The 72,089-nt window shown below is 45.3% G+C and overlaps 2 protein-coding genes across 2 annotated transcripts in view; both read left to right on the top strand.

Annotated features, from left to right (window-relative positions):
* Positions 1-29,266: 29,266 nt before the first annotated feature.
* LOC146016118 (granzyme A-like) lies at positions 29,267-53,387 on the top strand. Its single transcript, XM_083151705.1, has 4 exons — positions 29,267-29,388; positions 38,429-38,570; positions 49,317-49,595; positions 53,162-53,387. The coding sequence occupies exons 1-4, from the start codon at positions 29,267-29,269 to the stop codon at positions 53,333-53,335; spliced, it is 717 nt and encodes a 238-aa protein (XP_083007831.1). The 3' UTR covers positions 53,336-53,387.
* A 12,961-nt stretch (positions 53,388-66,348) lies between these two features.
* ESM1 (endothelial cell specific molecule 1) overlaps positions 66,349-72,089 on the top strand; it is a 9,454-nt gene continuing 3,713 nt past the window's right edge. The window contains exons 1-2 of the mRNA XM_083153704.1: positions 66,349-66,933; positions 71,017-71,172. Coding sequence (XP_083009830.1) covers positions 66,633-66,933; positions 71,017-71,172 — 457 coding nt within the window. The 5' untranslated portion in view covers positions 66,349-66,632. The remainder of the gene's footprint in view (positions 66,934-71,016; positions 71,173-72,089) is intronic.

The following is a 72,089-nucleotide window of genomic DNA, read 5'->3' on the forward strand; positions in this document are numbered from 1 at the left end:
GTGGAAATTAATGTTAATGGCGTTAATAATACCATAGGAACAAAAAAAAAGCCAAAATTCTGTGAATTTAACTGTTTTAAGATAAAAAAAAGAATACAGATCCAAAACCCGCATGGGGTGGTTTTGGCAAAAGAAGACATAGATCCAAAACACAAAGGAGATTCAGATCCAAAACTAAAAGCCATAATGGAGGTTGGTGCACATTCCTAATAAGAACCTCTTATTATTTTATTTATTTATTAACAGTTACTTATATAGCGCACACATATTCCGCAGCGCTTTACAGAGTATAGTTGAACATTCACATCAGTCCCTGCCCCAGTGGAGCTTACAATCTATATTCCCTACCACATGCACACACAGACATTATAGGGTTAATCTTTGTTTGAATCCAATTAACCTACCAGTATATTTTTGGATTGTGGGAGGAAACGGGAGTACCCGGAGTAAACCCACGCAAGTACGGGGAGAATATACAAACTCCACACAGTTAGAGCCATGGTGGGAATCGAACCCATGACCTCAGCGCTGTGAGGCAGTAATGCTAACCAGTACACCATCTGTACTGCCTCTCTTGGACCATATACTCCATCTACGCCTTTTTCCATTTATCTTTTTCGTTGATTTCAACCCTATTTGTTCTTAGGTCTTTGTATACACATCCTTATGCCTATCCCAAGCATGTGTAAATTGATCTACTGTCACATTACTTACAATATACAGCCTACTGCTTTACATATCAGCATTTAATACGGAGATTTGTCCATCGGCTCCAATACATTACCTCCTATACACCAGGACGTTGGTTGGGAAACACAGCTTTGTGCTAGTTCCTTAGTTGCCTTTGGAAACATCCTTTTATTTGGAGACTGCTTCAAGTTGGGAACATTGGGCCTGGTTCAGGTTTGCTCAGTAAGCTGCAAACATAGCAGCTTACCGAGCACCAGAGGCGCCGCCCGGCTGAATACCCCCCTGATTTCCCTCGGCACTATGGGTGTAATGAAAACACATCCCCTCGCATGCCTCCGCTGCAGGAGAAATCACTAGATGGTGCCGACCATCAAATGTGTTCTGCTGCCTTCGCAAATATAAGTCAGTGAAAACTGATTTTTATTTGCCTGATGTCATCCAGTGACATCAACCACCTGCCCCTGCCAGGCATCAGCCTGCCCTTGTACCCATGGGAATGCCCAGCATTCTCATGGGGACGCTCATAAAACGCTAGACATTCCCATGGGCGGTCCAATCCCCGTCGCTCCCACCCCGCAATACGTGCTTGCGCATACGCAGACCCACAGCGGATTAGGCCCCGTCTAAATTAATTAGAATCAACCCAATAATTCAATTTAATACACTAGCTCTTTGCTTAATAGATAAGGATTTATAGAAGACAGTGTACCTATATTATACATTGTTACTTCATTGTGTTGTACGTTTGTGGCATATGAATTGTATGTGTTTTTGTTCAGATGACCACAAGGTTTTGATGAACTAAAGAATCATTTAATTAGTGGCTGTACTAACTGAACATGCAAATCCAAAATAAATATTTTATTTCAAAATCAAGGTATTTTTTCCCTTTTTGTATGGCTCCAATCATACACCAGTCGCCGTGATCTTTTCTTTCCATAAATACATGCGGCTCGTTGTTACAGTTTGGGTTTTATTTTAGGATAAAGTGAAGAACTACCCTGCTCGTCAGCCTCCTACGGTTGGCAATATTCCATTTTGATATTTTGGCAAATCCTGAACGTATGTATTTGGAGTAGGATGGATCTGCAGAGAGACTTAACGCTTGGTTTACCTTTTTTGGCTGTGGCCTCTTGTTTCAGTTACATTTACCGGCAGAGTTGACAGCTCTTAGGGCGTCGTTATTTAAAAGTGTCAAGTCTGACCAGTGTGATTCCAAGTAGGCATTTGTTTAAAATAAAAAATATGAGTCACCATCGTGGAATGAGTCATGTCAAGACACTCATAGCAAAGCTGAGGCTTTTGGTGACATCCCAAGTTATTTTAGGAAGAGGTGCCACACAGTGTGTGACTCACATGTATACATTTGTGGTAGGCTTTACTGCAAAAATAAATATTTAGGAGATAGAAATAACTGATACATTACGCCCCTAATTCTTATTTGGAGGTTAGTAGGTGGTGTAGCCAACGTACGTCAGACTCCGTGGAGGCTTGAAGGAGTGACCGCTAGCGGGGGTCTGTGGTGGGTGCCGGTGCCTGTCAGAGACAGGAAGTGTGTTATTGCGGAAAAACAGATAAGAGGAGGAGCAGACGATGTGACCCCCCTCTGATGCCTGCCATTCCCTCCTTGTAACATGGGCCACTGCTGCCCAGCGCACCCTCCTCGCTCCCCATCCTCCTCCAGGAGTTCTGCTGTCGCAGCCTCCATGCGACCTGCCACCTCAGCCTCCTCCAGGGGGACCTGCTGCCTCATCCTGCAGGCTCCATGTGACCCGCTGACTCAGATTCCTCCATGGGACCCGCTACCTCTTCCTCCAAGAGAGCCCCAGCCTCCAGGAGGAGACCCGCCGCAACTTCCTCCTCCACACGACCCTCCTTAGCCTCCTCCACGAGACCCGCTGCGGCCTGACCCTTTTTTTACATCAATATTTTTATTGAATCCAATTTTATGGAGGGGGGGGGGGGGGGGGGGGTTACAGAAAAAATAAATAGGGTGGTAGGGATAGGGGGTACAAATGGGGGGGGGGGGGGTTGATGTCTGCAAACATACAGAAAGATTATTCTAGACATAAAGTACAAAGCATGAAAGAAATAGGCAAAAACAGATAACTATCGGCATACGTGCCAAGTATGATAACCGGAGATTGCAGGCGTCATACATTTTTCATGTTGTGTGGGCAGGAGATCAGGCAGATAGAAAATGTGACATTGGGAGATTGTACATTGCTTGGAGGCATCTAAAGTCACTCATTGAGGCTAAATTGGTGGGGGGTCACAGAGGGATGGCTTAGGGAAATATTGTGAACCCTCTCCATCAGTGGCGTAGTCATGCCAATATGACCAGTGCACTAGTGGGGAGGAAGTTAAATAGGAATATGGGATGTATTCCATTTTCATAGTGTAATTGAAGTGGATTTTTTTAATGATCTTCACAAGTCGGGAGGTGTAGACTGTTTCAAGCATTGAGCCAGGGCCGAGCAGGCTGCAATGTAGTAGTAGTAGTTTGTTTATTTATAAGGCGCCACAAAGTGTCTGCAGCGCCGTACATACCAAACATAAAAAAAATTACAAGGTAACGTACAGGGTGTAACAAAAAAGAAAAAAAGAGGGAGCAGCGCTACAACTACAATGAATGAGAGGACTCCGTCAACAAATGTGTAATCCTTTTATATAGATTAAAAACACCTGAAATAACATTACATTCACATACATACACATAAAATGAACAATAACATTTAAGAGTTAATAAAAAGAGGGTATCTCACTTTCAAGATTACTGGATCCAAGAATGATGTTGGTTTTTGGTGGTATATCCCTTTAAAGGTAAGTGCACTTTACTTTTCCACGGTGCCACTGTAAGAATGGTATGTCCCAATATTGAAGAAAAGGGGGGGGGGGGTTACAGGTCCTCACTATTAGATACGGAATCTTGTATATTTACCGCTGGAGGACTGTAAGATTTTTCAAGGAAGTCTGATATATATAGCTGAGCCCTCTTGTGCCACGGGGCCCCGATGGCTGCTGGAGGATTAAATGGGTGGGCGACTTCAATGCTTTTGAATGGATATTCCCCTTTAGGCAGCTATATATCCTGGGACTCACTCGGATTCAAATGATGAGGTATCCCAAATGAGGATAAAGTCCTTGTAGGCCCTCTGGGAAATCCCCAGGGTTTTGTTGTCCTCAGGCAGGTGACTGAGATGGAAAGTTCACCTGGAGGTATTCGCCTGATGGTTATCCAAATGGATGGCCACAATGGATCATGTATGTCTTTGACGCGTTTCACCACTGGCTGCGGCTTTTTCAAAGGTGATTTGTGGTGTGACTATTAGGGGTATAAATATATCCATAGTAATGGATATCCAATTGGTGTTAAATCAATCAAACAATCAACAAACTCATTATCAATAGTAAGGCTAAGTCAGAGAATAGGAGACAAACGTATATAAAGAATAACAGTAATGCATCATATTTGTAAATATTCATAAAATAAGAGCTTTATTATGAAAAAATCTGTGTAACTACTATAACGTTACTTCCGGGTTCCGGGTCATGTGACCGGCTGCTATTTTAACCGAACTGGGTTTATAAACGGTAAAGACCGTTATATAATGCTGGGCTTGGTCCCAGGAAACTCAGGGGGACTCTGTTGTTTTCTGGTTTGAAAAAGCCGCCCTGAGTGTGGCGAAACGCGTTCCATAGGAGTGTTTCCATCACCCGGTGAATTTATCTCCACACAGCCAGAGCCGTATCGTTCCTCCCAGCGGCATTGCACAGCTACCCGGCAGACGCTGTGGCAGAGCGCCGCACGGAGCGTACAGCAACATCAAGCTGTGGCAAGGAGGCAGCTCAATCTGGAGCAATACAGCCGGCGGGAAACCACACAGAGGGTCAGTCGGGAGATACGGGACGGAGCAGGCACTGCGGTTAACCACACATTGCCTCAAACTGTGTGAGCCCTGCAGAGTGACAAGAGACACCTGCGCTTTTATTAGACGGACACTGCCGTTAAGTATATCACTCTGCCAAAAAGGAAACAATTCCCTTTATCTTAAGGGGTGCCTACGTAATACCATTTATACAGAGACATTGTGGTGCTGTCCGAATCTGACAGTGTGTATACTGATCACAAAATCGGATGGTCTATGGCAGTGGCGTAACTATAGCCCAACAGCCGGGGGCGCTGAGTAACTGTGGGCGCCGGTCTGCGCTGCGGGGCTATGTTACTATTCGCTGTGTGTGTGTGACAGTGTGTGACAGCACGGCCCCCCCCCTCCCTCCCCCTAGCCCTCCCATCCGCCCGCCCTCGTAGAGTTAATCACCCCCCTTACCCCTCCTCATGCCGCCGCATTCTCACAGCGCAGATCTACTCCAGGCTCCGGACCGTCTCCTCCTGTCGTAGAGTGCTATTGAAAACTGCCCCTCACAAAATGGCTGCCCCCATATAGCAGACAGTTTTTTATAGGGATGCTAGAGGAGGCGGCGGCCTCCTCTAGCATCCTTAAAACTGTCTGCTATTAGGGGGCAGCCATTTTGTGATGTAAAATTTCATTAGCACTGTACGTCAGGATGAGACGGTCCGGAGCCTGGAGGAGATTTGCGCAGAGGGAATGCGGCGGCGGCATGCGCCGGGGTAAGGGGGGGCTCGGGGAGGGGGGGTGTTTAACTGTGTTGGAAGGGCTAGGGGGAGGGGGCGGCGCCTCCTATAACGGCGGGGGGGGGGGGCGAAAAAAATCCTAGTTACGCCACTGGTCTATGGTCCAAAGGAAATCTGACCCACACTTAAGAATTAATTGAGCTTGAACTGGTCCAATAATAAGGTAATCCATTACAACTCCAAAGGATATAAGGTTACTATGTAGTAAAAGTCCACCATTTAACAACAGGCTCACTGTGTATATACTGTGTATATATACACACATTCATTGTATATGAATTCAATTTTAATTAATGTATTGTCATATTAAGTGTGTTTGTTTTTGTTTTTAATAAATTGTTTATTTCATCTTGTGCACCTTTGAGCGCCCCACTTTTTTTCTTTCTTGTTTCCCATTCCTACTAGTTCCTACTAGACTGTAAGCTCTTCAGAGCAGGGCCCTCTTCCCTCCTGTTGTCAAAGCTCTCATCTCTCCACATCTCACTCACAGCTCTCCCATACTCACACGCTCAGCCACCATCTTTGTCCACATTCTCATCTCTATCTTTGGCCACCAGCCCCTAGTAGCACATTGGTCAAGTCCTCACTACTTACATTTAAGCTGTAATGTGTATGGAATTGTGGCATTCATTTTACCTGTATCGATTTTTTTGTTATTTACTGTAATGTTGTTTGTCTCCCTGTATTGTTCCTTTGTACGGCGCTGCGAAACACTTGTGGTTTCCTATAAATAATACTAATAATAATAATAATAATAATAATAATGATGATGATAATGTCCTTCTGGACTGCACAAATCATCCATTCATCTAATATAATATAACCAAGTTTAAGATTTCTCATTATTCTCAGGAGAGACACATCTGAATAATACACAGTCACCACTTCCCATAAATGACACAAACACAATATGACTTTTGTGACTTGTGTTCCAGAGTTGTGGTAAACCACAGTACACAGAGACCACCAGGCTGCCTGCTGCTGTAGATGAGACCAGAGATGTGGTTGTTCGTGACAACGATTGGTATGGTCATACTGACTCAGAAGTGCCGACAGTACAAAAGGTCATACAGTAGCTGAATTGCTAGAGCAAGCTGATGACCTTAGTGTGGATTATGTCGGATGGGGGGCTGCAGGCAGGTGAGACTATCTCATTATGCCTGACAAATATTACAAACCAGCCACCATTCTTCTCATGAATTTTACATTTCTTAATATGTTATTGGCTAACGGTACACAAGCTCTGATTGGCTCAAAAGCTGGTGCAGCATTTTAATTGGACGCCTGCATCCTGCATTGAAGAAGCCTGTGCTTAGTTCAGTGCACCAAGCGCAGCACAGCGGTGGCAGTCAGGGAGGGATGCGGTGGGCAAAATGAGCTGCCTGGGCCCTTCCACCCACAGCATCCCCATATCGGCGGCCCTGCCTTTGAGCACTTGTCTTTCTGTTCCGATGTACTGGGCATTCCTGGAGGCTGGACACATGGAGATATACTGGCTTGCGGTGCTGAATTAGTTGGGAACTTAAGGGTAGATGTATGAAGCAGTGATAAGGGAGGAGAAGTGATAACGTGCCTGGTACTTTATCACCGGCCAATCAGCTCCTGACTGTCCCTTGTTAAACCCAGCCTGTAACTTAACATTCTGTGATGATTGGCCGATGATTAAGTACCTGTACCTTCTCCCTTATCACTGCTCCATACATGTCATCTACCCCTCAGATACTTAACTGCTCACATAGAAGGTCATACTCTAATGGAGAATCTGCATATGACTAGTGCAAGTTTCCATGGTGCGACCGATCATTTAATCTAGACTTACCAAGCGTATTGTTGCATCTAAAGACACACAAAGTGGGAATGTTAATCCTTGCACAGTCAGATGCATGACTGTACACCAGGAGATGGGCTGGTGCTAGCATTAGCACAAAGGGGGTTATTTAGACCAGATCGGTTCTCTGCTAAGCCTTGTGATCAGGTATACACAGCCAGAGGGCAATCCCACACTGTGCAAACCTTTGATCGGCCTGCAAAAATTGAGCAGGCCTGCGTTTAGCTGCAAATCCATAGGTAAGCCGCTCACCATTGAATCATTTTCCCAGTGTGTGCGTAGCAGAGGACTTACGATAGAAACAGGCTGATCAGGTCCAGAACTAATGTCACGCGAATATCCTTCAACGTCTGGGCAGGTCTGCATTTTCCCTGACACTCCCAGAAAACGGCCGTTGCCATCTCTAAATGTCGACTCTCTGTCAATACGCAGCATTGACAGCCAGTGATCAAAAACACAGCAGGATTTTATATCAGAAAGGCCTAGCGCATGCTTACTATGAGCGGTATGCATACACAGTCTATCGGATATCACTCGGTCTGCAAAATTGCAGCTTTGCGATCAGGTCTGAATAACCCCCAAATTTGCAGATGTGGCTAAAAGACACTAAAGTGGTCACAGTAGCAATGTGCTACTCTTATGGTCAATATTGTCAAGCATAGATTGTTTAGCCTAGATTGACTGTGCAGGCAAGGCAAATATGACTAGATCATAGAAAATCATTGCTTAGACAAAATCTCCAGTGCATCCAGCCAAAATCTCTCTCAAAATTGCTTAGTCAAAATTGTCCATTAGCCAATATCTCACCATGTGTACGGGGCCTTAATCAGACCCTGGAGCTTCTGATTACATTAGCTAGATAGTAACATGGTTAATTGTATTAGGATGTGACTTACTATAAGCATAGGTGTGTGCACCTTGAGCGATAGGTGTGCACAGGCACCCCCTAATGCTGGGCACACCCCCATTAAACACCTCACTGCCGGTACGGTGCTTCAGCTACAGGGCTTCCGGCAGCCCCCGGACCATCACTCCATTATGTGTTTTTTGCATTATTAATTGTACTAGGCCATTGTCATATCACTACATACCTGCATCATCCATATATGTTTTTGACTTTATTTGCATGTACTGTTACACAGAGTAATTAGAAGATGAAAACTGAAATAGGTAGGAGATTAGGGTGTGGCTGAGAGACGTTTTATATTGTAGTGAGTGCCAATAGCTGATGGTAGACACGTCTGATTTGCAGTGTTAGACCCCTCTGATGGTGCACCCCCGAATAAAATGTGCTGCGCACACCTATGACTATAAGCGTCACTGGCTTCCTATTAAGGTATAAGTAACAAGGTTGGTTGTCTGTGGGGCGCAGGATTTATAGATCTAATCAGTGGTGGATTCAGGGGGGCAGATTCAGGGGGGGGGGGGGCATCTGGGCATGTCCTCCCTGTCATTTTGTAGCTGATGACCACCGCTTTCCAACAAGCCCAGCCCCGTGTCTCTAGCCCACCGGGAACCGGAGATATCGCCTGGCAAAGCTGTAACGTTTTTTCCTAATAGGATAATATAGGATCCGTCAATTCCGACCCCCATCTGGTTCCGATGGCTGCCAGTTCCCCCCATGGCATCACAGAAGCTTGTGCTTGATCTTATTCCATTTGGCATCATGTGTAAGGGGCAAGTATATTGGTGTCTAGTATTTTGTTGCATAATGTGTAGAAGTTGTATATGGTGTTGTACACTACACTCAAGGACACGCCCCCTGTTGAGTGGCCACACCCCCTTTCCCGGAGCACGCCTTCGGCGTGCGCACAACTACATCCTTCACTTTTTTCGCCCTGGTTGGCCTGGGTACTTTAAATGCCAGGGTCTATTTTTAATCCCATTCCCACCCTCTCTCTGCCGCTCTCTTAGCATGTACATTGGCACCACTAACAACGCGCCTCCCCCACCTAAACTCTCCTTTATCATGGTGCTCCCCCCTGTCATTTTATCTTGGATCCGCCCCTGGATCTAATGCCAAACCTAATACTGTAAGAAATAAGCTAGCTTATAACTTCTTAATGGTTTTATATTTATACAGTTCACAGCAATGTCCCATACTAGACAGCTAGGGAGAAAGCAGTCTAAGCTTTTAGACAACGGAACCGTACTTCTACCACCTTGTTTTCTGAACCACAACCTTTTTCCATCTTCTTTCTCACGCCCATGGGAAATTCCACCTCATTTGACCTGTGTACCTAGTGTACCGGAGCCTGAGAAAGCCGTCATTCTTGGGTATGATTGCAACTTATTACCCTCCCCCAGGCCTCTTCGGGGGAGACTTTGGCCAGTCTGCTACTGTGTATCCTGAAACAATAGTTTATAAATGAAGTTACTCAACTAGCTTCCAGTATCTAATAACTGGATAGGACACAGGTGCACAAACAGATACCCCTTCAAACTGCATAATATCTAGATTTAATTTCTTGGAGAAGGGTGTGATGCAAAGGCACAGTTGGTAGGCTAGGCTTGCACACAGGGTCAGATAAATTAGCCGCGAGGTGTGGGGGGAGGAGATATGGCAGCTGATGTTGCCACCTTTATGGTCTCACCCTGAGGGTATAACCACTAGCTGACTACAAGTGCCTTCAGTTCTCTTTCTACTTATTCAAATATTTGACTTGGAAAGGTTTGATTTAATATTGCAATGTCCTAAGTGCATAGAAAAGTGTCTCCCTAGTTACATCCGTGCCCATTCTCTGCCTGCCTGCAAAGTCTATGTAAGCTTACTAAAAGCGCTGCAAATAAATGACCCCCTTTTTCTTTATATATATATATATATATATATATATATATAAAAGCAGAATTACTAACATTTAAATATCACTTTACCGTCCAATACCCCTTTCACATCGCACTTTTAAAACGGTATATTGCCGTTTTTTTTTCCATTTTAAAACATTTAAGGCTGCAATGTGAAAGTGCCAAAGTTGATTTACCAGTTAAAGTTAACCAGTATTTCAACACGGTTAAAAAGCAGAGTCCTACACGTTTTAAAGCCGTTTTTTTGGCAGTTTGAACAGCTCTATTTCAATAGCTTGAAACGTGTCCCTTGGGGATTAAACGGGTTGAATGTTTGAATGGTATTAAATGATTTTTAAAACGGTTTTCACCTGCAATGTGAAAGGTCTCAAGGCTCAGACCCGTTTTAAAGTCCCATTTAAGAATACCGTGTCATTACCCATTTCTGCAATGTGAAAGCAGTATAAGGCAGGTGTCTTCAACCTTTTTCAACTTGCGTCACACCAAAGAAGTTTTTATAAATTGGCAACACGCACAATGGCCCTCACAGGAAAAAAACAAACCCATTGGCCCCCACATAAACAAAATAAATCACAGAAACCACCACATAAAAAAAAACAATAATTCACACTGTCCCTTATAGAACACAAAAATAAAACAGCTGTACTGGCATCATGCGCACCGCTTCTAAACTAATGAGCGTTTGGCACATGCTGCAATTGCGCAGAAATGGATTTTACCTTATAAATGTAATTTTAAACTGCAACAATAGTGTATAACGCCACTCAACCTTGACGTAAAAAAATAGGGATGATCAGAGCGCAACGAATGTTAATACATTCCACGGTGCTTCAACATGCATTCAACTGAGCGATATAGACTAGGCAAATTGCCCTTGAGCTTCTCTGTGGCTAGATCACACATACACATGTAGGGAAGTGTGTATGGGCGATCTGTGCTAACCAGTGTCCTGGTTAGCACAGGCAGGCGAATTGACTAGATCTTGACTACATGTAGTCAAGATCTGAGCCAGCGATAGCAATACACGGGACTGTGCATCGCCATCGCTGTGGGCTATACACACAGAGCGATCCGTGCTTCATGGTGAAACGATCTAAGCAGATCGCTTAGAAAACAGGCAATTATCGCCCCGTGCGTATGCCCCTTTAGGTAGAGTACAGCATATGTGCCAGGCTTATCTGCTTGCGGAACACAGGAGAGGCCTTGTGCCAAAGCCTACTGTTTTCATTGTGGTGCCCCAGGGTGTAGAGTTATAGATGCATCACTGGTTATGACTGAACACTTGAGAACCGCTTACGGCACACTAGCGGGGCACGGTACAGTGGTGGGAAACCACTGGTCTAGGGTTATTTTCCATACAGTAAACCAGTCATTTAATCAGGACAGGTAAACATTTAACCCTCGAAGGGCAATAGAGGTACATCGTATCTGATATGATTTTTACTCAAAGGGTGACATGACAGACAGTTTAGTTTCATTGTCCCTTGGAGGGTGACGAGACAGGCAGGTCACCTGAAGCGTACCACAAACCACAAATGTGCAGCTCACATTTCTCAGAAGTGAAACCGCATCACTCTTTCAAAACGATATCTACATGAAATAAGAGTCTCCGTCCCCAAAGAACAAAGAGATCAGTAAGAATGAAGCACCTTGGCATCCTGTCTGTGTTATCCCTCCTCTTTCATATCCATGGATGTAAGTAATCAGGTAGATTTAGTGTCATCTATTGAAATGCTCTTTATGCTACTGTAGCTCTGTACAAATGATTTCATTGCACTTTTTTTGTATTCATATTTAAAAGAGTATATGGGCCAGATGTATCAAGCTTCAAAAAGTGATAAGGTGGAAGAATGATAAGCAACCAATCAGTTCCTGTCTGTTTTTGAACCCAGACTGTAACATGACGGTTAGGAGCTGATTGGCTGGTTATCACTGTCCATTTTACATTTTTTAAAGCTTGATACATCTGGCCCTATATGAGAATATTATTCTGCGCAGAGATTATAATTTGCATGTATTTGGGGTGAGTGGACAATGCTATAATAAATATTACAGGTCAAGAGCACATTTTTGCAATTGCGGCATCCAATCTAAGTAATGAACATAAATTATCCCTTATCTCTGCCAAATAACTTAGGAGGTTATTCTGATCGGAGCGGACAAACGTGCATACGTTCGCCATTACCGCACGCTAGCCGTACGCGGCCGTTAGGGTTAAGTCCACCCACAAATCAGCCGCTTACGTACGGGCAGAAATACCGTAGAAGGGGAGTGGCGTACAAATGAGCGTACGGGAACGTACGCGGACGGGCCAGCCCTTACACTCCGACAACAGGCGTACAACTGAGCGTACGGCGCCGTTTACGGACGTCTTTCGTCCGTCTTCCCAACGACGTCTTGCGGATATCTGAGCGTACGCCAGCTTGCACGGACGGGTCCCTATTGTTTTCAATGGAAAACTCAGCTTATGTCACCGCTCGTGAGAGTGAGCGTACGTCCGTGCACGCTGGCATACCCTTCACATATATGGACCTGCAAATCTTGCCTCTCAACTACTAATCTGACAATTGATTAATTAATCTATTTGTTATTCAATTATTGTTTTCTATTAACTCAATTGTCTACCTTAATAAAGACCTAATAAAACTACATTTGAACCCACATTACATGTATATTTGTTATGTTCTAATGTGGCATTTTAATCACTATCTATGTGTCCCCATATTGCTGTTACTTTTAAATCAAGTTATGTTGGTGTTTCTGTATATGTACTAAATTATGTCCGTAATTACTTTGTCCAAAATGTGTAACATGTATACCTACCCTGATGTTATGTGTGATGTTTTAATCGAACAACATTAAACATTCATGCATTTTCACTATGTGTTATTTTACTCAAAAACACACACATTCACACATCAATCATTACCCCTCACCTCAAATGACAAGTATAACTTACAGTACACATCTGTATGTACCTACCCTTACACGCCCTCTAACATATTTATTATTAAAAACACAGGCAATTTCGAACTGTAATCAAACTTTTATTTTATACAAAAATAAAAAGGGGGGGGGATAAATAAAAAATTAAAGGCGGGCCTCCAGAAGGCCAAAAAGGAGCTGGAGGTACACGAGGGTCAGCATGATCTCCCGTATTAGGGCTGCCACCTCCTCCTGCTGCTGTTCAGTGTCTGTAATGAAGGGATAAAACAAAAAATTAATATATAACATACACAAATGTTTGTTGTATTTGTACATAATAAAAAGTTCTGAGTTATGTGTGAAGGGCACATACATTTAGAAACTACATTGAAGATGGGTCTGCTGTAAACACAGTACTAAAAAATAATATGTTAACACACACATACTGTACATAGTAAATAACATTAATTCAATTACTCCTTCATCAATGAATGTATGCTGTATCCCAATTGTTACTTTGGTTTTGGGGGACTGTCCTCTAACCTCACAATTAGCCTGTGCTATTTAAGGGTTATGACATTGTTGTGGCTTAAGCACTCCTTAGTATTTTAAATTTAGGACATTGCTGTACAAATTATAGGCCTACAGCTATGTTTGTAAAGCATGCATCCGCATGGCCTCACACACTATTACCAAAACAATCTCTACATTTAAGTTGCACCAGTGGCAGATTAAGCCTTTGGGGGGCCCGGGGTACTTTAGAGCGGGGGGCCCCCTTGCACTTGTCATTACTGGCCGCACACTGCATGGGCGAATATTATACTGTCAAAACATAGAGTAAAGGCAGAATAAACTTGGTCAATGGTTACCTGCAGGGGATATATATATATATATATATATTTTGAAAAAGGGGGGTTCTATTGGAGTGCGCTGATTGGTGTACCACCTAGTTACTTCAATACAACATACAATATTAGTACAATTTTGTGTAATGACAGTTGATGTTTGTCCCTTTCCCGAATGAGACGTGCCAATCTGTTCAAGGTATAAAAAAGTTCTTTATTGAAACCCAACGCGTTTCGTCAGAACGACTTCATCAGGGGTAAAAGCAATAAGATTTTCAAATATGTGGTTTGGTCCACTTTTAGTACTTGTACAAAGTAAAATCCATATATGGGGTTTGGGCCAGTACACAGGCTTAGTGACAAATGTAGATCCGCGAATAACAAAAATGGAGATTTAAGTCCCTATTGAGGATGGTTCAGGGGGATTCCGTGTGGTTCGAAGATACTGGAGGCACTGGTTTATGAACCATTGGTGGGTGACTCCGTAGTAGGCACAGGATCTATTCAGTAGAAGATTTTAATGGTTTTCAAGAAGATTCGATTATAAGGTGCATTGACGTGCAGAATTCTTAAGGAAGAATATGGTCCTTTAATTATAGGATCACTCCATTCCAATGCATGTATTTAAGTGAAGGCTCCACCAGCCTTATATGGATAAAATATAACGATTGTCAAAGAGATAAAAACCCAATCGTATCAACGTAGATTAATTATTTCCCACCAGACAGAAGGAACACTTGTTTTCTCAAACAAATTCTCCACAATGTAGCACTTTCCAGAGGCTCCTTCACTGGCTGGTACCAGCCAGTGAAGGAGCCTCTGGAAAGTGCTACATTGTGGAGAATTTGTTTGAGAAAACAAGTGTTCCTTCTGTCTGGTGGGAAATAATTAATCTACGTTGATACGATTGGGTTTTTATCTCTTTGACAATCGTTATATTTTATCCATATAAGGCTGGTGGAGCCTTCACTTAAATACATGCATTGGAATGGAGTGATCCTATAATTAAAGGACCATATTCTTCCTTAAGAATTCTGCACGTCAATGCACCTTATAATCGAATCTTCTTGAAAACCATTAAAATCTTCTACTGAATAGATCCTGTGCCTACTACGGAGTCACCCACCAATGGTTCATAAACCAGTGCCTCCAGTATCTTCGAACCACACGGAATCCCCCTGAACCATCCTCAATAGGGACTTAAATCTCCATTTTTGTTATTCGCGGATCTACATTTGTCACTAAGCCTGTGTACTGGCCCAAACCCCATATATGGATTTTACTTTGTACAAGTACTAAAAGTGGACCAAACCACATATTTGAAAATCTTATTGCTTTTACCCCTGATGAAGTCGTTCTGACGAAACGCGTTGGGTTTCAATAAAGAACTTTTTTATACCTTGAACAGATTGGCACGTCTCATTCGGGAAAGGGACAAACATCAACTGTCATTACACAAAATTGTACTAATATTGTATGTTGTATTGAAGTAACTAGGTGGTACACCAATCAGCGCACTCCATTAGAACCCCCCTTTTTCAAAATCTCTTGTCTGACTCCCACTAACAGGGGAGTCCTATTGGAGTAGGAGCAGATTATTGTCAGCGCAAAGCGAGGTCCATACTGTATTTCTATATATATATATATATATATATATATATATATATATATATATATAGACAGGGGGTTGGCGGCACTCGGAATAATAATAGACCCCATATATATATATATACACACACCACATGAAAAGCCTGTGTTTGTCCCTCTGCCCCTTACTCTGGAGGAGACCTCACAGTCCTAGTGCTGCTTCTGATTAAAAACCCTCCTATGACTAAGCTGCTGCTGCTGTTCTCCATGGACCTGAGAAGCATGTAATGAGCTCCACCAATCAGAGCTCAGCACAAACTTCTCAGCCTCTGTCCTCTGGTGCAAAGTGTCATGGGACTTAGTCAACTCCCAGAAATGCACTGCACACTTGTGCAATCAGTGTGCCTTGGCTCCCGATGCTCAGCACCAGAAATCATGGTCACATTGGCAGATAGGTGAAGCTGCAGCACTACCCCACCCATGCACAAAACATTTAGCTAAAAAAAAAAAAACATAACTTAAACATTTTATTTTTAAAAAATACATGACAACCACAGGGGGCCCCTAGCTAGAGGGGGGCCCAGGGGCACTGACCCCTTGCGCCTCCATTATAATCCGGCCCTGTGTTGCACATCATGCTGGGAACTGGAGTTACCCAACACCTGGAGCCACATAACTACCACACCACTAATGTCGGATATCTCATTGGATGTACTGTTATGTCAATTATTCAAGGGGTGAGGCATGGCCACACTCAAAAAAACCACCAAGGGGAGCCTTGTTCCTGGAGAAGGACAGGACACACCTCATGGTCGGCCTGCAGTGATATGTTGCAACTAATGTTGATGTTGGATACACATATGTGGTTGTTGTGATTGTTTATGTGTAGAAATGTGTAGGTCAACATTAGACACATTATTTACTTACGGCTACTTGAGCCATCCTGGTTGCCGCTGGTTGGCTGTGCAGTGGTTGGGGGGGTCAGGAGCAAGGTGGATGGTCCTGGAGTTTGGCCCGAGGTAGTGGGTGTGAGTGGGGAGTGGAGAGGTTTGGGGGTGGGTGGTGGAGAGGTGTAGGGGGGTAGGAAATGGGGTGGGGAGGGGGGGGGGTGGGGGTTGTGGAGGGGGTGGGGGTTGTGGAGGGGGTGGGGGTTGTGGAGGGGGAAGGGGATGGGGAAATGATGTGGGTCCAAACTGCACCCATTGTCTCCAGTGTTGGGGAGGGGATGTGGGTTGGGGAGGGGGTTGTGGAGGGGGTGGGGGTTGTGGAGGGTGTGGGGGTTGTGGAGGGGGAAGGGGATGGGGAAATGGTGTGGGTCCAAACTGCACCCATTGTCTCCAGTGTTGGGGAGGGGGTGTGGGTTGGGGAGGGGGTTGTGGAGGGGGTGGGGGTTGTGGAGGGGGTGGGGGTTGTGGAGGGGGAAGGGGATGGGGAAATGGTGTGGGTCCAAACTGCACCCATTGTCTCCAGTGTTGGGGAGGGGGTGTGGGTTGGGGAGGGGGTTGTGGAGGGGGTGGGGGTTGTGGAGGGTGTGGGGGTTGTGGAGGGGGAAGGGGATGGGGAAATGGTGTGGGTCCAAACTGCACCCATTGTCTCCAGTGTTGGGGAGGGGGTGTGGGTTGGGGAGGGGGTTGTGGAGGGGGTGGGGGTTGTGGAGGGGGTGGGGGTTGTGGAGGGGGTGGGGGTTGTGGAGGGGGAAGGGGATGGGGAAATGGTGTGGGTCCAAACTGCACCCAGTGTCTCCTCTTCTTCCTCCTCCTCTTCTTCCTCCTCCTCTTCTTCCTCCTCCTCCTCCTCTTCCTCCTCCTCTTTCTTCTCCTCCTCCTCCTCCTCTTCCTCCTCCTCTTCTTCCTCCTCCTCTTCTTCCTCCTCCTCCTCTTCCTCCTCCAGGGCTGCCTGGTCCCGGGCTGCCTGGTCCCGGGCTGCCTGGTCCCGGGCTTCCATACGTGCCCTTGCCCGTGCTGAAATGTTCATGTTGATGGCATAGAAATCGAAGATTGGGTTTCATAAAAAAGGGGGAAAGAAAAATTCACATTAGTCATGCTCATAACCTTCAAAATTATCATTGCTGTGATATTTCAGACATTTATCATGCAAACTATTTGATATCCTACACCCAAAAACTGATCAACTACTTAAACCCCCCCTATACACCCCCTATACACCCATATACCCCCATATACCCCCATATACACCCATATACACCCCCATACACCCATATACACCCATATACACCCCCATACACCCATATACACCCATATACACCCCCATACACCCATATACACCCATATACACCCATATACACCCCCATATACACCCCATATACCCCCCATATACACCCCATATACCCCCCATATACACCCCAAATATCCCCCATATACCCCCATATACACCCCATATACCCCCCCATACACCCCCATACTCAGGAACATATTTATAAAAAGTACACAAAACATTGCTAAAAAACGCTGACATACTAGTAATCAAAACTTACATCGGGCAATATGGCGGCGAAGGCTGCTGAGAAGAACCGGCTGCCGCCGGCGCAGGTCTGACCAGCGCCGCTCAACCTGCCCCAGGCTTCTGCGGACGCCGGTCGTAGAGAAGATCAGGCGGCGGGCAGCAGTATACGCCCGCCGCTTGTCGGCATTGCTAACATATGGGCCCCTGGGCCCCAGGTGACGGTCCATAACGTCGACCAGGGCCAACAGCTCAGGGGTGGAAAATGGCCTAGCTCTGTTGGAAGTCATATTGGCAATGGCGCAGTTATTAATTGCAGGTACATATATCACTTTTGGTGCTTGCTGATTGGTGTAAAAAATTGTTTGTTTGGTATTAACTTTATTAATCCCTCTTACAGTAACAAACTGGATGCGAATAGAAACTTACGCGGACCGTTCCGATATACACACACCACAACCAACAGCATAAATTCAATGAAGAGAGAAGTACTGTATTTACAGTGTGCGGAAAATAATACACGCAACCCTCTACTTATAACTACGCTGCTTAAAGGGGGCACGATGCACCGATATGCATGGAGAGGAGTACTGTATAGACAGTAGGCGGAAAATAATACACGCAACCCTCTACTTATAACTACGCTGCTTAAAGGGGGCACGATGCACCGATATGCATGGAGAGGAGTACTGTATAGACAGTAGGCGGAAAATAATACACGCAACCCTCTACTTATAACTACGCTGCTTAAAGGGGGCACGATGCACCGATATGCATGGAGAGGAGTACTGTATAGACAGTAGGCGGAAAATAATACACGCAACCCTCTACTTATAACTACGCTGCTTAAAGGGGGCACGATGCACCGATATGCATGGAGAGGAGTACTGTATAGACAGTAGGCGGAAAATAATACACGCAACCCTCTACTTATAACTACGCTGCTTAAAGGGGGCACGATGCACCGATATGCATGGAGAGGAGTACTGTATAGACAGTAGGCGGAAAATAATGCACGCAACCCTCTACTTATAACTACGCTGCTTAAAGGGCCACAATGCAACATGTTGCTGTATGACAATTTCATACACATTACATATGTAAGGAAAGCATTATAACGTGATGTTTTGAAATGTGACTCACAAAGCATACACGAACTCCAACAGATACCAGCTGACAACACTCGTCATTGGAATGACAGGTGCCCACATTTCACGATGTAGCACAATGCTCCACAACCTGTGTATGTGCATATACAGGTGTTTGGTCAGGTGCGTTGAGACCTGCGTAATTTAAGCGGGAATTATCGCGGGAAATATCGGCGTAAATTTGCATCTATATTGCGTGGAAAAATATACGCCCCCTTGTTCATGGCGGGAAATTAACATATAAATATTCAGTCAGATGCAGGCCACAATTGCTGCAAACATGTCTGACTCTGACGATTCAGCAGCAGAGGACGCTCTGCAGAGAGCTACAGCACAATCCATGCTTGATGCACTGAACAAGAGGGAACAGGAGCGGAGAAGGAGGGCCCAAGAGAGGAGTAGCCTGCAAGATCAAGCGGGCCCCTCAGTAACAGGCCCTGGTGAACCTCCACCAGCTCCACAAGGGCCAAGCAACCAGCCAGAACAAGAGGTTGCATCTCTCCAAACAGGTGTGACCCAGCAGGTGCATGGTGAGAGAACTGGGGCCACCAGAAAACGTGCTGCAACATCGAGGGTGAGGACTGAGCAGTATACCACCACCAGAAAGAGAAACCCTGCATTTGTAGAGGCCGAAATGCGAATTCTAGTGCCCAGGGCACGCGAATGGATTGAATTGGCAACCAGGAAGCCGGGTGCCAGTGCAAGGAGAAACCTTTGGGAGAAGATCACAGAGGAAGTGAACCAGGTGGCACCAGTGGTCAGAACTTGGGACGCGGTGAAGAAAAGGTTAGTGTGTTTGTCAGGGCAATTTTTCAGCAGTCTCCAGCAGGAACTGAGGCCCTTATTCTAGTTCACTCTTTCTGGCCAAATATTTCTTAGATGGACCAAACCATGTGCACTGCAGGTGAGGCAGGTGTTACTTGTGCAGAGATAATCAGATTTGGGTGGGGTTTTACACCTGCCTCACCTGCAGTGCACATGGTTTTGTCCATCTAAGAAATATTTGGGCAGAAAGAGTGAACTAGAATAAGGGCCTCAGTTCCTGCTGGAGACTGCTGAAAAATTGCCCTGGTCTTTGTCCCCCTGATAATGTCATATGTGTGTACATATGTTACATGTTTGAGACTAATAGAAAGGTGTGTTTGTAGATAGTGCTACACTTCAATGTCACATGTGAACACAACCATGTCTAATAACCCACATTGATATATGAAACATGCACCATTGGTGTGATGTGAGGTTATGGGCACAGTTCTGCTCATGTGAAGTATGTGATGGGACAAGAGAAAGTGTGTTTTTGAAAGAGTTGTTGTAACATGTTCCATATGATGCTACTGAAACAAGAATGAGCAAACTGTGCACATGTAGCTGGTGAAAAACTACACATCCCAGTATGCCATTCCATAGTTAAATTACTCCATAATAACCACATTGTCAAGCTATGGTGAAATGTGTAGTTTCACACCAGGTGGAGGTGCCTAATTTGGCCATGGATGATGTCATTTCTGCATAGTGATGTATGTATGTGCATTTAGTGGCCTAATGAATGAGATGAGACACTGAAATGCCTCCTAATTGAGACATGAATGTGTGTGTGGGACACATATGGCAAAAAAACATAAGATCACCCACACTAGCAAATGTCACGTAGCTAGGGGTACCACATAGTCCCTTTAATTCCGGACACATATTAATTACACAGGTTCTGTGGCTGGCTGACTTCAAGACTCCACTTCACCTAATTTTAAACTGCCACAGAACCTGTGTAAGTAACATGTGTCCGGAATTAAAGGGACGAGGTGGTAACCCTACACGTAGCACAGTGGTGCACATATCTCATGGTGATATTTGTATTTTTAAACTTGTAGGTGGACTGACTTCAAAAGTGCACTGAAGAAGAAGATGACTGACCGGTACAACCACAGCATGTCCACCGGGAGAGGTCCTATGCCTGACCATTTGGAGTATACCCCCCTGGAGCTGGACTCCTGTGACGTGATTGATGTGGGGGAGATCAGGGGGATCTCCAATATGGACAGTGAGCTCCCGGCGGAGGTCTTTGCTGCTGCTTTTGATGGTAAGTCACAGTAATGCATTGTATTTAGAAAGATATTTTTTATTGCGTATGTGATGGTGACATTGTTTTCAATTCTTATCCTAGAAGAAGCAGAAACACAGTATGTACCGCCAGCATCTTCCTCTGCAGAGCCACAGGTGGAGCAAGTGGTCCAGCCTCCACCAACACGTCGCCCCCAGCCCCAGCCACAGGAAACATGGACTGAGAGCCTGTTGGTGACGCTGGACAGGATCGAGCAGCAAGGGGTGGATGCTGCGATCCGTCAGCAGCAGGTGGCGGATTTTCTGGCGGAGTGGAAGGCCACAAACCAGCTGCAGGTTGAGGCCTTGAACCGCATTAATGAAACTCTGGCGGCTGGCATGCTAAGCATTGGCCAACACCTCAGCCGCCAGAATGAACTTCTTGCGGAGCAGCTGTCCACCGCCAGGTCCCTAAGGGACAATCCCCCATCTGCTGCCCCACCCCAAGCTGCTCCCCAACCTTCCACCTCGGCTGACCCTCCTGTGTCGACTAGGGGAAGACGCCGAAAGCCAGCTGAGCCAAAGGCCCCTGTCCCCAAGGCCCCATCTAAAAGGGGCAAAAAAGGGCCCAAATGAGACCTGGTTCACTTCCTCTGTGGTTGGAGGCCAAAGGTTTAAATTGCACTGGACATCCGCTTCCTGAGTTGGCCATCGATCCATTTGCGTGCCATGGGCATGAAAGTTCGTATTTTGACCTCTACAAATGCAGGATATTTTTTTTTGGTGGTGTGTATCTTGCTTAGTATTCACCCTGGTTGTTGCAGTACGTATTCTGGTGTCCCCATTTCTTTCACCATTGCATTTGCAGGGTAACACATGTTTGGAGATATGCAACCTCTTGTTCTGGCTGTTTTATTATTTATGTGTCTATTTTATTTGTTTATTTGATTTCTCACATTAAAGTGTCAAGCTGTGATGCTGAACAGCAAATAAATTTATTTTACAAATTAAATCTAAATTGTGGTATGTGTCATTTCTTGTGTGAAACAAATACTAGATTTATGTGTACTTACTGACCAGGGTATTTTTGAACATTTGTTGAAGTGTGGTCGAAGTTTCCCATGTGTAACCCCCTCCATGGCCATTCCCATGTTCCTATCCAACTTTTCCCTGCTAATTAGTTTGTGTCAGCACATGTGCAGAGCAACTTAATAGGTGAGAAAGCAGTTTGTGTGCAGGTGAGGTAGCTCCTACAGTAGTAGGTAAAAGCAGGTCCAGAACAATGCTTTCCTCATGGAGTGGGTGAGGCAGACAAACAAGGGTGAAAAGGTACATTTGTGTAGGAATGCATATGTGTCCTCCCTAAAAAAAGATGTGTGAATGGGCCAAACATGATAAATTAGCTTGTGAACAAACATGCATAACTTTTTAAATATATATGATTTGACAGTGTCATAAGCAGATGTAGGAATCCTTTGTTAGAGAGATGAGAGTGCAATAATGTGATTGGTGGCATCTTACATCCAGAGTGTAGTCAAATCCAAATCATAGCAGATGAGATAGTGGTATAGGTCATTATTTTGGGTACTATACAAAGATTGTGTGGAAAATAGTGGTCATGGGCTTAAAACATTGCTGAAACATCCTTTGTAGGTGTTAGATGTGGTTTATGTTATTGTATCCTAAATACAAAACCTATGTTAGTATTAGAGTGAACACGTTGACACATGTCGACTTGTGTAGATTGAGTGTGCTACTGCGTAAAGTCTATGAAAGCACGTAGTGAATGTGTCTAACTGTTTAGCAAATACCTACCTTAGCGTATAAAAAGATTCTTACCTTAAATTAAACAAACCTTTAAATGTGGAGAAGTATAAAAACATAAGCTTCCAATGTGTTTGCGTGCTGTGTGTGTGGCTTGCAGGTAGTGAAATCATGCTTTGGACTTAATAGACTGCAGCATTGCTTATTACATTCAGGTGTATGTGTTTGAGTAGTAATCAGCGTTAATTAGCCAACTCAGGCGCACGCTGGCATGCGGTATCTGTAGGGGTGGTTTGAGCTGGCGGTTGGCGGCCGCCTGTTTGGTGTCCGAAATGAACGGTGCCTTAGTCGATCGTGCGGTAGTAGCACCGCTCATTTTTGGTGCACACCCCCGTGTACGCCCATATTTACGCCCATTTTCCCTCATTATTTCGGCCGCTCCCATCAACACGCCCCTATGCCGCCCCATTACCCGTACGCTCGCGTACAGGTTTTTTCGCACGTTGAGACACCGGCCATAAGCGTTGTGGAGTGTTCGCGCCGGCGCATTAGCGTATCTGCACATGCGCAGATCATGAAAAACCCCGGGACGTACGCGTACGGCCCGGCCGCTCCAACCAGAATAAGGCCCATAGATACATATTTCTGCCACATAACATATGTAACATATAACTGCTATAACATATATACTGTACAATATTAAACAAAATATGTGCACAAATCTTGTAGATTATTTTCCTTTGCAAAGGGAAGTGAGTCCATTCCTGTAAACAATACATAATGAATACATTAATTATTATTATTACTAGTAATAATAATAATAATAATAATAATAATAAAAACTATGTAATTCCGTTTGTAATGAGAGTCATACAACACAAATTATGTTTCTTAAAAAGCTCTGACAAGCAATCCCACCATAAAACATTATAAATGATACCCCTTTCACACCAGCCAAAATTCCCGGGTTGGCCCCTGAAACAACCCGGGACTAGCGCTGGTGTGAAGGGCTCATGGGACAAAATCCCGGACCAATATGCCAGGATTTTAACCCTGCTAGCTAGCAGGATTGCTCCCTGCATTTTCTGGTGTGAAAGGGGTATTAGTGACAAGGGGGCTATTTTTTGCAGTGAGGGGTCACTGGCTTGGGAGGCACACATGGGGGTGCCTTAGAGTTTTGTTTGTGTGAATAAGCCCACAGTATAACACAAGGGACTCCCACGTTGCCACGGAATAGCCAAAGGTTGCCTCCGAAAATCGGGTTACAGGCTGGCAAGTTGTAGAAAGGTTCTTCAGCCTGAAATACTTGGTGCTATAGATGAGGCAATTCTTAGAGCAGATCCTGCTACATTGTGAGCGCCGGATTACACAGTGTATCATGCTCTACATATGGGCCCTTATTCAGATCTCATCGCAGTACAAATTTGTTTTCAAAATGGGCAAAACCATGTGCACTGCAGGTGGGGAAGATGTAACATGTGCAGAGAGAGATAGATTTGTGTGAGTTATTTTGTTTCTGTGCAGGGTAAATACTGGCTGCATTATTTTTACACTGCAATTTAGATTTGAGTTTCAACACACCCCAACCAATTTTAACTCTCTCTGCACATGTTACATCTGCCCCACCTGCAGTGCACATGGTTTTGCCCATTTTCAGAACAAATTGGTACTGAAAAAGTGCCAATCTACAAACATGGTATAATTATGTAATTGCAACATCATTGTCAGGGCTGAGGTGGACAACACCATCAATACATTATGGGACTGGCACTTATTCTGTAGTACATACGCTAGTATTTGGAAGATATCAGGTTGCTAATTGTGATCTACCCGACATTATAAAGTAACATTCACAACCTACTTTAATCCGCAGATGAGTGTGTGGATATTATCGGAGGAAATGAGGTTTATCCACATTCCAGACCCTACATGGCTTTATTCAGAAAGGATCCAAAGGATCCAAAGTCATTGATATGCGGAGGAGCTCTCATCAAAGCAAACTGGGTGCTAACTGCCGCTCATTGCGATTTGTAAGTATGTTACACATCATTGTTCAGGTGTTTCTGCCGTACTCAGATGAGCTTTCAATCTAATATTAGGGTTGGGTACACAAGAAAATCAAATATTTTTACATGACTTTCTCATATCTATTGTCTGCAGAAAGGTAAATGTCATTGAAAGTAAAAAATGTGAATTTACGTAAATAGATATTGCCCGCCCAGGGGTGTGGTATAATATGTAAATAATGGTTACTATCAGGCTGTGTTCATCAATTATTCTCTATTTATAGATACTGTACATCCTCATACACTTTTGTTTTGTTAGCACCCTTGGTACCATTGGATGTGATAATATATTTTCTTACAGAAATAAACAGGAAAACCTGCGCTCTAAACAAAGGGTGCAGCCCTAACACAAAAGATAGTCACCACACTATCACAATGACAATACACAAAATATAAGACATTTAGGGAAGCCAATCCCGGGGCATTTTTCAATCTTGGAATTTGGAACTGAAAAGTGCCCAATCCCGTGATTGGCTTACCTAATTTAAAAAAAAAACACCAGAAGCCAGGCTGGTGGGCGGTAAAGCCGGGAACCAGGTGCGCAGTGAAGCCGGGTGGGTGGTGTCGGGAAGCCGGGCGATGCAGTCATGGCGGGCAGCGAGTCCAGGACGGGGCTGTGCGGCCTGCGCAGCATGACCTCTGACCTCGTCACACTGCGCAGAGCCGCACTGCTGGGACAGGGGGAGCCGGGCAGCATCTGAGCACGTACTCAGACGCTGCCTGGCATTACGCTGCGCATGTGCAGTCTAATCCCGAAATCCTGGGATTGAAATCCTGGCGTTTTAGGGGCCAAAATTGGCCACCCTAATTACATTGCAGATGTACCATGACATTTTGTACTTCTTTGTGCTACAAAGTTGCAAACCCAGGCAAAAAAGGTTCCGATATGAGCAGCCACACATATTCTCTCAGCCATATTTCATCATGCTTAATGTGGGACTTTACACACAGTTCTTACATAGGGGGTTATTCTGGTTCACTCGCAAATGCAAATTCACTCACAGAGGGACAAAACCATGTGCACTGCAGGTGGGGTAGATGTAACTTGTGCAGAGAGAATTAGATTTGGATGACTTATTTTGTTTCTGTGCAGGGTAAATACTGGCTGCTTTATTTTTGCCCTGCAATATAGATATCAGTTTGAAGTACAAACCCCAACCAAATGTAACTCCCTCTGCACATGTTACATCTGCCCCACCTGCAGTGCACAGGTGTTTTTCCACTCTGCCATGGGTTGCGATATTACATTTTATTGTGTCTTAAGGACTATACACACTGGGAGATTTTTCCCAGCGTGTATGGACAGCGATGATGTCAAAATCGCTGGGCTAAAAATTGCTCAGTGCATACACACTGTGTGATTTTTCCATTGGCCAGCGATTTTCACAGGGGGTGGAAGACGGTATGGGAAGCAGTCCACTCCGTTGCTCATCTGCTGGTAATACCGGGCGGCGATGATGCAGGAGCGCGCATCACTGCTTATCGGTGCCCCATACACACTGGGCGGCTTTTGAGCTGAAAGCAGCTCAAACAACAAAACTGAGCTGCTTTCAGCTTAAAATCACCACATGTGTATGGGCCTTTAGTGCTGCAATGGCTCCAGTGAGACCTGCATTCAGGGGCGGATCCAGGATAAAATGACAGGGGGGGCACCATGATAAAAGAGGGTTTAGGTGGGGGAGGGGCAGTGTTAGTGGTGCCAGTGTACATGCTAAGAGAGTAGCAGAGAGAGGGTGGGAATGGGATAAAAAATAGGCGCTGGCATTTAAAGTACGCAGGCCCATCATGGCAATAAAAGCGAAGGATGTAGTTGTACGCGCGCCGAAGGCGCGCTCCGAAAAAGGGGTGTGGTCACTCAACAGAGGTGTTTCATTGAGTGTAGTCTACAACACCATATACAACTTCTACACATTATGCAACAAAATACTAGACCCTTTATACTTCCCCCTTACACATGATGCCAAATGGAATGAAACTAAATTCACATAATTCCACATGGATTGAGCCAAAATTCAAATAATGCCACATGGATTGTGTCAAAATTCACATAATGCCACACGGATTGAGCCAAAATTTACATAATATCACACAGATTTAGCCAAAATTCACATAATGCCAAATGGATTGAGCCAAAATTCACATAATGCCACATGGATTGTGTCAAAATTCACATAATGCCACATGGATTGAGCCAAAATTCACATAATGCCACACGGATTGAGCCAAAATTCACATAATGCCACACGGATTGAGACAAAATTCACATAATGCCACACGGATTGAGCCAAAATTCCCATAATGCCACACGGATTGAGCCAAAATTCACATAATGCCACATGGATTGAGCCAGAATTCACATAATGCCACACAGATTAAGCCAACATTCACAATACGCTTCATAAACAGGGACATTGTCCACCAAAGGCACGCATTAAACATTTACACCATAATGTCCATTACACTATAAGTTACACGCCATTATGTCCATTATGTATTATGCCAAACACCATAATGCCTATTAAAAATTATGCTACATAAGTGCTGCTTATCTACATGCTCATTACCAAGGGTTCCATGCTCATTGCCAGAGGTTCCATGCTCGTTGCCATGTGGGATTACATGTTCATTGCCAAGGGGGAATACATGCTCGCGGTAAATGGGGGACAGACGCCGCCAGGCAGAAGTGATAGCCACTGACAGTGGCAGAGCCTGGCTGTATTCAGAGCACTGCAGGTACCGGCTATTTGAAATAATACCCCTTTCACACCAGAAAATGCATTCCCAGTTTGGTCCCTTTTACACCAGCCTAGTCCCTGCATTTTCTGGTGTGAGGGGGAGAGAAAACCACCCTCCCCCCCCCCCCCTTTAACCAGTTATCTCATTTGACCGGCTATATCTTCGGAAGCAACTGACCCATTTATATGAGTATCATATTGAAGAACTTTTGAGTAGGCTTTGAATGATTTTTGTTTAGTGAAACTGTAACGTTTGGTTCCAGAGTAATCTGCCCTCAAAGAATATGAACAGCCATGAAATTACATTTCAAAAATAAAAAAATCGGTTTACACGCAATATCTCTGGAACCGATTGACCGATATGGACCAGCCTGGTATCATATTGAAGGCCCAGCGATTTGGAATTGAATGAGATCAACCACAAGCTTCTGTGATGCCAGGGCGGGAACTGGCAGCCGTCGGAACCGGGTGGGGGTCGGAATTGACGGGTCCCATATTATCCTATGGGGAAAAAAACGTTACAGCTTTACCAGGCGATATCTCCGGTTCCTGGGGGGCTAGAGACATGGGGCTGGGCTCGTTGGAAAGCCCTGGTCCTCAGCTACAAAATGAAATGACAGGGGGGGCACGTGCCCGGGTGCCCCCCCCCTGAATCCGCCACTGCCTGCATTTGTTAGGGATCCAGAACATTTTCCAGCATCCTGCATCGTGTGTATAACAGTGAGTATGGCTTATTGGGGCAGATGTATTAAGCATGGCGAAGAGATAAACTGGAGATAAAGTTGAAATAAAGTGTAAGGAGATAATGCACCAGCCAATCAACTCCTAACTGTCATATTTCAAACTCAGCTGATTGGCTGGTGCATTATCTCCTTCCACTTTATCTCAACTTTATCTCTTCACCAGGCTTAATACATCTGCCCCAGTATCTTTAATAAAACCACTCCACTGGTTAAACAACTGGGCTGTTTGTAGTTGTAAGACCTCTCCATGTGTGTGTACATACACCTTGCTACATCCTCAAGGCTATGCACACATATTCCCAACAGGTTATGGCAGGGCCATAATGAGGCTTTAATGCACCTTGTGCCGGGCCACCACCTTTGTGCATGATGTCACGTATAGGGGACAGCTAGCACCCCACGTATAGCATTCAAAGGATGCTTTAGTTGGCACTGACGCATCTTAAAAGCTGCAGGGTGACAGTGTACCCTATTGGCCAGAACTAAGAGCTGTGGGCTTAGTTGCAGTGCTGGGTAATGGGCCCAGTCAGAATAGAGCCAAAGTGAGTAGGGACAGAGCCAGGGGAGGTGGGATAAATGGAGCAGAAGGATGAGGCTGGTGGCCAATGTCTAATTGGGCCTACACACGTAGCGATTTGGGCCAGCGATTTAGCATGGGCGATTTCCCTTGAGCTTCCCGGAATGTAGATCGCTCAGAAAGTGTCAGCGATGTGCATCAGCGATTGTACTAAGCGATTAAGCATAGGCGATTTCAGTTAAGCAAGGGAAAACGTAGAATGCTGATCGCTATCGCTCGTTTCACAAAACACAGGCGATGTGCAGTAATGCATGATCTACATCTCACAACAATAGCAAAATATAGGGCCTTACATAGCTATCGCTATGGCTATGGGCCCTACACACACGGCGATGTGTGCTTCATTTCTAAGCAATCTAGTCAAATCTAGTCAGATCGCTTAGAAAAAAGGCCTTTAAAATGAAGAATGCAACCCAGACAACATTCCTGGCCAGAGAAGGCACAAACTCCACTTGCTACGTCCTCACTATACCCCTGCCCAACCTCAGACTGAAGAACGGAATGACTGAAATAGGCATGTAGTGGGTTAAACATCCCAGGCTGAGATGACCTTAGGGAAGCATGTGACTCGGCATCCAATAAGGATGAAGGGATGGCCAAGTTAGCTGGGGATATGATCTGCAGGAAGAGGAGGAGTCTCCCCATTTTTCCTGAGTTTCCTGCCCTCCCTCCCCTTTATTTGGATGTGGGTGGGTGTTTCTTTGCATTGGCTGTTTGGCTGGAAAGAACGGCAGAAGAACGGCAGGTTAATTGATTTAAGGTCTTTGTGAAACGATGATTCCTTATTTATATTTGATTTCGGTGTGCTCACCTTCGTTGACTATAGGCCTTCATGGACAACCCGGTCGGGGACAGCGACACCGCCCGGACGGGTGGGCAGTCAATGTAGAATACTGAGCGGATACCGCTTGATGTTAGGATATTTGTTGATTAGTTGGGATAATTATGGGTGGAGCTTAAATAATTAGCCGTTCTTTCTTGGCCACCATTAATTAGTTACAATTAATTCAATTAGTTTAAAGTTTGTTAATAAATACAGCTAACATTTTCTGCCAAACGTAAGTCTCCGAGTCATTATTTCAGGTTTAAATTAAGTGTTAACTTACATGCAAACACTATGGGGGTTATTCTGGTTCACTCTTTCTGGCAAATTCCTTCTTAGATGGACAAAACCATGTGCACAGCAGGGGGGGGCAGATGTAAAATGTGCAGAGAGAATTAGATTTGGGTGAGTTATTTTGTTTCTGTGCAGGGTAAATACTGGCTGCTTTATTTTTATACTGCAATATAGATCTCACTTTGAAGTAAAACCCCACCCAAATCTAATTCTCTCTGCACAAGTAACATCTGCCCCACCTGCAGTGCACATGGTTTTGTCCATTTGAGAAGGAATTTGCCAGAAGGAGTGAACCAGAATAACCGCCAAGGTCACACATCAGTTCAGTTGCTAGGATGTTTAACACTCTAATTTGTGTGTTTGTGGCTCTTATAGACATTGCAGTGTCCAGGGCAGGTGACAGGGGGGAGGGTCAAAAGGGACACCTGTATTGGGCCCCAAGCTTGTGAGGGGCCCCAAGGTTCTGAGGGGCTCAGGGGCTGTACGCATGGCTGCGGCCATGCAGTGCCTAGCAATGGTTTATATAGGTACCCGCCTGGATTCCTGTAAGGGTACTTGCCTGGAACCCCCCTCCAGTATTAGTGAATATTAATTATGTTTCTTTATTAACGATAAAAAAACACGTTTAATATGCAGTGTACTAAAAGGGGCGGGGTACTGGGCATCTCAAATATATCAGTGTACCGGGCCCCAGGATTTCTGTTGCCAGCCCTGGCAGTGTCTGAGATGAGTTATAGCCTTTATACTGAATACAGTAGTCTCGCAGCATAGCAATCTCACCAGGGTCCATGCAACACATCATTGTTGCTAACTCTGAATGTACTGTTACAGCAATAGAGCTGTTTGACGCAAATATGGCTAATAGTAATGAAGAAGCAGCAGCAAGACAAATGTGATAGCTTAATTACATTCCTAATATAGGGGAGTGGAGGTGAACCGTGCACCATAGGCTCGAGCTTTAACCCCTTCCCGACATTTGACGTATATATACGTCATGGCCGGGATGTACTTCCCGACACATGACGTATATATACGTCATGACTTTAAACTGTCACCGCGTCTATAGACGCGGTGACATTTTAAACATGTCTGCTGTCCCTGACAGCAGACATGTCCCTGCATGCCCAGGGGGGGCGGCGATGCCTCCCCCCCGTCGGCGATCGCTGTGATTGGCTGTTCAATGTGAACAGCCAGTCGCAGCGTTTTCCTGTGTTACCGGCGAATCAGACGCTCGGTAACACAGGGATCAATCACCGCCAGGTGGGAGGGGGCTGTGATGACCACACCTCACCCCACCTGCCCCCAAGGCTGTGATTGGTCCGTCGGACCGACGGACCAATCACAGCCATGGCGCGTGATTTAAACTAACGGTGACTGCGCTGCAGACGCCATTCCGGTCTGGAATTGCGTGCAGAGCGGTCACCGTGCCAATCTGTCGTGATATACTGACCTGATCCTTGCCTGATACTTACCTGATCACCGCTGGTAGCGTGCTGCCAGCAGCTGGATGCTTCCTGGATCTTGTGACTTCCTGTGTGCTGCTGCTGCAGTGTCATAGAGTCACAGATAGTGAGAGATAGTGAGAGATAGTGAGAGATAGTGAGAGATAGTGACAGAGAGTGATAGAGACTGCTATATTTTGTGTCTGCTGCCCCCCCTTTTGTGCTGATCAGTATATCTGTGCTGATCAGCAACTTTTTGGGGGTGCAGGTTTTTTTTTTTTTTATATATATACCTGTCAGTTGCACCAAAGGTTGTGCTGCCTGTGCAACTGACTGCTGCCCCCCCTGCTGCCCCCCCTTTTGTGCTGATCAGTATAAACTAAGTGATCAGCACCTTTTTTGGGGTCCAGGTTTTTTTTTTTAAATATATACCCTGTCAGGTTGCACCCACAGTTGTGTGCCTGCTGCCCCTCACTGCTAATCAGTGTTGCATCACTGCATCACTGATCTGCAGTTGTTGTTTTTTGGAGAGTGCAGTGGGGTTTTGTTTTTACACCCACGTTGCTTTTGTGGGTGTCCTGTGGCCGCTGAGCGCTGATCAGTGACATACATCACTGAACAGCATTTTTGGCACAGGGTTGATATAATTTTTTTTCTGCAGTTTTTTTAAATTGTTTTTTTTTTGGAGAGTGCTGTGGTTTATTTTTTTTTAAATTGTTTTTACACTCACATTGCTTTTGTGGGTGTCCTGTGGCCACTGAGCGCTGATCAGTGACGTACATCACTGAACAGCATTTTTGGCACAGGGTTGATATAATTTTTTTTCTGCAGTTTTTTTTAATTGTTTTTTTTTTGGAGAGTGCTGTGGTTTATTTTTTTAAATTGTTTTTACACCCACGTCGCTTTTGTGGGTGTCCTGTGGCCGCTGAGCGCTGATCTGTGACGTACATCACTGAACAGCATTTTCGGCACAGGGTTGATATAATTTTTTTTTTTTTTTATTGGGATCAAATTCCTGTATAAAGTATTTTTTTTTCTGCACTACATACACACTACACACTACATACCCCCCGTGTTGAAATAAAGTTTGTACCCCCCCTACACTATACACGTGTTGAAACATTACACTTACAGAAACACAAAAATAAAAATGTCATCCCAAATGTCATCCCAAATGTCATCCCAGTCATCCAGAAGAATGTATTCAGCGGAGGAGGCATATGCCATGCTTGCCTCTGACTCTGACACAGCCAGTGATGCAAGCGGGGAATTTGAAGGATTCGTCTTAACCTCATCTTCCTCCTCTAGTGATGAGGGACCCCCTCAAAGACGCCCCCGTAGAGCAGCTGAGACCCCCCCCCAAATGATTGATCCCATATGGACCCCACCACCAGACAATTTAGAGCCCCAGGTTCCTGAGTTTTTGGCCATCCCAGGAATCCAATTTGATTCAACAGGTCTCAGAGAAATTGACTTTTTCAAATTATTTTTCTCTGATGATTTTATAAATTTAATGGTGGACCAAAGTAATTTATATGCCCAGCAGTTTATTGCTCAAAACCCCACGTCATCATTTGCTAGGTGGACCCCTGTAGATGCAGTAGAGATGATGACGTTTTGGGGTCTGGTGTTACATATGGGCATAGTAAAAAAGCCAGAAATTAGGCAATATTGGAGTACAGATGTTCTGTACAGCACCCCACTTTACCGTATGGCCATGACTCAGACTCGTTTTGAGACAATCCTTAAATTTTTACATTACACCGATAATGCACAGTGCCCAGAGATGATCCCACCTTTGACCGGCTATTCAAAGTCAGGCCGGTCATTGATCATTTCAGTGCCAAATTTGCAGAGTTGTACATCCCTGAAAAATTTATTTGGATCGACGAGTCCCTTATACATTTTAAAGGAAGGGTTAAATTCCGCCAGTACCTTCCCAGTAAGAGGGCAAGGTATGGCATAAAAATGTATAAACTGTGTGAAAGCACCTCAGGGTACACCCACAGGTTTAGGGTATATGAAGGGAAGGATTCAAGAATTGAACCGCCAGAATGCCCCCCCTCCCTCGTAGGTGTTAGTGGAAAAATTGTCTGGGATTTAGTGCACCCCTTCCTGGATAAAGGTTATCACCTCTATGTGGATAACTTTTACACTAGCATCCCCCTGTTTAAGGCCCTTGGTTCAAGAGGTACAGCAGCTTGCGGTACTGTGCGCAAGAACCAAAGAGGCCTCCCAAAAACGCACATTGCCCAAGTACTGAGAAGGGGTGAAAGCAGGGGAATATGCACCGAAAATATGTTGTTGGTCAAATATAAGGACAAGAGGGATGTCCTTATACTGACAACAATTCACGGAGACAGTACCACCTCCGTCCCTGTACGAGGTACCAGTACCCACACCTCAAAACCTAATTGTATCCTAGATTACAATAAGTACATGGGCGGAGTGGATCTTTCAGATCAGGTACTGAAGCCGTACAGTGCCCTGCGGAAAACAAAAATCTGGTACAAGAAGCTGGCCGTGTATATCATCCAGATGGCACTGTATAACGCTTACGTGCTATTCCGTTCTACCAGCCAGAGGGGGACATTTATGCACTTTCAAGAGGAAGTCATAAAGGGCCTAATATTTGGGAACCAGCAGGCAGAGGGCCCCAGTACTTCTAGTACTGGCCCCCGTATTGTACCAGGGCAGCATTTTCCTAACGAAATCCCCTCCACTGCAAAAAAGGGCAGGACACAAAAAAGGTGCAAAGTTTGCTATAAAAAGGGAATAAGAAAGGATACTATTTTCCACTGTAAAACTTGCCCCGACAAACCCGGCCTATGTATAAAGGAGTGTTTTAAAATATACCACACATCTATGGATTATTAGGTTCATCATTTCACCGTGCTTCGGGGGTCTTGCTAATGCCACATAGCACCCACCATTCATTCCACCAGAATCTGAGCTGCAAAATCCAAAAATCACTCCTTCCCTTCTGAGTCCTGCCATGCACCCAACTGGTATTTTTTGGCCACATATGAGGCATTGCCATACTCGGGAGAAATTGGGGCACAGATTTTGGGGTGCTTTGTCTCCTTCATTCCTTGTGAAAATGAAAATTTTTGAGCCAGAACTGCATTTTTATGTAAAAAATTTAATTTTTCATTTTCACTGCCCAGTTGTACCACAATTGGTGAAACCCCTGGGGGTTTGAAATGTACACTATAGCCCTAGATGAATTCCCTGAGGGGTGTAGTTTGCAAAATGGGGTCACTTGTGGGGGGGATCCACTGTATTGGTGCTTTGGGGGTCTTGCTAATGCGACATAGCACCCACCAACATTCCACCAGAATCTGTGCTGCAAAATCCAAATATCACTCCTTCCCTTCTGAGTCCTGCCATTTTTTGGTCACACATGAGGCATTGCCGTACTCGGGAGAAATTGGGGCACAGATTTTGGGGTGCTTTGTCTCCTTCATTCCTTGTGAAAATGAAAAATTTTGAGCCAGAACTGCATTTTTGTGTAAAAAATTTAATTTTTCATTTTCACTGCCCAGTTGTACCACAATTGGTGAAACCCCTGGGGGTTTGAAATGTACACTATAGCCCTAGATGAATTCCCTGAGGGGTGTAGTTTGCAAAATGGGGTCACTTGTGGGGGGGTTCCACTGTATTGGTGCTTTGGGGGTCTTGCTAATGCGACATAGCACCCACCAACATTCCACCAGAATCTGTGCTGCAAAATCCAAATATCACTCCTTCCCTTCTGAGTCCTGCCATTTTTTGGTCACACATGAGGCATTGCCGTACTCGGGAGAAATTGGGGCACAGATTTTGGGGTGCTTTGTCTCCTTCATTCCTTGTGAAAATGAAAAATTTTGAGCCAGAACTGCATTTTTGTGTAAAAAATTAAATTTTTCATTTTCACTGCCCAGTTGTACCACAATTGGTGAAACCCCTGGGGGTTTGAAATGTACACTATAGCCCTAGATGAATTCCCTGAGGGGTGTAGTTTGCAAAATGGGGTCACTTGTGGGGGGGTTCCACTGTATTGGTGCTTTGGGGGTCTTGCTAATGCGACATAGCACCCACCAACATTCCACCAGAATCTGTGCTGCAAAATCCAAATATCACTCCTTCCCTTCTGAGTCCTGCCATTTTTTGGTCACACATGAGGCATTGCCGTACTCGGGAGAAATTGGGGCACAGATTTTGGGGTGCTTTGTCTCCTTCATTCCTTGTGAAAATGAAAAATTTTGAGCCAGAACTGCATTTTTGTGTAAAAAATTTAATTTTTCATTTTCACTGCCCAGTTGTACCACAATTGGTGAAACCCCTGGGGGTTTGAAATGTACACTATAGCCCTAGATGAATTCCATGAGGGGTGTAGTTTGCAAAATGGGGTCACTTGTGGGGGGATTCCACTGTATTGGTGCTTCGGGGGTCTTGCTAATGCGACATAGCACCCACCAACATTCCACCAGAATCTGTGCTGCAAAATCCAAATATCACTCCTTCCCTTCTGAGTCCTGCCATGCACCCAAATGGTATTTTTTGGTCACATGTGAGGCATTGTCGTACTCGGGAGAAATTGGGGCACAGATTTTGGGGTGCTTTTTCTCCTTCATACCTTATGAAAATAAAAAATTTTGAGCCAGAACTGCATTTTTGTGTAAAAAAATGTAATTTTTAATTTGCACAGCCCAGTTGTATCAAAATTGGTGAAACCCCTGGGGGTTTGAAATGTACACTATACCCCTAGATGAATTCCCTGAGGGGTGTAGTTTGCAAAATGGGGTCACTTGTGGGGGGGTTCCACTGTATTGGTGCTTCGGGGGTCTTGCTAATGCGACATAGCACCCACCAACATTCCACCAGAATCTGTGCTGCAAAATCCAAATATCACTCCTTCCCTTCTGAGTCCTGCCATGCACCCAAATGGTATTTTTTGGTCACATGTGAGGCATTGCCGTACTCGGGAGAAATTGGGGCACAGATTTTGGGGTGCTTTGTCTCCTTCATTCCTTGTGAAAATGAAAATTTTTGAGCCAGAACTGCATTTTTGTGTAAAAAATTTAATTTTTCATTTTCACTGCCCAGTTGTACCACAATTGGTGAAACCCCTGGGGGTTTGAAATGTACACTATAGCCCTAGATGAATTCCCTGAGGGGTGTAGTTTGCAAAATGGGGTCACTTGTGGGAGGGTTCCTAACTTTTAGCATCTTATGGTGCCTAGAAACCTACTGTACATGGTGCCTAAAAAATATTCTCATAAAAAGGAGGCTCCAAAATCAAGTAGGTGCTCCTTCTTTTATGAAGCCTGTGGTTTGGTCAACGTGCACACTAGGGCCACATATAGGATATTTATGAAAACAAAAGAATTGGGGGAATCAATTTTAGTCACATTTCTCTAGTAAAATCTACTGTGTTCCTTAGAAAAATTTATTAAAATTGAAAATCTGCAAAAAAAATGAAATTTTGAAATTTCACCTACACTTTGTTTTAATTCCTGTGAAACACCTAAAGGGTTAACAAACTTTCAAAATGCTGTTTTGAATACTGTGAGGGGTGCAGTTTTTGAAATGGCATCATTTATGGGGGTGTCTCACATACAAGTCCCTCAAAGTCACATCAGAACTGAACTGGTCCCTAAAAAAATCAGTGTTTGAAATTTTCTTGAAAATTTGAGAATTTGCTATTCATATTTTAAGCCTCCTAGTGTCCAAAAAAATGAAAAGGAGGTTGTAATAATGATGGAAACATAAAGTAGACATATGGTCTATGTTAGGTATTAACTATTTTGAGTAGTATGATTATTTGTCTCACAAGCAGAAAATTTAACATTTTGAAAATTGCTAAATTTTCCATTTTTTACGACATTTTGGTATTTTTCACAAAAAAACACAGACTGTATCGACCCAAATTTACCACTAACTTGAAGTACAATGTGTCACGAGAAAACAATCTCAAAATCACTGGGATAAGTAAAAGCAAAAAAAAGTTATCCCCACTTAAGTGATACATGTCAGATTTGAAAAAAAGGGCTCTGTCAGGAAGGCAAAAACAGGCTGCGGCGGGAAGGGGTTAAAAGGACCATGGTCATGTGTCAAAGGGGCATTTTTCGCAACTTTGGATGTATGCCCTGTTCTCATCCATGCACTGTGCTGTGCAGATGTTGTGCGCACGTTATGAAGAGCAGCAATCATCCATTGTTCCATGACCCTCCCCCTGACGGGAGACTTGCAGAAGTTGTATGATGTGGGGCTTAAATAGATGACAAGGATGAACACACTCCATACACTCGCATATTCTCTCTGAGGAAGCCACCGACGCTGAAAGCAGACGGGGAAACTTCTTAGAAGCTATACAACTTATGCAGGCCACACACGCACCGATGCGGGCGGTGCGATGCTGTACGATGGGGTGCGCGCTCCCGCGGCACCTCATCGCACAGTACAAAAAGTATGTGCTGCACATACTTTTTGTACCGGCTTTTTCTAGCACAGCATCGCAACGCATGCACATCGTATGCACAAGGCATACGATGCGATGCTGTGTGTGCTAGTTAAGCCCACAACGCACGCTGGAATCGGTGCGTGTGTGGGCTGCATTACACCCAGCAGTTGAATTTAACATTCTCACCCGACCAGCAATAGATAGCTGCTACACTGGTCGCAGGCACCAGCAGCTGGGAGACATGGACAGCTGGTACCAACTGAAAGGTCTGTGTGATTATAACCTCCCACATCTTTCGTTGGTCACTGACCATCAAGAGATGTGGTGCATGCAGGCATACAGTATACAGTGACTCTCAGGTCATTTATATATGCCTGCGGGAGGAAATGGGCGGGCAGCTTACATCCGGCGATCTGGCGATTGCTTCTTCCCATTAATGAGTGATGTAGTCTTACATTCAAGTATAAACAATTTAAAACATATTAGTAGTGTCCATTTAAGTTTATATTACCCTTTATTTTCATTTAAACTGAACTGACAACATATTTGGTTTCCAGTGAGCTTAAAACGAAGGTTGTCCTGGGTGCCCACTCTCTGACCAAGGACACACAGCAGCAGCAGATATATGGGATCAAACGGATGATTAAGCACCCTTGTTTTGACTATTACAAGAAAATCCATGATCTTCAACTTGTACAGGTAACGATGATGGCATAATTAGTTATTATAAGAAAGTACCAACCTCATGGATTAAGTAATCTCCTGTATGTCACCACAGCTATTCATTGGAAGAGCTGACCTGCCAGTACTGTTTGGTGTTAATAACGGGCAGTATCCAGGTGATAAGAGTATATGGGCTACTTATTAAATCCTGCACCACCTTTTTGCTAAATATATTTATTTTGTGGTGAGGACATGAAGGGGGAAATGTAATAGGATGAGAGATTCGTAAAGTGAGAGATTTGGTAAGAAATTTCCAGGTTTTTTAAAGCGACAATCATTTAAATTGCAAAACCAGTTTGATTTTTAAGTGTAAATGATTGCCGCTTTAAGAAACCTGGAGATTTCTTACCAAATCTCTCACTTTCTGAATCTCTCATCCTATTACATTTCACCGATGACTTATGTTAGGAGGTCAGGGAATACATACACTTTGGCAGTGGTTGTGATACTGGCAGTCAGAAGGCCAACATCGGCAACTCAATGCAGAGGCTCCCTAACCCTCTCCCCTACCACCTAACCTTCACTGCAGCCAAACCCATACCCTTCCCCTTAGTGTCTAAGACTCCCCCCACAGCATAACCGTATCCCTCCCCCTTAGTGCCTAATTCTAACCCCCACTTTTTAATGTCTAACATCCAGGGCCAGAGCTACCACTAGGCAGCTTCAGACAGCTGCCTAGGGCGCCTGCCACTGGAGGGCGCCCTTGAGCTGCCACTTTTCTCTTAGCAGTTTTTTTTTTAAATATGTTTCTGTGGCATCAGCGCATTAATCAGGCAGCAGCCGCCCGCCCACCCCCTTCTCCACACTGTCAGTGTCAACATGGCAGGCATCAGTGAGTCTGAGGAGCACTTTGTGCTCTGGTGCTTCACGCGGCCCAGCGCCGTGCCCCGCCCCCCACTGGGGAGGCTGTCTCCAGTTATACAGCAGCTGCAGCAGAGAGAGCTCGAGGAGCACCGTGTGCTCTGGTGCTTCATGCGGCCGCGCTCCCTGTCCTATCCCGACTGGTGCATGGAGGCGGAGAAGCAGCAGCTCCATGGTGAGTCTGAGCACCGTGCTCAGCAGCGTGCCCGTCCCCCCGTCCCGCCTGGAGGCCGAAGTGGTGGAGAAGCAGCATCTCCCGGGTGCTTGTACAATGGCACCAGGAAACACCTGTGAGGTGGCGGGTGAGTGACCAAATAGCCATAGCGGGGGGGGGGAGGGGCACATGGAGCGGAGATCCAGGGAGAAGGAGAGGGTGTGGGGCCATGGATGTGGGGGGTGGAGGGTGCAGCAGGCTAGCTGTTCTGGCATTCCCTGTGGCTGGATGGGGGGGGGGGGAGTAGGCAGAAGTTTTGCCTAGGGTGCCAAGAACCCTTGCACCTGCCCTGCTAACATCCTCCCTGCAGCCTAACCCTACCCCCCCCCTTCCCCAACCGTAACCCTAACACCTAGTGCCTACACCTACAATTCTTGAGCATCTGTTTGTATATTTGTAGATATATTGTACTAGGGGTATGGGTAAAAACCAGACCAGGACAAGACGCCGGACCATCCTGTCCGGGGGTGTCCTGTCTACGGGGGGGGGGGCCTTCAAGTGACATATGTCACCAGAGGGAGGAGGAGGGACAGAATAAAGCCTCCCTGTATGGTCTGGGTATGTAGCAGAAACCGGAATGGTCCGGACATAGGCGTGCGCAGCACATTTTATTAGGGGGTGCACTGTCAAAGCGGTGTGCCTAGCACCACCTACTGGGCATGTCTAACACCGCCATTGGGTCTGTCTAACACCACTAAGCAGGCGTGTACTCACTACAATATAAAACGTCTCTCAGCCACACCATTATTGCCTGCTTATTTCAGCTTTAAACTTCTAATTACTCTGTGTAACAGTACATGTAAATAAAGTCAAAATAATATCTGGATGACACAGATATGTAGTGATATGACAATGGTGTAATACAATTAATAATGCAAAAAACACATAATTGATTGATAGGAGCTTATTTTAATGGAATACAGGTCTAAAAAGCAAAAGCCTTTGGTAAAAGGTATTGCTGGTATTACTTGCAGCAATAAGTGTTGGGGTGGGGGCACAGCATTAGGGGGTGCCTGTGCACACTTACCACTCAGTGTGCACACACCTATGGGTCCGGACAACACGCCTGGGAGGCTGTAATCTCCCCTTCCCATGTCCCTGGTGAAAGGTATTACAGGCATCCCCCGGATGGGAAACCCCCCAGACCGAACACTACAAGCTCCGGAATGCAGATTTTGATGTCCAGTCCGGCGGTCCGGGGTCTTGTCCGGGTCTGGTTTTTACATATTCCCTTGAACTAGCGCATGTATTTTCCCTGCATTGTGGCGTCTTATAATTCACAACACTTATTTGTTAATGTTACGCTATAGGTATTTTGATGGTATTGTCACTTATTGTGCCTAAGAGCAGTGCCTCCCTAAGTGGGTCTCCATGACAACGAGACGCTCATGTTACCCGCCCACCTCCAGAGCTATACTGCTGGCAGGGGAGTTTCCGCTGATGTCACATCCGCAAATGAATGCGGAAGTGGATGTATGCTGGGAACTACATGCCGGGAGTGAGCACAGACGTGCGGGGAGGAAAAGGAGCTGCATAATTTATACTTGCCTGCTTTTGAAAACTAGTTTCAGGGAGATTATAGTTGGAAATAGAATTTTGCAGAGTGCCCCATTGAGGGGGCATGTCATGCTCCACCCAAAGGGCGTGTCTAGTTCTATATATGGAGAGATTATGAAAAGAGATTGTGAACGTGGCACCTTGAAATGTGGCTGTGCACTGCTACATCTGAGTGGAATCTTTTAAAATGACTTATATCCAAATGTAGATGAGCCCCAAAACAGTTAGTAAGAGATAATATACTTGGTAAAGTACATTGGGGCAGATGTATTATAGTAGCGCTTATCGCGCCGCTATAATACTTCCTGCTTCGCCTCATTAGCGAGGCGAAGCAGGAGGGGAGCCCGACAAGATGTATTAACATCTTGTCTGCCGAAGCAGGGGAGCGCTAACTCCCCCCCTCCGGCAATGTCTCCTCCTGGAGATAGCGTATCAGTTTACACTGATGCGCTGTCTCCTGTCTCCCGGCCGGCCGCACTGGGCATGCGCGGGATCTCGCTACTCACGCGAGATCCCCAGCGCAGCCCACAGCTGACAGCAGGGACAGCGCTGTCCCTGCTGTTTAGATAGGGCTTCGCCAGCCTGATGAAGCTGACCGTTCATACATTCGGCCTGCTATCATTTAGATAGCAGCACCGATATGGACAGGGGCGCATAGCGCCTCTGTCCTGTACCGCACGCTGGCTGCTTCATACATGGGGGAGAAGCGGTATCAGTGCACATAACATGCACTGATACCCCTTCTCCCCCATAACGACCCTTCATACATCTGCCCCATTATCTGGGTAAAGTATATTATATTGCTGGGAAATGGTGCTGATGATTCAATGTAAATGTATCTATCTCTCATTTCTTTCCCCCCCAAAAAATGTGACAGTGTAATGTGGGCTAGGTGAAATGAGGGAGATTGCAGGACTAATGAGGGAGAGAGGGAGATTGCTGTTATTTCAGGGAGTCTCCAGCAGAATGCAGGAGGGTAGGCAACTATGGCATCATTTGTTACGGTATTTATATTCTTTGCTTGCACTTGTCGTGAGGCTTGAGAAAGGGGCACATACCCCGAATCGTTGCCAATAAAAACGTCACTTTTTTCACATTAACTCCATCTCTGAGTGCCGCCAGGAAAGAAGTGTCACTCCACGGCTTATTGGTAAGTATATTTTGTATTAAAGTAAGTCATGTAGACAATGGGGTCGACATTTCAGGACCCCTTGGTCCTTTTTCGCAAGACAGTACATGCTTCATGAGTATAAAAAATTTTGAGCAGAATTATTTATACTCATGAAGCATTTACTGTCTTGCGAAAACGTCTGTCTGTACCTGTCTCCTGAAACGTCAGCTCCATTGTCTACATGACTTACTCTAATTGCTTTAATACAAAATATACTTACCAACAAACTATATATAAATTATTATCACTGTCCAGGGGCAGATCTAGACTTTACATTTAGGGGGGGCACTGCACTGTCAGAGGGGCATGTCTATTACCACCCATTGGCATGCTGTAATGCCCAGTACACATTATACAACATGCTGTAATGACATTACATATCATACTACACACCATAATGGCCATTACACATTATACCACATGCCGTAATGCCCATTACACATTATGCCATACAACGTAATGCCCATTACATATTATACCACATGCCATTGCCTGAGGGAGTTTACATGTTCGTTGCCCAAGGTAGGGGGCGTACAAGCTAATTGCCTGTAAGTTTAAATGCTCATTGCCATGGGGTAGGTGCCACAGACACTGATTTCAGCATCGTAGAGGAACTACTGCGCATGCAATGGGTCAAAGAAAGAGCCGGCCCGCGCCTGCAGATGAATCCCAATTCCTGACTATCTCCGATTTCCTGGTGCCCGACGGTACAGCATCTAAGGAAGCCAGACTCAGTGTCTTCCAGTGGCCTTGCCACAGTAAAAAAATAATGTACAGCCAGATCCTTCCCTTTACTGTTACTGTCCTCTCTTCACAGCGTCTGCCCCCCCCCCCCCCCTCACCCTGGGCTGACTACAAAGACTTGCAAGATGATGACATTATCATCTTGCGAGAGTATCTGCAGCTGAGTGGACTGATTGCTTCTTTGACAAGTCTCTCCTCATGGTCCAACCCTGCGCTGGCAAACCGCAGTCGCATAACCATTGTTTAAATAAATAAAAGCAAATGACAAAAAAAGTGTGTGAGCTGCCCCCTTGACATGCCCAGGCCTGGGTAAATAAGAGGCTGGTTACAAAAATAGAGGATTTGGGACTAGGGGTTAAAATTTGTAGCTGGGTAAGAAACTGTCTGCACGATAGAAAGCAGAGGGTGGTGGTAAATGGTGCATTTTCAAGTTGGATACCAGTACTAGTGGAGTACAACAGGGTTTGTTGTTATGGCCTCTTCTATTTAATATAATAATTAATGATACAGAGGATGGAATAGTAAGCAAAGTCTCCATCTTTGCGGATGGCACAAAACTGTGTAGGATATTTATATCTCCATTCTACAGAGGGACTTAGATAAACTTGATGAATGGACTAAAAAATGGAAAAGGAGGTTCAATGTAGATAAATGTAAGGTTATATATCTTGGGAGACATAACCCGGGTGTGACTTAAACTAAACGGAGTAGAATTGGGCAAATCAGAATTTTAAAAGGATCTAGAAGTCCAAATTTACAAAAACTGGGGTGCAGTGCTCAGTGTCAAGGTGCAGCCACTAAGGTCAACAAGATACTAGCCTATATAAAAAGGGGCATGGTAACTACAGATGTAGCGCTTCTCTTCATTGCAGGGGCTGGTGGTGGATTCGCCATGCACCAGCCCCCGCCAGCGGCCGTAAAGGGGACGCGCACGCATTAGAGGCGCGTGCGTCCCCTTACAATGGGCTCCCCCCGGGTCCCCGCTGCGTTCCCCCACTCCCCCCCTAACCCTGCCTGTCTCCCTGAAGCGGACACGGGCATGGTTCCCGGCCCCCCACCGACGGGAAACTGGGACGCGCATGCGTGTGGGACGCTCGCGCGTCCCAGTCAGATGTAACGCCGCTCGCCAGTGGGGGAGTTCTGGCGAGCACCAGGGCTGGATGAGCGACACTACATCTGTAGGGAAGACAATGTAATTATGCCATTGTCCAAGGCACTGGTTAGACCTCCCCTAGAATTAAGAGTGCAATTTTGTGCCCCACAATACAAAAAGGACATTATGGAACTGGAAAAAGTCCAGAGAAGGGCAACCAAGCTAATAAAAGGGATGGAATATTTAAGCTACCAAGACAGACTAGTCAAATTAGGAATGTTTACACTAGCTAAAAGACATTTAAGGGGAGATATGATTAACCAGTACACAGGGACGGGTTAAGGTCTGTGGGGGCCCTGGACGACAAAAATTCTGGGAGCCCCCTTCTCTAACCCCCCCCCCTCCTCTAATCTCACCCCCTTCCCCCCGCAGCACTCACCGGATTAGTTATTCTTGCTGCCTATCGGAGTTGGAGCTGCTGCACAGGCACTGCCTCTTCAGGCACCTGGGACATGGGGTGATCAGGTGGGGAGAGCAGGGTAGGTCCCCCTGAAGACAGTATGACAAGAGAGCAGGGCAGCGGGGAGATGCAGGGCTGGCAGGTGAGTGGGAGCACACGGCATCTATACCCCAGCACTGCTGCAATGCTTCCCACGCTGCGGCAGATAGGCAGTGGTGGGGTCTCTGAGGCAGATGGGACCCCCTGCTCACCCAGCGCTGCCTGGACCCCAGGAACGCATTGCCTGGACCTCGCTGCCTGCCACCCACCTGTCGTGTGGGGCCCCCTGATGTGTGGGGGCCCCGGGGCGACCACCCCTAGTCGCCCCTTGGTAGATCCTCCACTGCATGTACAAATAAATCAGGGGCAATATCCTGAACTATCAGGCAACCGCTTTGCTTTGAGGTCAGAAACCTGGGCATCCTTTCCGACTAAAGGAGAGAAGATTCCGTACTCTTTGAAGGAAAGGTTTTTTATGGTGAGCAGGGCCGGTGCTAGGGTGTCTGGCGCCCTCCTGCAAACCATACATTTTGCGCCCTTTCACATTGCCATTGCAACAAGCTGCAGCCCGATTGTGGGAGTGTATGCAACATGCGATCCTATGGAGGATCTCGGGTGCATGTACATGTATGCATACACCATCTCAGTGCTGTGCCCGCAAAATGTTACAGGCACTAAAGGTGCCCATACACACGGCGAGAATCACATACATTATGGGCTAGATCGCATCGCACGGCATGCATGCAATGTGTGTGCGATGTGATCCAAAAGCAGTACAAAAAGTATGTGCAGCACATTATTTTTGTACTGTGCAATGCGATGTGATGCGATGTGATGCGATGCAATGCCCGCAGGAGCGCACATCACATCGTACGCTGCTATTGCAGTGTGTATGGCCACCTTTAGGCACATAACCCAGCCTATTATTTATAAAGTGTCTAAATTAATATTAAAAAAATCTACAATTATTAAACAATTTGTTATAAACATGTATAATAAAAAACTCACTGTTCTTTTACTGTTTAACTCTTGTGCAGTCCCTCCTCTTCTATCTGCGTAGGCAGGGGAAACGAATGGGAGAGAAGGAGGAGATGGAAGAAGAGGGGAGGAGATAGAGGGGGCGAAGTGTTGAGGACGGGCAGTGGCACTGGCACAGCACACTGAGAAGAGGGTAGGAAGGGGAGCCGGCGCTGCTGCCTGTTTGTCATTTGATTGACAGCTGACAGGCGCAGGGAGCAATGGGTAGGGGGCGGATCCGGACATGACATGTCATCCAGGCATTCACAGACAGCTCTACATGCCTCAGCGCAAGTGTCCGTGAGGAAGAGGGGACAGGTCACAGGAGGAGGACAGTGTGTGCGCTGTGCAGGGAGCTGCTCAGCCTCTCCATACTGCCACCCGCTGTCAGACAGGCGCTGCGGGTGGCGTGCAGGAGGCAGTGACAGTGAGGGCTGAGGCAGCTTTAGCAGAGCAGGGAGGGAGACAGCGCCTTTTCAGCATGGCGCCTCCCTGCTTTGCAGGAGCTGCTGAGTGGGTAGCGCCGGCCCTGTGGTCAGAGCAGTAAAGGTATGGAACTCTCTTCCAGTAAAAGTGGTGATGGCAGATATATATTGAATACATTTAAAATAAGGTTGAACAAACATTTTCTGTAAAACAACATTCAGGGCCCCCCAGTGGTCGGCAAGTATTAAAAACAAAACAACAAAATATATATAAATATAGCGCAATGGAACAAAGCGGCACTCGGAGACTGGCGAAGTGGTGAAAAATCAGGTATTACTTGTAATCCTTGTGCAGGAACACATAACGTTTCGGAGCTCGGAGACTCCGTCGTCAGACTAACAGTATGCACAACTCAATACATGGCAATGCACAGGTTAAATACATTTGTGAACACCATGCGTCACTCCCGGAAGCCGCCGGCAACGCTGCACAGGACCTGAGCGACGGGAGAAGGGGCGGGTAAGCCTTCACACGTTTGTGTTCACAAATGTATTTAACCTGTGCATTGCCATGTATTGAGTTGTGCATACTGTTAGTCTGACGACGGAGCCGCCGAGATCCGAAACGTTACGTGTTGCTGCACAAGGATTAATAGTAATCCCTGATTTTTTACCACTTCGCCAGTCTCCGAGTGCCGCTTTGTCCCATTGCACCATATTTGAGGTTTCCTCCTGAGGGCACCGGGGAAAGTTTTGCTTCCAGCATCCACCACAAGACCAGAGTGCCAGGCACTTCTGCATCTATCTATCTATCTATCTATCTATCTATCTATCTATCTATCTATCTATCTATATTTTTTTTAGCTAAAGGTTTTGTGCATGGGAGTGGGAAAGTGCTGCAGCTTCACCTATCTGCCAGTGTGACAATGATTAATGGTGCTGAGCATCGGGAGCCAAGGCACACTGACTGCACAAGTGTGCAGTGCATTACTGGGAGTTGACTAAGGGCCTTATTCAGATTGTATTGGTACTGCGCGCATTCGCACGCAGTACCGATGTTGTGCGTCTGCGCGTGCGCAGGCGTGTTTCTGCGCATGTGCAGGCGCATGGTGCGTGCACCCACGGCGACCTTTCGGGTCGCCGGGTGCACGCACCCATGGCAGCGAGGGGGGGCGGAGATGGGCGGGGAGCGCCGGGCTGCCCCATTACCATATGGGAACGCCCAGCGTTCCATGGGCGTTTCCATGAGAACGCTGGGCGTTCTCATGGTAATGAGGCAGTGACGCGGTGTGGGGGGCAGGTGGCTGACATCACCGGATGTCAGCTGCCCGGCCGTATCCACGCCAGAGCGCACGCATATATACGCAACTGAAAAGTCACTTATATATGTGTGCACGCTAAACATCATTCGATGGTCGGTGACCATCGAATGATGTGGGCGGACACCCCAGCAAAGCGAATGGATGTTTATGCAAAACATCCATTCGCTGCTGTGCGGGCGAAGCCGCACTTTGCTGGGGCGGCGGGGGGCGTGCGTTCGCCGGGCGGGGTTTGGTGGACTCGCAAGGCTGCGAATTCGCAGCCTTGCGAATCAACCTGAATAACCCCCTAAGTCCCATGAGACTGCACAAGAGGTCAGAGGCTGAGAGGCTTGTGCTGAGCTCTGATTGGTGGAGCTCATCACATGCTTCTCAGGCCCATGGAGGACAGCAGCCTTATCAAGGGATGGTTTTTAATTAGAGGCAGCACTGAGCCTGTGAGGTCTCCTACAGTGTAAGGTACAGAGGGACAAAAACATGCTTTTCATGTGGTATATATATTAATCCCCCCTCCCCCGCAGTTACTCATTGACCAAGTTTATACTGCCATTAATCTGTGTTTTGACAGTGTAATATTCTCCAGTGCAGTTTTTGGCCAGTAATGACAAGTGGGAGGGGGCCCCCCTGTCTAAAATGACCTTGGCCCCCCGATGGCTTAATCGGCTCAGAACTAATCACTATTTAGCCCAACAAAGGGTAAAATTTAAATGGGGACATCACCTCTAGTCTATACCAGGGTTGCCGACTTTTCAGCTGCCCTCTCCGGGAGAGGGCAGCCAGCTCAATCAAGTTGGGGGCGGGCCCGACAGGCATGATTCAACAGGGGGCGGATCCATGGGCGTGACTTACCTAATTAGATTGCGAGCGTTACTCACAGCTGCCGCTCCCCACTCTCCTCTCCCTGCTGCCAGTCTCTGCGGCGGCTGTCATCTAAGAGGACAGCGATGCCGGGCACATCACGAAATCGCGCTGGTCGCTGCTGGAACCTGCCCCCGGCACTTTGCGCATGCGCAGTCTAATTTTTCCGCAAGTAGGTTGAAAAACCGGGAGGATCCCGGGACCTTCCGGGGGACCAGGAGAAAGGGTCAAAATGCGGGAGACTCGCGCTAAAAGCGGGAGGGTAGGCAACTATGGTCTATACCCTCTAACGCACAGGTCTTCAACCTGTGGCCCTCCAGATGTTGTGGAACTACATGCCCCAGCATGCCCTGAGGTTTTTTGGCATGCTCTTATAGGAAAAAATGTGGCATTGCATGTTGGAACATGTAGTTTCACAACATCTGGAGGGCCACAGGTTGAAGACTCATGCTCTAACGGGTCCTGTTTAAGGTTGAACTTGATGGACATAAGTTTTTTTTCAACCTCAACTATTATGTTACTATGGGACCGATTCCGCCAAATCCGCTGGGCTGCGAATTATCGAATGGTCGTGTATGCGCACTGGGAGAGACATCCTTGTTGAACTTCATGCGAACGGCAGGTGTTGAACTTCTAAAACGCCACCTCCATACTTTCACGTGAGGTTTTGGAAAGTTGGTTTTTATGTGTGTGTGTTAGGGGCAATAAGCTGAAGTTTTGTCTAGGGTGCCGATAAATCTTGTACCGGCCGTGATGGTCTAGCCTGTATATTATACTTATAATACAGTATTTGCAATCCTGCTGATTGGCTGCTGTGGGCAACCTCACTACTGGGCCTCTTCACCACTCTTTTCACTGCTTGATTATGCTGGTCACTGATCTCATAGCTGATCTTTCCTGCTCAGATGTAGAGGTATAATACGTTTGTAGCCAATGAATTTACATATAGGTTTCTTTGTTGCAGCTAGAAAAACCTGCAAAGTTGAACAAAGATGTGGCACCTCTATCGCTTCCAAACAAGGAAGAGAATGTCAAGCCGGGAACAATATGCAGCACTTTCGGATGGGGTTGGACTGATTTTAAAAAGAAGACAATTTCAGATGTTCTTCGACAGGCTAATCTTACAGTTGTAGACAATGAAAAATGCAGGAAAATATATAGTAAACAAAAGGTCAAATCAGTAATAACCAGCAGCATGATATGTGCGGGGCCTCTTAAGGGACGTAAAGATGACACATGCAAGGTAAGGTTTAATGATTTTACACTTGATGATATCTCTCAAGTGCTGTATATTTAGCAAGCAACTATTCACTGAAGTCATTCAGGACAGAAAACAGAGAGTTGTAGTAAACGGAGTACAGTCAAAGGAGGGAAAGGTTACAAGTGGAGTACCCCAGGGATCTGTACTTGGACCAGTGCTTTTTAATATCTTTATTGGTGATATTGCAAATGGAATTGAGGGTAAAATGTGCCTCTTTCCAGATACATACCTCCCAACAGTCCCGATTTCAGCGGGACACTCCCGATTATCAGGGCCTGTCCCGCTGTCCCTCCCGCGGGCGGCAGTGTCCCGTGGTGAGGGGGGGCTGTTGGAAGTCCCCCCTGTCGGCTGCTAAACAGCGGGGAATAAACGCTGTGCGCATATTCCCGCAGCCAGGGGGCTGGGGGCATGGCTAGAGGCTCACAGAGCCTCTGGGTCATGCCCCCATAGCGGCAAAATGGGGGCGTGGCCTCGCGGGGAGCCACGCGTATAGGCCACGCCCCGAAATTAGGCCACACCCCAGAAATTTCCGACACGCCTCCGGCACGCAGGAGCTGCGTCCCACATCGAGGTCGACAAAAGTTGGGAGGTATGCAGATGACACAAAGGTATGCAACAGGGCAGACACACCAGGAGGGGTAAAACAAATGAGAGGGGGGGGGGCAGATGCTAGGTAGAGAGAGGGGGCTGGATGTGGAGAGAGGGGAACAGTTGCTGGGCAGAGGGGGCAGATGGTGGGGAGATGGGGGATAGATGCTGGGGAGATCGAGCACAGATTCTGGGCAGGAAGAGGGGGAAAGATGATGGGCAGGAAGAGGGGGAGACAGATGATGGGCAGAGAGAGAGAGAGAGAGGAGACAGATGGTGGACAGACAGTGAGGGAAGGGATGGTAAGGGAGATGGGGAAAGATACTGGGCAGGGAGAGGGGGACAGATGCTCCTCTTACAACTTTACCATAACCCTTATTGCCATTGATTGTGATTCTGCACCCAGCCATCGATAGTGGTACACTATTTGATGGATAACCATCGATAGCTATCAATGGTCATCCATTATATTTGACTAAATGGCCCGTGTGCCAATCAGAACTCGGGGGTGGGACTTCCTGGTGTCAGGGCGGAGCTATGCTCCGTGTCCCAGCACCTTGAAAAAAACACACACACAAACTAGCACAGGGGCGGAACTGCCGGAGACATTTGCTGCCCGGCTCCATGCTTTAAGCGGTCAACTGCTCCATTGTCCCCCAGCTGAGCATAGCACACACAGCAGGAAGAAATATCCACAGAGTGAGACAGTCATAGCAGTTCCTGCTAACCATCCCCATTAATCCTAACCCTAATATTATAATGGGCCTTTTTTATGTGGAGTCCCGGAGCTGGAGCTCCACCCACACCATTGTTGGCCTGGATGGGTACAGGTATCTTACAATGTGACATAATGTGCAGCCTGTACAAATGCTGGTCATTGCTGGGTTGACGGTACAGTTCAGAATTGGCCAACATAAAATATAGTCCAGCAATGGCAATCTTATTGTGCAGCCTAGTAATGACCAGCATCTTGTACAGCTTGACAAGAGCAAGTTCCAAGTCTGTATTAAGGCTTGTAAGGGCCCTGGGGCAACAAATTTGTGGGGCCGCCCAGGGGCGGATCCAGTAGAAAATGACAAGGGGGGCACCATGATAGGAAAGGGTTTGGGTGGGGGAGGGTGTTAGTGGTGCCAGTGTACATGCGGCGAGAGAAAGGAGAGCAGAGAGAGGGCGTGAATGGGTTTAAAAATAGGCCATGGCATTTAAAGTACACAGGCCCACCTTGGTGACAAAGGATGTCGTTGTGCGCGCACCGAAGGCGCGCTCCAGAAAAGGGGTTGTGGCCACTCAAAAGGGGGCATGTCCTTGAGTGTAGTGTACCACACAATATACAACTTCTGCACATTATGCAACAAAATACTAGACCCCATTATACTTGCTCCTTACACATGATGCCAAATTGATTGAGCTAAAATACACATAATGCCACATGGATTGTGTCAAAATTCACATAATGCCAGACAGATTGTGTCAAAATTCACATAATGCCACACGTTTTAAGCCAAAATTCACATAATTCCACACAGATTAAGCCAAAATTCACAATATGTTACATAAAAGGGACATTGTGCACGAAAGGATCGCATTAAATATTTACACCATAATGTCCATGTTAAGCTATGTTACATGTTAAGCCACACGCCATTATGTCCATTATGTATTATGCCAAACACCATAATGCCTATTAAAAATTATGCTACATAAGTGCTGCTCATTGCCAAGGGTACCATGCTCATTGCCAGGGGCTCTATGCTCATTGCCATGTGGGATTACATGCTCAATGCCCTGGTCATCAGTTCCAAAACGAGGTATGTGTGAAATTACATGCCCCGCCCCCCCCCCCCCCCCCCTGAATCCAATAAAACTGCCTCTGCTCCTGTCTGCATATAAACCACTCCAGAAGACCTCTCTCTCCCCTTTGTGGTGCAGAAGGGGTGGGGAGAAGGAGTCAGGTAAGGAGACACCACTTTCCTGTGTACAGTGCAGTGGGGGAATGGAAAGGGAGGGTGCAATGCTGCCACTGTCAGACCATGATAGTTGTGATGGGAGAGGATAGGATCTGTGGCCACCACCTCTCTCATAGGGGGTTATTCTGGTTCACTCCTTCTGGCAAATTCCTTCTTAAATGGACAAAACCATGTGCACTGCAGGAGGGCCGATGTAAAATGTGCAGAGAGAATTAGATTTGGGTGAGTTATTTTGTTTCTGGCAGGGAAAATACATTGCAATATAGATCTCACTTTGAAATAAAACCCCACCCAAATATAATTCTCTCTGCACAAGTTACATCTGCCCCACCTGCAGTGCACATGATATTGTCCATTTGAGAAGGAATTTGCCAGAAGGAGTGAACCATAATCACACATTCCAGTGAACATTTGGAAATGAGGTCCTCCTCTGTGCCATAGTAACAGTGGGAGGCATATGATAACTGCTACTGCTTCTTCTCATCATAAATAGGCAACTGCCGGAGCTATTAAACTCTTGGGGCCATATTCTCTAAGCTTCAAAAGTGATAAAATGAAGAGTGATAAACAGCCAGCCAATCAGCTCCTACCTGACATGTCACAGACTGTGTTTGAAAAATGTCAGGCAGGTGCTGATTGGCTGGCTGTTTATCACTCTTCATTTTATCACTTTTGAAGCTTAGAGAATCTGGCCCTTGGTGCCCCCCAGCTACCTGCACTTGGTAGCATGGTACTGAGCGGTAAGGGTTAGGGCATTTGTGGCAGTGTGGGGCCCCCTTATGTCTGGGGGCCCATGAGCGACTGCCCTGTCTGTCTTACCTATAATCTGACCCTGGCCAGAACACAATATAACTGGGTACAGTGCATCATTATTCATGAAAGCGTATTGAGCATTTTCCTGATTACACACAGGTGTTTATTGAAGCCACAGCTGACTATCTGATCCTTAGAGCAGCATGTACAATGTGTGAACTGTCATATGTTCTATTTCAGGGTGATTCCGGTGGTCCATTGATATGTAACAACAGATACACAGGTATCGTCTCGTTTGGGCCCTATAATTGTAGTAGTCCCGAAATACCAGGAGTCTATACATGGCTGACAAACAACTATCTCAAGTGGATAATGGATACAACTAGTGAAAATTCATGCAGGATTCTAGAGTGATGCTATCACCAATGTATTATGCAGACATCGGAACAAACATCGTATAAATAAATATATGTGACATCATCAGACTGTGAATTATTCACGGGAACAAATGTACTGAGAAGAGCTTAATCCGGGCACATATAACCTGATTTAATTTGTGTCAGGGTTGCCTACCCTCCCGGATACCAGACCCCCCCCTTCCTCCCTGTGGCAGCAGGGGAGATGGGGGGGCTGGTATCCAGGAGGAACGTGTCCTGCGAATGGTGGGCCGGCGTACCACCATTCGCAAGGCGGGGATAGGTTGACCCGCAAGGATGCAAAATACGCATCGAGCAAATCAACCGGAATAACCCCCAAGAACACTAGGTAACATAGCTTCTCTGCTGCCAACGTGCCTACGGTCTCTTGCACAATGAAGGTACCATTTCATCTAAGTAATTAAAAAAAAACTGTTGACATCAATAAATAGTGAATGAAAAATGTTATAGAACGGTCTAGGTTGCAAGAAGCTGAGTGTTCTCCAGGGACAACTTCCCTACTTGTCTGCTTTAGAAGTTTGATATGTGTCTTGTATATATGATTATGAACAATTTTTCATCATTTACCATCCACGTGAGCTACGATTGGAAACAGTAACCTGTCCGAAGCGTGGTGAGAGAAGCAAGCCATGGGAGGGGATGCGTTACATTAATTGGGGTCACCTGGTTTGAAATGGGAAACGGCACCTCAAAAAAATAGTGTTGACCTTTTCTATGTTAATCATTTCCATGTCAAACTTTTATACCTGTCAGCCTTTTCAGGATCTACCTTTTAAACATCAACCTCAGTAGCGCACGCAGGGGGGGTTTCTGAGTACCCTAAGTGCCATAGACTGAAAGCTGAGGGTCCCCTCTTTCCATAGGTACAAGAATTTTAAAAATCGGCCCTTGGAAACCGGAGATATCTGACTTCAAAGCAGTGGTCCCCATCCAAGCCTGTTAACTGCTCTTCCCAGTCAGATATTTCAGGTTCTGTCTGATTTAGAGGTTTTTCTGAGGGTATATTCCAAAAGCTGGGGCTCTCCACCTTTGATGGACACTAGTAGCTTGTCTCTACCGTTCCCAGAACCAGAGATATCAGCCTCCCAGCAGCTGGTTACTGCTCCAGCTCCACACACCTGGTATGTAGTTTTATATTCGCGTTGGCAGATTGCTCTGCCTCCTGAACTCTGATCCCCTAGTCCCCAATACCATTTGGTAGGTGGGATTTTCTAGTTTTTAATTCCATTAAAATCTAAGAATCTTTTTTCCCGGGAACTGGAGATATCTGCAGTCAAGCAAGCTGTCCTCCCACCAGAAAATTATGAATAATAAGCCCACTCCACTATACACCCCTCCTCTGCAAATTAAACATCCTCTACCACCCTGGAAGTTATGTATCAGGACCCCTTCATTCAGCCCAATGCCCCCTTCTCCCACCTCATCTCCCACCATCTGTGCAGTAAAGGGGTAATTAGTGGAAATTACTGATCCAGGCCCTACATGCTGAGCGGTTGATATAATACCCCATACCACCCGTGGGACATTAAAACTTCCCCCACCCCTACCGCTGGAGGATCGGTAGGGGCCCCAATACATTGCTATACCCAGGGGTCTACACTGCTGTTTATGACCCTGTATGTATATATGTACAGTATATATATTTTATTATTATTATTTAGATACATTTGGTCTATCTATAATACTTTAACTGACTGGGTCACCTAAGTGTCCATCTCTGTGCTTTGCTCCGCCCCTCTGGAAACCCCCTTCTGAAAATCCTGCGTTTGCCACTGAACCTATTGACCCTGTTGACAATTTGACCTTGTTGACCTCTTGCATGGCGGACATATTATGTAGACCAATTGACTGGTCCACATCTTTGTGAACCTCTGACAGACATCATTGTTTTTCTACACAATCCAACCTAGATTGGACTCAGGTGTTTGTGGTGGAGGTGGAGCTGTTAATCAAGAAATACAGGAGGCTAGTCGGCCCTCACAACAAAACCAAAGGATAAAAGGGAAAACTGGTAACAGCTTATATTAATAATGAAATTCAAGAAATGTTTAAAACACAATATTTTACCAATAACAAAGAAAACACATAAAGACACAATAAAATGCTATAATATATTAGGCAGGTTCCACACTTTCAGGGATATTAATGGATTCTCAGTCAATATAAATGGATTTTGGGAGAGTATTTGTGGGGGTAAGTGAGCTTTACCACATGGTACCACCGTTGGAGGTAAAGAGCTGGAGCTTACTGAATGGATCCAGTAAGTCCTCTCTAGATGATACGGCTGATGGAAGTAAGGCCGCTGGAGGAAGGTATCTGGAGCAGCATCACAGTGAGTCCAAAGAAGTGGAATCCTCTCTAGTATTGGTGGTGTAAGTAGCAGTAACAAAGCATGACCCAAAATGCTGAGAGAAGGTGAAACAATGTATCCGTTGAATGAGGGAGGAAGTCCTGGAAAGTGGGAGCCTGCAGCTCTGATGCATTTCGCTACTAGCCTGTAGCTTTATCAGTGGTGACTGACAGTGTGTCCAGAGCTGATATACCACTGGTAATGAGCATCAATCAATTAGTAAACATTCACTTGATCAATTACAAAAAAACATAATAAAAACACATATATCTAAACTATTGACTTTCTGCCCAGAGAGGAGACTGTCAGCGTGCTTCTGGAGGTGGGGGTCAGAGCCTCACGTCATCAAGCCCCGCCCCATCATTAGAACTGCTATGAGTTGCGGGTGTACGTGGAAGGGGCAGGGCTAAAATGAAGCAATTTGCATATTTGAGCCCCACCCCCCCTCCGTGTACATCTGTGAATGCTTATATTTAACTGGCAGGGTAGGAGGAGGTCAGGGGTTGGGGGGGGGGTCCAGGGACTTGCAGGAGAATGGCCCACTATTTTGGGGGGCCAGAAGGGGGCCCCAATTTTCGGGAGCCTCCTGGCCATTCCGGGAGGGTAGGCAAGCATGACCTATACATTTATGGTGTATTGGGACAATTCCCTGATCCCCTTACGGTTATGTGGGGGAATGGGGATTTTAAACATGTACAATAATTTAGATTCTTAAATCCCGGAGGGGGTTGGGAATTATTTTGCATGCCAAATTTCCCCAATCCCCTGAGGGATCCCAGTCAATATATGCTATTGCAGCATATTGACTATTAAGCATGGCTTTAGGGTGTGGGGGCAGCCATTTTTTTGTATTTATGTGACCAGTGAGCATGAGGTTAGGAGAAGAATTATCTCCTTCCAACCATAGCCATGGCAAGTGTCAGGAATACCTGAAGATATTCCACAGGCTCCTTGGAGCACATTAATTATGTGTATATTTCCTTTGTAGACATTGGTTTCCTATTCTGTTATTTTTGTTCTTTTATTATTAAGCAGATTATGTATTACATCCTGCAAAATGGTTCATGTTCCCAAATGAGTTATACACCGCAGCAGTCACTAGAGGGAGTGTTTACATCATTCATATTGAATGGAAAATTTGTAAAGTTCTGGCTAAAGCACACTAAAGCATATCAGTGACACACGCAGGCATCAGCATCTTTTCACAGAGATAGAGGGAAAGGGGGCATGGGCAGCAGCTCAAAGAGCGCTGTCCATGTCCCCACAGCAATGAAAACTGGGGGAGTGGATCGCGATCGTGGATTTTCTGCAAACATACCTCCCAACATTGAATAGAGGTAAAGGGGCACAGTGCACACGTCAAAGGTACGCAGCTGAAATTTTGGCGGTGTGACCTTGCAGCAAGGGGCATGACCTATACTTATGACTTCCCACAAGCCCGTTTTCGGGCCTGGGTGTACACTGTCTCCCCAATAATTGGGTGCTGTTACTGTCTGCCCTATATTTGGGTGCTGCCACTGTCTGCCCTATAATTGGGTGCTGCTACTGTCTGAAAAATATTTTTTGTGTTGCCACTATCTGCCCTATAATTGTATGCTGCCACTATGTGCCTTTTAACTGGGTGCTGTCACTGCCTGCCCAATAATTGGGTGCTGCCACTGTCTGCTTTTTAACTGGGTGCTGCCACTGCCTTCCCTATAAATGGGTGCTGCCACTGTCTGCCTTTTAACTGGGTGCTGCCACTGCCTGCTCTATAAATGGGTGCTGCCACCGTCTGCCTTTTATTTGGGTGCTGCCACTGCCTGCTCTATAAATGGGTGCTGACACTTTCTGCTCTATATTTGGGTGCTGCCACTGTCTTCCAAATAATTGGGGGTTTCCTGTCTGCCCAATAATTGGGTGCTCCCACTGTCTGCCCTATAACTAGGTGCTGCCACTGTGTGCCAAATAATTTTTGTGCTGCCACTGTCTGCCCTATAACTGGGTGCTGCCGCTGTCTGCCCTATAACTGGGTGCTGTCACTGTCTGCCCTATAATTGGGTTCTGCCATTGTCTGCCCTATAATTGGGTTCTGCCATTATCTGCCCTATAACTGGGTGCTGCCACTATCTGCCCTATAAGTGGGTGCTGCTACTGTCTGCAAAATAATTTTTGTGTTGCCACTATCTGCCCTATAATTGTATACTGCCACTATGTGCCTTTTAACTGGGTGCTGTCACTGCCTGCCCTATAAATGGGTGCTGCCACTGTCTGCTTTTTAACTGGGTGCTGCCACTGCCTTCCCTAGAAAATTGGTGCTGCCACTATCTGCCCTATAATTGGCTGCTGCCACTGTCTGCTTTTTAACTGGTTGCTGCAACTGCCTTCCCTATAAATGGGTGCTGCCACTGCCTTCCCTATAATTGGGTGCTGCCACTGCCTTCCCTATAAATGGGTGCTGCCACCGTCTGCCTTTTATTTGGGTGCTGCCACTGCCTGTCCTATAAATGGGTGCTGCCACTTTCTGCTCTATATTTGAGTGCTGCCACTGTCTGCCAAATAATTGGGTGTTTCCTTTCTGCCCAATAATTGGGTGCTGCCACTGTCTGCCCTATAACTAGGTGCTGCCACTGTGTGTCAAATAAGTTTTGTGCTGCCACTATGTGCCCTATAACTGTGTGCTGCCACTATCTGCCCTATAACTGGGTGCTGCCACTGTCACCCCTATAATTGGGTGCTGCCACTGTCTGCCCTATAAATGGGTGCTGCCACTGTCTTCTCTATAATTGAGTATTGCCACTATGTGCCCTATAACTGTGTGCTGCCACTGTCTGCCCTATAACTGGGTGCTGCCACTGTCTGCCCTATAACTGGGTGCTGCCACTGTCTTCTCTATAATTGATTATTGCCACTGTGTTCCCTATAACTGGGTGCTGCCACTGTCACCCCTATAATTGGGTGCTGCCACTGTCTGCCCTATAACTGGGTGCTGCCACTGTCTTCTCTATAATTGAGTATTGCCACTGTGTGCCCTATAACTGGGTGCTGCCACTGTCTGCCCTATAACTGGGTGCTGCCACTGTCACCCCTATAATTGGGCTCTGCCACTGTCTGCCCTATAACTGGGTGCTGCCACTGTCACCCCTATAATTGGGTGCTGCCACTGTCTGCCCTATAACTGGGTGCTGCCACTGTCTTCTCTATAATTGAGTATTGCTACTGTGTGCCCTATAACTGTGTGCTGCCACTGTCTGCCCTATAATTGGGTGCTGCCAATGTCTTCTCTATAATTGATTGATTGAGATTTTCACAAAATAATTCTTCAGACTGCCAGGAAGGGGGAAATATCCAATCTTGATCCTACAGTATGGTATAAACTAGATTATTTGCATCCCAGCATTAAAGCTAAGATTCCATGACAATGGTAAAGGGGGTACAAATTTTGAGGTTTTGGCCCCTAGTTTTAAAGTAAGGGCCTGATTCTGGTTGACTCGGTAAGCTGTAAGGTGCCTGGCCCACCGAACCCCCCCCCCCCCCCCCTCCGCCATATTCCCTTGCAACCATGCAACCTGTGCCCGCAGCAGGAGAATGATTTCTCCTGGGCTCGCAAATATGTCAGTGGAGACTGACTTATATTTGTGGGCTCCGGGATGAAGACAGGACAGGCAGCTAACATCCTGTGGCATCATACGCCCGCCCCCAGCACACTGCGGCACAGCCGCATTTAAGTGGGCATGGCCAGCATTTGCATGGGGACGCCCATGAAACCCTGGCCGTTCCCATGTCCCAGTGCCAGTTTTTTCAAACTGCCATCCTGTCTGCCCCTGCAGTGCCACTCCTAGATGGGCCAGGTGTTTGTGCCGCCCACTTGTGTCACTAGTCCCTACCTCGGTGCAACCTTTTGCCCTGAAAACAATATTGTGAGGTGTGAGGTGTTCAGAATAGACTGGAACTGAGTGTTATTGAGGCTAATAATTGCGATGGAACAAAAAAAAAAAAAATGTGTGATTTCAGTTGTTTTTATGATTTAAAAAATAATAATAATACAGATCCAAAACCTGAAAGGGTGGTTTTGATAAAATACAGATCCAAAACACAAAAGGAGATCCAGATCTGAAACCAAAACACAAAATCTGAAAAGTGTCGGGTGCACATATCTATTGTACTGTATACAAAGCCCTACTTCAGCCACTTGTGACATTCTATTGGGATTCTGTCATTCTACCCTGAGCTCAGGTTTAACTCTAATTCCCTAACATTGGTACAGGTAATCTTCTTAGTGCTATAGTAAGACACTCATCATCCGCAGGGCCGGATTAACAATGGGCCTGATGGAGCTACAGCTCCAGGCCCACTTTACAAATAGGCCCACTTTGTAGCTGAGAGCCAGGGCTTTCCAACGAGCCTGGCCCCGTGTCGCTAGCCCCCCGGGAACCGGAGATACTGCCAGGCAAAGCTGGAACGTTTTCCCCATAGGATAACATGGGACCTGCAAATTCCGACCCCCACCCAGTTCCAACAGCATCAAAGAAGCTCAAGGCTCAGTCTAACCCAAATTGATGGGCCTTCAATCTGATACCAAGCTGGTCAATATGGGTTCATTGGTTCTAGAGATATTGCGGGTAAATCAATTATTTAATTTCTGAAATGTAATTTCATGGCTGTTCATGTTGTTTGAGGACAGATTTCTCTGGGACCAAATGGCCCAGTTTCACAGGACCAAAATCATTTGAAAACCATTCGAAGCCCACATGTAAATGGGTCAGTTGGTTCTGAAGATATAGCTGGTTGTTTAAAAGGGGGGGGGGGGTAGTTTTCTCTCCTCCTCATACCAGAAAATGCAGGGACTAGGCTGGTGTAAAAGGGGCCAGCCCAGGTAAGTCCCTGCATTTTCTGGTGTGAAAGGGGTATTATTTCAAATAGTCGTGACCTGCATTGCTTTGCATACAGCCGGTCAGCCCCCTGCTCTCTGCCCGGCTGTCAATGGCTGTCATTTCTGCCCGGCGGCTGTCCCCCAGTTACCGCGAGCATGTATTCCCCCTTGGCATTGAGCATGCAATCCCACATGGCAATGATCATGGAACCCCAGGCAATGAGCATGGAACCCCTGGCAATGAGCATATAGGTAAGCAGCACTTATGTAGCATAATTTTTAATAGGCATTATGGTGTTTGGCATAATACGTAATGGACATTATGGTGTGTGGCTTAATATGTAATGGGCATTATGGTGTCATTTTTTATGCGCGCCTTTGGCACACAATGCCCCTCTTTATGAAGCATATTGTGCATTATTGCTCAATCTGTTTGGTATAGTGTGTAATTTGGCTCAACCCATGTGGCAAAATGTGACTTTTGCCTTAATCTGAGAGCCATAGTGTGTCGGTGTGACATAATGTGTAAGAGGCAAGTACAGTATAATGGGGTTACTGTGTTGCATGATTTGAGATTGTAAGCTTGCAGCAGGGCCCTCCTTCCTCCATGTTTGTCTGTTGTTACCCAGTTTGTTTTACCACGGTCTACTATTGTAAAGCGCAACAGAATCTGCTGCACTATATAAGAAACTGTAAATAAATAAATATAAGGGGTATATGGTGTGGTAAACTTAGGTGACCACATAAAAGGTGCTGAAATGTATTCAGTATTTTTTTTATGTGCCGCCTCACCCCGCAAGTATCTTAGGACATCGGCATCCTGCGGGTGCACCTTTGGAGGGCAGCATATATAATTAGTTGAAAGTATTTACACAAATAGAGACACACCCATGGGCAGACCACCCAAACAGAACACTGGTCACGCCCCCCCACATTATTGGGTGCTGGCCACAACCCCTATTATTGCGAATAATAGGCCCTTGATAATTTTCAGCTCCAGGCCCATTTAGACCTTAATCTGGCACTGATCATCCGCATGATTATATTGTAATATATTGGAAAGCTACCTATGTAGTGAGTGGACTATGTAACAGTAATATGTGTTATTATCTAAATCAGTGGTGGGGAACCTCAGGCCCTGGGGCCGTATGCGGCCCTCGTAGCCGGTCTGAGTGGCCCGCTCACCCACCCGGTGACTTCTCACGAGTCTTAATCAACAGCAGCCGGAGACTATCAGTCCTATTTTTCGGCAGCCGGCGGAGCGTGGGACGGCTACAGCAGGACAATTTGTAAGATACATTTTTACATATGGCCCCAAAGGATTTTTTCCCCATACAAAAGGCCCTTGGCACAAAAAAGGTTCCCCACCCCTGATCTAAATTGTTTTCAAAGTAACAGATACAGTATGTTTTTGCCTAATACTGTAGTATTTCAAAGTGGCGTTAACTACTATTGTTGAAGTAATTGCTAAAAGGGATTATTACTGAACCTTGATGTTCTGCAAAAGTATCATCAGGGGCGAATTTAGGGGTCAGGCCGCCCCTAGGCACAACATTGTTGGCCACCCCTTAGACACACCGTGCCAGCTAGAGCCCAGCTACCGCCAATCATTTAAATCACAACCAAAATTAAAGATAAAGAGGACAAATGATCATAGTAATGCTTGTAATGGCCACATTACTCACTTATGGAAAAACAATTCAGAAAAGCTGAATTAATCGTGAAAATAAAGATTTATTTTATAAACGGCAAGTGCAATATCTATTAAATATTTAATGCCTGCCGTAAGGGTTGATTTTCCGCTATTAAATGTTTTTCCTCTAGAAATCTGGATACTTTTGTCCTTACTAACCCTTACACTCCGCAAAGGCCCATGGGAGGAGCTGCTGTGTCTGGGCATGCACAGCAGCGCTCCTGAAGGACCAGCAGCCATCTTTGACAGTGGCAGCCAGCCCAGACAGCCTCCCTCCTCCCACCCACTTCAGTAAGTATATTATCTGGTGCCGCATGTATCTGCACCCAGTGCTTTTAAGCAGGCTTACCGCAGCTGTGTGAGCCCTGCCAGCGGCCGCACCATCACAGCAGCATCTTTATTCATCAATGCCTCCAACCGCCTGTTCTTCTGCATTGACCCACTCCAGAGCTCCCACCCTCACGCTGTACAGGCTCAGCTCAGATGTGTGAGCTGACCTGTCAAAGGCAGCACAAGAGCAGAGCCGGCGCCGCCTTCCTCTCAACCGACCACTGTGACCCTGAGCTGGCCTCTGGGCATTCCAGATGCCCCAGGCAAATGCCTGGCATTCCTGTACCGTTCGTATGGGGCATTAGGGGCAAAATTACTACAGCTTCTAAAAATGAAAAGAGCTAATGCTGTCCAATACATCCATCCAATCAGATTATATAATTTTCTAGGATTCAACAGAGAAAGGACAGACAAAATCTGATTGGTTGATATGGGCAACAGCACCTCTTTTCATTTTTAGAAGTTTTAGTAAATTTACCCTTAGTGATGGTAAAGTCCACCCAATATAAAAGAGACCATGGGTCTTATTCTAGTTCACTCTTTCTGACAAAATCCTTCTTAGATGGACAAAACCTTGTGCACTGCAGGTGGGGCAGATGTAACTTGTGCAGAGAGAATTCGATTTGGATGGGGTTTTACTTCAAAGTGAGATCTGTATTGCAGTGTAGAAATATATCAGTCAGTATTTGCCCTGCACAGAAACAAAATAACTCACCCAAATCTAATTCTCTCTGCACAAGTAACATGCCCCTCCTGCAGTGCACATGGTTTTGTCCATTTAAGAAGGATTTTGTCAGAAAGAGTGAACTAGAATAAGGCCCCATATGACATGCTGCCAGTGTCTTCTCCCATCCCGGCTGTGCAGCTCTGAGCAGCGTAATGTGGTCAAAGTTCACGCTGCATATGCCGCACCGCCCGGCCGCACCACCCACCTAACTTGGCAACACTGCCTATCTCGCTGTCGGCCGCACTGCCCATGTAAGTATATATGCATGGTGGCTGGGCGGTTTTTTTTAGGGAAGCCAATCCCAGGATCCCAGGAAACCCAGGAATTCAATGCCGAATTAAAAAAAATATATAGAATGTATAAATTTAAGTGGCCAGGTGAGATTCTGGCCAAACTCTGAGATTTTTTTTAAAGGGGCCGTACTTTACAAGGCATAGTTTTAAAAACTTAGTTAGCCCGGCAACCCACATGTCACACGTCCCTTCCTATATAGTATATAGCTAATGGTGGTATTAAATTGTTTTTCCCTGTGGTCCCCACTAGATGAAGCTCTGCTCAATCAAGCAATTTGAATGGACAATTTTAGCCCACAGCCATCATCGGTGTTGAGCTGAAAAAGTTACCTGTTTATTCCCAATAATAGCCAATTTTTCACATCGCGTCCATTGGTTTAGGTCGATATAGCCACTTTATCTGGACTGTTTGGGCATGATATGTGCGTTAAAAAGAACAACTGATTATCATCCCACGGATCTTCTCTCAATTTAGACGGGAAATTGGGCGTGATAAAGCAATTGAATTGCCCCCGATGGACTGCGGCCTTTCCACTTTGAGACTTGTGTTGTGTCTTCTGTCTGAGCCTATTCAGGTTAATCAATTCCTTGATCTGCTCACATCCTTATGTCAAGTATAATCTATACAAATGACAACTAGTTATTGAAGTGCAGTAATGTAAATGCTCTACAAATATTTGGTAATAATAATCGGGCATAGAATGACACCCCACTCATATTACACAAATCAGCCAAATAATCATAATACTACTATAAATACTATATAATACCCCTTTCACATTGCTAATGCTGGGTCGCACATGATTTGGACAAGGGTCCATCCCGGGAGGGACACGGCATTTGCGAGGTGAAGCTCCCCTCAGCTACCCGGCAATAAGCGTGGTGGAGCAGAGTTGCAGCAAGTCACCAGGTGCCGGGGAGGATGCAGCCTCCTCCCTATAATGTAAATGGAACGCAGGACGGTTGACCCAGGTTACCCATTTACACTGCCCAGCAACCCGGGTTCGACGCTGGGTTTTTCCAAATGGCGCTTTCACACTGCACAGAGACTTGGATTGGACACAGGTTATTTGTGCAGTGTGAAAGGGGTGTAACACTAAAAGGGTGTATGCAGAAAGAAAATTATAATTATTATAATAAATTTGCTGCCTGAGATAATTGTTTCTGTGTGTGAAATTCTAAGCACATCCCTGATTACTTCCACTTACATGATCTTGGACCTTGTATTAGATTACACTCAGAACCTCCATGTTGCTCACACAGAGAAACGTTTACTACAGGAAATAAATCCTTCATGTACAGCATTGGACAGAGATGAATACTGACATTTCTGGTGTAAAATCAATAGGTGGCATGGGTTTACGCTTAAATCTGGCTTCCCTGGCTGCCTGCAACTACATCCACTTTCTGTGTGACTCAGAATCAGCACCTTTTAATTTAACCTAACCTGTTCCACAGTGTCTTCAGGGCCTGATCACTTTGTCAGGATCCTCAGTGTCAGATACCTACAGTTGCTTCATCTGATGTTTATCGGGCTCCTGATTCAGTATCTACTCCAGTGCTATCTGGTAAACCTGCTCTGGTATTGCTTCATTCTGCTCCAGGGCTATCTGGAAAACCTGCTCCGGTATTGCTTCACTCTGCTTCAGTGCTATCGGGAAAACCTGCAACAGTGTTCTTACATTGGAAATTCTGCAAGCTTGTGTCGGCACATTGCTACAGCAGTGAATTATCATTGTTGTTTCATAGTTGACTTCGCTATCTGTGTTATCAGCCTTCTTATGTACCAGCTTTACAGTATAGACCCATACACACTAACTGATCCCTGTCAACGCCGATATGGCTTTAGGGGCCTGGCACAGTGCCGGTATCGGCAAGTGCATACGTAATTGGAGGGATCACCAGTGGTGGGAGTGGCGGCCTTGCTGCAGCAGCTGTACTGTATAATCATATGTCCTCGTCAGTAGCAGGGCCGGATTAAAGGAGGGCTCAGGGGGGCGGTACCCCTGCCCCCCCCTCTATTTAGAGGCCCCCTGTGGTTGGCATGTTTTTTTTTTTAAGTTAAAGGTTTTGTGCATGGGAGTGTGGTAGTGCTGCAGCATCAACTATGTGCCAATGTGACCATGATTAATGGTGCTGAACATCGGGAGCCAAGGCACACTGTCTGCACAAGTCTACAGTGAATTACTGAGAGTTGACTCCCAGTAATGCAAAGTACCATGAGACTTTGCACAAGAGGTCAGAGGCTGAGAGACTTGTACTCAGCTCTGCTTGGTGGAGCTCATCACATGCTTCTCAGGCCCATGTCAGACAGCAGCAGCGGCCTCATCATGGGAGGGGTTTTAATCAGAGGCAGCACTGAGCCTTTCATTTGGTATATATATATATATATATATATATATATGTATATATATATATATATATATGTATGTTTATATTAATCCCCCACCCCCTTGAAGTTACCCATTGACCAAGTTTATACTGCCTTTACTCTGTGTTTTGACAGTGTAATATTCTCCCGTAGAGTTTGCGGCCAGTAATGACAAGTGAGAGGGGGGCCCCCCTGTCTAAAGTGACCCAGGCCCCCGAAGGCTTAATCCAGCCTTGTTCAGTAGCATATGTGTAGGTTTAGAAAGCACCATCCCTGATAACAAAGTTACTTTTCCTGATTTCTTTCCCCACGCGCCTCCTTGACTATTTCACACGGATATATGTATTTTTATGTGTCCATACAGAAAACAACCATCTAACATAACAAATGACATCAGCTCAGGCTTCACAGTGTCTGGATGGCAGCAGCTTGTTAATCCAACCTCCATCCTGGATCTCACAAAGTAAAACAAGGGAGGCTGGCAGTAGGATAGCACTGCCGGATTGAGGAAGCTGACGACTGACAAGCCTGTGGGAAGACAATGTATAAAGCTGCTCAATTTCTAGGTTGATGCTCAGCTACTTCATTGGAATCATTCCTGTCCTCAGCAAGAGGCTGATTTCAAAGCTCTGTGAGCAGGCACATAAAGTCTGCAGATATGAAGTTCAGCATCTTTGTAGCCTCTCTCCTGATTAACATGCATCTTGGCAGCACTTGGAATACTCGCTACGCCGTGGACTGTCCGGAACGCTGCGACAGCAATGAATGCAAAAACTCCATCAGGTGCAAGAGGACTGTGCTGGACGACTGCGGTTGCTGCAGGGTCTGCGCCGCAGCTGCTGGTGAAACGTGTTACCGGACTGTGTCTGGCATGGATGGAGTTAAATGTGGACCTGGGCTGAAATGTCAGTTTTTTACAGAAGAGGATGATTTTGGAGATGAATTTGGCATTTGCCGAGGTAATAAAAATACCTGTTCTGTACTTTTAGATTTTTTTACTTTTTTTCTGTAGATGTTGTAGCAATTCAATTGTTTATTATTTACTTTTTTTGACGTTTTTTTAACCACTTTCTTTAATCTTCATTAATAGTAATTGTATTGCTTCTTATTTCATTTTTTGCTGGTTATTCAATTTTTTTGCTATTTTAATTGCATTGCTGATTTTTTTTTCTAGTGATTTTATTGTTCCTTATATTCAGTGCATTGGTTATTTTATTTCCCTTTACATGTTAATGCCTGAATGAAAGCCATTGGAAGCACATCTCTTGTAGCTCAATCAGGTCCAGACCCATGTGAGATACTTTGGGTCTCAACGTGGGCAATTCAATTTGGAGTGAAGAACGATGGAACATGTCACCTGCATCATCGCTCGTTTTACAGAATATCGCTCCACCATAGGGTGTCCAGTAAAACGAGCGATGTCGGGCTACCGTTAGCATTGGCAACTTGAGCTGCCACACAATCGCCAACCAACATTACTCTGAATTGAATTGACCCTATAGTGTAAAATACATACAATGTGCCAAGTGTCTGAATAATATATGGAGAACGTTACACAATCATCCGATTAAGAATCAGCCTTAAAATGATTAGCTTGAAAAGTGACAAAATGTAGAGTGATAAACCACCAGCCAATCAGCTTGTAACTGCAATGTTACAGGCTGGATTTGAAAAATGACAAGTAGGAGCTGATTGGTTGGTGGTTTATCACTCTCCATGTTATCACTTTTCAAGGCTTAGTACATCTGGCCCTTATGCTTTGTGCAGACTTTCAAATATTTACAATTCTGTTTATTTGATATGCAAATAGTTTAGCAGTGACGTCTGTACAGTGTATTACTGTAGGAAGGGTAATATAGCTGTACACTTGTTTCACATCTGTGTAAGAGATTATTCTTAGATGATCTGAGCACAGGTCATAGGATGGAAATGAACGGCATCTCCAGGGACAAATACAACATGTTCTATCGGAGACACCATCAGTAATGAGCTAGTCCGACATGTTGTTTTCTTATACAGTTACCTCACATGAAGTAAAGTATTAGGAATTGATGTGTATATATGTATATATATATGCCTGATGAAGATTTTGTAATAAAATCGAAACGTTGCTGACACCTGCCTGATACTTTCTTTTGGATTTCCGTGTGCTGCTGTTGCTGCTGGTTTTGGCAGCGAGAGTGTAATATATATATATATATATATATATATATATATATATATATATATATATATATATATATATATATATATATATATATTAATGAAATAATTTTAGCTTAGAATAGAGAGAGAGAGAGAGAGAGCTAAAGGATAGATAGATAGATAACTATATATAACTAGCAGTGAGATAAATGGATAGATAAATAGTTATGTGATAGATAGATAGATAGATAGATAGATAGATAGATAGCTATATATAACGAGCGGTGAGATAGACAGATAGATAAATAGATCAGAGATAGATAAATGATAGATAGATAAATAGATAACTATATATAACTAGTGGTGAGATAAATGGATAGATAAATACTGTAGATCTGAGACAGATAAATGATAGATAGATAGATAGATAGATAGATAACTAGTGGTGAGATAGATAGATAGATGGATAGATAAATAAATCTGAGATAGATAAATGATAGATAGATAGATAGATAGATAACTAGTGGTGAGATAGATAGAAAGATAGATAAATAAATAGATATGAGACAGATAAATGATAGACAGATAGATAAATAGACAGATAGATTATAGATAGATAGATGATAGATAGATAAATAGATAGATAACTATATAACTAGTGGGGAGATAGATAGAAAGATAGATAAATAGATATGAGACAGATAAATGATTGATTGATAGATTGATAGATAGATAGATAGACAACTATATATAACTAGTGGTGAGATAGATGGATAGATAAATAGATGTGAGCCAGAATATAGATAGATAGATAGATAGATAGAATATTTTCATTGAATAAAGTATATGTTTTATACAAAGGTAGGTGACTGCTTTTAGGTTTCATCCTATCATGTCCGTATCAGGAATCACCGTGACACTCTCTTACGACACTGGGGAACAATGAATTGGGGGCAGTTGCCTAACGTGATGCTCTAAGAATTTGTGTCTTTTTAATTATTTCCATACTCCTGTCCTTCCCTACTCTTTCCCGCAAAACATCTTTAAATGACTCACATTGTTGATTCATGTTATAAATAAATCATATGTAGGTTAAGCACCAGCTCCCCTGACAGCCATATAATCACATTCTTTGCTTTTAGAATAATACAGCCTCTTATTCGTGAGCAGATGCTAAATTGTGTTTAATAACCTGGGACCTGTCTCTAAATTTGCTTCTTTATTGACAGTTTAGTACAAAGCATTATATAAGGAATTGGGAACTTCACAAAGATAGGATTTATGTGATATAATGTACATTGGTATACAGCAAGTAGCAGAGGTTCTGCTGCCAATCCCACTTTCTCCTAACACAATCAATCAGCTACTGTACATAGAATATTTGTTTAAGCAGATCCTGTAATAGTCAAATGGGATGTATCTTTCTTGTTGGCAATAGTGTTTCATTATATACTGTATATAGTTATTAACTGGATAATATTTACTCTTAAGGCCCCCTTAAGGTGCCCATACACTAGTAAGATTTATCTTCAGATCTGGCTGGTTGGAACAAAAACTTGGTATGGATGAGTGACAGTTTGTCAGTTTTCCAGCATTTCCATACAAATGGTCAACTGTCATTTGCTCTCATCCATAAGCATGTTTTTGTTCCAACCAGCCAGATCTGAAGATAAATCTGCATGTGTATGGCCACCTTAACACTTGTCCAACTTGTTGTCCAACAAGTTGGACCTGATTGACTTCAGATTTATCCTATGTGCAGGAGGATCAATCTCTTGGTTAGACCCAATGCGCACGGGATTGTGCACTGGGTCCTACACATCAGACACATCAGATTCAGTCAGACAGGCACATCAGATTTTGTCAGATAAATTGACCCAATCCATCTGAATTGGGTTAAATCTGACAAAATCTCACAAGTGTAAAGGCACCCTCAGTCTATATTAGCTTATTATATATGAGTTGGGCGCAGAACAAAAAAAAAAAGTAAGTAACTTTGCATCTGGAACCATGCAAGGGGTATATAGGAAAGGGTGCTAGACTGCATCCCTAAATGTACTCTGCTGAGATTTTTAGTGTGCAAACCCCGAAACATTGGCGACGAATTTGAGTCTGAATTGACCCCATATAATAATTAGAATTGTAGTAAATATTGCAATAAAGTTTGCACTTAAATAGGGGTTTTTAGAATAATTTTGGCCAAGGTTATGGGCTTACCCACAAAATCCATGTAACCGCATCATTGGGTAAGTCTCTAACATTGCAATGGTTCAAGTTTAGGGCATGGGACACCCCTAAGCCAGCCCAACAAAACCACCCCAATGCCCTATTATGAGGTTACCTGGACATGGTGGGTAACCCCATAACCAAGGCTGAGATTATGCCAACGCTATCTAACTGCAAAATGTAATACAATTTAAGTAATATTTGAATAGTGCACCTTCATTCTTTCTCTTTGAGTAATGCAAGAGGTACAAGCACAGTAAATTACTTTTGTATGCAGGACAAATACTGGCTGTTTTGGCATGTAGCTCAAAAATACTGGACAGCTACAGTGGCGGCTCCGGAGAAGGAGCTGCTGCACAGTTCAAAGTTCAAATAAGGGAGCCACACTCATTGCCCCAACTGCCATTCCAAACTGCCTCATTGGCAGTTGGTGTCTCTCCCCTATTTGAATTTTGAGCTGTGCTCTACACCGCAATTTAGATTTGAGTTTGGACATGCCCCTCGCACATTATATATCTGTCCCCGGCAGCAGTGCAAAGTTATTTGCTCTTTGTTTTCCATCACAGAATAAGCCCCATAGTGTATGGAACAAAGACATATACAGTATATCCACTATTACTGCTTCCGCTGATAGTTTTACATAACTCTTTGTGTTTCATTCTCTGTTGTAGAATGTCCATACGGGACCTATGGAATGGACTGCAGAGGGGTCTGTAATTGTCCGTCTGGAATATGTGACCGTGTTACCGGGAAATGTTTGAAATTTCAATTTTTCCAATTCACTGAAGCAAAGCCTGCCAACAAGCTAAGGCCTCATTCTAATCCTGGTAAGTGTGTTACAGAACAAGGGCACGCCGAGCGGGAAATTCATTTATTCTTAACATATTCTGCAGCATATTACAGAGAATATCTCACACCTGCCTATGTCCTTAGGTCGACACTATTACGGTCAACATACATTGGGTTGAGCACTTACGGTTGACAGGCCTTAGGTCAACAGGGTTACAAGATTGACACAAGCATTAGGTCAATATTGGGTAGGTCAACAGTAAAAAGGTCAACATGGTATTTCATGCCCTACTATCCACTAGGGTGTGGAGGGAGAATATAATAGTGTGCCCGAAGCATGGTGAGCACAACGAGCCATGCGGTGCGGTGTCCATGTCATCGACATTCAGGACAAAAAACATGAAAAACATATGTTGACCTTTTGACTGGCGACCTTCCCAATGTCGGCATAATCCTTGTGTTGACCTTTTGACCCTGTGGACCATTGGCATGTCGACCTTTTTCCTGTGTCGGCCTAAGGCCCGTCGACCTTCAGTGGTCAACCCAATGTATGTCAACCTTAATTTGGTGGACCCAATGACTCATACCCGAGAGAATCCCCAGTTACCCACGGAAGAGTTAGCAGATCTCCTGTGTCCTATATGCTTTTCCAGGATGGAGAGATTTTGGCCCTGCCCCTCAGGTAGACCTGCAAATCAGGGTGTTCCCCTGAGTTGGGGGTGGGGCCTAATGATGTGATCTCCTGTCCTCCAACTTCTGCTCCAGCGTCTCTTCTCTGGGCTTCTCCCGCAGAGGCGTCATGTAAAGTAGTTGAGAATGGAATATTTAGCCATTTACATCAGTGAAGATAAATTCATTACAATTCTACAAATTAATACATGGGGCCAAATGTAATAGGGTGTGAGAATAAGAAAGTGAGAGATTTTAGAGAGTTTTCCCATTGTTTTAAAGAAAT

Source organism: Crinia signifera, chromosome 1 (assembly GCF_055691185.1).
Source record: "Crinia signifera chromosome 1, ASM5569118v1, whole genome shotgun sequence".
NCBI lineage: Eukaryota > Metazoa > Chordata > Amphibia > Anura > Myobatrachidae > Crinia > Crinia signifera.

What these genes read in the sequence shown, in the direction of transcription:
- LOC146016118 (XM_083151705.1), top strand. Translation starts at nt 29,267, where the DNA reads ATGAAGAATGCAACCCAGACAACATTCCTGGCCAGAGAAGGCACAAAC. An exon ending in ATGACTGAAATAGGCATGTA is followed by an intron (nt 29,389 to 38,428) that starts GTGGGTTAAACA and finishes TTTGGTTTCCAG; the next exon opens with TGAGCTTAAAACGAAGGTTG. An exon ending in GTAAAGATGACACATGCAAG is followed by an intron (nt 49,596 to 53,161) that starts GTAAGGTTTAAT and finishes GTTCTATTTCAG; the next exon opens with GGTGATTCCGGTGGTCCATT.